Below are 70,785 nucleotides of genomic sequence, written 5' to 3' on the forward strand. Positions count from 1 at the left end.
CATGTCAGGTGAATTCTTCAAGTGAGAACCAGACCAAATAGAGGGGGAAGTGAAGAGGAAAATAAAGACTGGCAAAGAGAGAATATGAGAATAGAGTGGCAGTTAACATAAAAGGGAAAAATCTTCTACCGGCATGTAAATAGTAAACAGGTAGTAAGAGGCGGGGTGGGGCCTATTAGTGACAAAGAAGGTGATATATGCTTGGAGGAGCAGGACAAGGCAGAATACTCAATGAGTACTTTGTATCGGTGTTTACTAAGGAGGTGGATGCTGACAAAGTATCGGTAGAAGTGGAGAAGGTAGAGGTAATGGATGGGATGAAAATTGATAGGCAGGATGTACTGGAAAGGCTGGATATGCTTAGAGTGGATAAGTTGCCTGGTCTGGATGGCTTTCATCCCAGGTTGCTAAGAGAAGTCGGGGAGGAGATAGCGGAAGGGCTTGCCATAATTTTCCAATCTTCTCTAGATGCGGGGGAGGTGTCTGAGGATTGGAAAGTGGCAAATGTGACACCATTGTTCAAGAAAGGGTGTAAGGACAATCCTAGTAACTACAGGCCGGTCAGTTTAACATCAGTGGTGAGTAAAGTTTTAGAAACAATAATCAAGGAAAAAATTAACAGGCATTTGGAGAGGTTTAAGCTAATTAAGGAGAGCCAGCACGGATTTGTAAAAGGCAGATCGTGTTTGACTAATCTAATTGAATTTTTTGATGAAGTAACAGAGAGAATTGATGAAGGGAATGCAATGGATGTTGTCTACATGGATTTTAAGAAAGCGTTTGACAAAGTACCACATAGAAGGCTGGTTAACAAAATTGAAGCTCAAGGAATAGGTGGGTCAGTGACAGCTTGGATAAGAAATTGGCTTAAGGACAGAAAACAGCGAGTTGTGGTAAATGGCTATTTTTCAGACTGGAGGATGATAGACAGTGATGTTCCCCAAGGGTCAGTGCTGGGGCCACTGCTTTTTTTGATATATATAAATGACTTGGATATTGGAATACAGAGTAAAATTTCAAAATTTGCCGATGACACCTGCCGTAATAAAACTCACTACGCACTTGGTTTGAGTATAAAGCAAGGCTTTAATCAACTTGTTTCAGAACATGGAGGTCTAGTTCTACTTCACTAGATCCTGTCTTACAAAATGTTCCTGGGCAAGCTGGGTCCACGCCCGCGTATTTATACTCCTTGGACAGCGCCACCAGCTCGCCGTCCAGCGTTATTTTACGAGTAGTTTCTTGATGAATGATGAGATTTATAACAATACCAAACTTGGAGGTGTGGCAAACAGTGAGGAGGATACCAAATCGACAGCAACAGGACATAGAAAGTCTAGCAGAATGGGCAGACAAGTGGCAGATTGAATTTAATACAGAAAAGTGTGAGGTGATGCATTTTAGCTGAAGCGGCAATATAGACTTAATGGCACCGTTCCTAAGAGTGTGCAGGGACTGAGGGACCTGGGAATTAATGTGCATAGGTCCCTGAAGGTGGCAGGACTTACTGAGAGAGTAGTTCCAAAGCATATGGAATCTTGGGCTTCATAAATAGAGGTATTGAGTACAAAAGCAGGGAAGTTATGCTGAACCTTTATAAAGCTCTGGTTAGGCCACAACTAGAGCATTGCGTCCAGTTCTGGTTACCACACTTTAGGAAGGATGTGAAGGCCCTTGAGAGAGTGCAGAGATTTACCAGAATGGTTCCGGGGATGGGGGATCTTAGCTACAAGGACAGGTTGGAGAAGCTGGATTTGTTATCATTAGAGCAAAGGGGGTTGAGGGGTGATTTGTTGGAGGTGTACAAGATTATGACGGGTTTGGATAGGCTAGACGGGGAAAGGCTGTTCCCACTAGTTGATGGTACAAGGACTAGGGGACACAGATTTAAGGTTCTGGGCAATACAGTGGGGACGTGAGGAAGAACTTTTTTACGCAGCGAGTGGTGAGGACATGGAATTCGCTGCCGACGGAAGTGGTGGAAGCGGAGTCACTCAATATTTTCATGGGGAGACTGGATAGGCACTTGAGGGAAATAAACTTGCAGGGCTACGGGGATAGAGCGGGGAATGGGACTGACTGGATTGCTCTACAGAGAGCCGGCACGGACTCGGTGGGCTGAATGGCCTCCTTCTGTGCCGTAATGACTCTATGAGTAACTGTTGGGATCGCACCCCGTGGATGTTCCGGGTCGTGTATTTTTAGTTATCCTGGTGTCTAACGTGCACACATCAATAAAACAGGGAATTCCTGGAAACACGCTGCAGGTCCTTCTTTATCTGGAGATCAAATGTCTGTTGTATAATTGTACCAGCAGTTAACAGGCTCCTGTGAACTCCTCCATCTGCTATTTTAATGTGGACTTCAACCAATTTATTTTAAACGAGTTAACGCCTGCCTTAAAATGGTAGACTCAGGACTGTCACACAAACATGTTAAATCTTCATAGAATAATTACCAGTCATTTTTAGACTGGAAACTTAAACCTGCCGTTTCACTTTGTTAGGAACAGATCGCAGTTTTACACCAATCACTGATTTGACAGCACGTTTCCAGCATTCACCGTTGTTCTTCCTGACTCTAAACACAGTTGTAAAGGAGCCTTCTGTTCCGTGCCTAGGAGCTCTGAACCATGGAAGAGAGCGGCTGGGACACGTTTCTCACATGCCTCAAGATTACCCGCACGGGGACTTTGCTGTCAGTGAAGAGAGACGAGAAAGACCAAAGTGCCGTTTGCCCCTCTCAGTGTGGCCCTGAAGGACTGAGTCCAGGCTGAAGTTCTGTTCCCGCCGTACGATCCTCTGCCAGATTGTCCTTTCTGATCTCCAGCCAGGTGATGCTAAACACTCGGGTGGGAAAGACAAAAATCTACAACAATGTGTTTAAAACAAAACTGATTTATTTGACATATATCCAGAATATCCTGGCCATCTACTAGTGGGAAGGATATAGAGAAGCAAATTTGCAGGGAAATTACAGAGAGGTGCAAGAACTATAGAGTCGTGATAATGGGGGATTGCAACTATCCTAATATAGACTGGAATAGTAATAGTGTAAAGGGCAGAGAGGTGGAAGTATTTCGGAAGTGTGTTCAGGAGAGCTTTCTTGATCAGTATGTTTCCAGCCCGACGAGGTAGGAGGCATTGCTGGATCTGGTTCTGGGGAATGAGGTAGGTCAAGTGGAGCAAGTGTCAGTAGGTGAACATTTAGGGAACAGTGATCATAATATCATAAGGTTTAGCTCAGCTATGGAAAAGGACAGGGAGCAATCTAGAGTAAAAATGTTTAACTGGAGGAAGGCCAATTTCAGTGGGATGAGAACGAATCTGGCCCGGGTAAACTGGAATCAAAGGTTGGCAAGCAAAACTGTAATGGAACAATGGGCTGCCTTTAAAGAGGAGATGGTTCAGGTAAAGTCGAGGTACATTTCCACGAGGGGGCAAGGTAGGGCAACTAAAGTCAGGGCTCCCTGGATGATGAAAGAGATAGAGAGTAAGATAAAGCAGAAAAAATGGGCGTATGACAGATGTCAGGACAAGAATACATCTGAGAATCAGGCTAAATGTAGAAAGTTCAGAGGGGAAATGAAAAAGAAAATAAGAGGGACAAAGAGAGGGTATGAGAATAGAATGGCAGCCAACATAAAAGGTAATCCAAAAGTCTTCTATAGGCATATAAATAGTAAACGGATAATAAGAGGAGGGGAGGGGCTGATTAGGGATCAAAAAGACCTACGCATGGAGGCAGAGGGCATGGCTGAGGTGCTAAATGAGTACTTTGCATCTGTCTTTATCAAGGAAGAAGATACTGCCATAGACATGGTGAAGGAGGAGGTAGAGGAGATACTGGATGGGATAAAAATTGCTAAAGAGGAGGTACTAGAAGGCTGGCTGTACTTAAAGTAGATAAGTCACCAGGACCGGATGGGATGCATCCTAAGACGTTGAGGGAAGTGAAGGAAGAAATCGCGGAGGTACTGGCCATAATCTTCCAATTCTCCTTGGTTACAGGGGTGGTGCCAGAGGACTGGAGAATTGCAAATGTTACACCCTTGTTCAAAAAAGAGTGCAAGGATAAACCCAGCAGCTACAGGCCAGTCAGTTTAACCTCGGTGGTGGGGAAGCTTTTAGAAATGATAATCTGGGACAAAATTAACAGTCACTTGGAAAAGTGTGGATTAATTAAGGGAAGCCAGCACAGATTTGTTAAAGGCAAATCGTGTTTAACTAACTTGATTTAATTTTTTGACAAGGTACAGACAGGGCTGATGAGGGCAATGCGGTTGACGTGGTGTACATGGATTTCCAAAAGGCTTTGCTAAAGTGCCACATAATAGGCTCGCCAGCAAAGTTGAAGCCCATGGAATAAAAGGGACAGTGTCAGCATGGATACGAAATTGGCTAAGTGACAGAAAACAGAGAGTAGTGGTGAACGGTTGTTTTTCAGACTGGAGGAAGGTACACAGTGGTGTTCCCCAAGGGTTGATACTAGGACCACTGATTTTCTTGATATATATTAATAATTTGGACTTGGGTGTACAGGGCACAATTAAAACATTTACAGATGACACAAAACTTGGAAGTATAATGAACAGTGAGGAGGACAGGGATAGACTTCAAGAGGACATAGACAGGCTGGTGGAATGGGTGGATATGTGGCAGATAAACTAAAGGGTACAATTCTAAAGTGGGTGCATAAATAGAGAGATTTGAGGGTATATGTGCACAAATCATTGAAGGTGGCAGGGCAGGTTGAGAAAGCGGTTAAAAAAGCATACAGGATCCTGGGCTTCATAAATAAAGGCATAGAGTCCAAAAGCAAGGAAGTTATGATGAACCTTTATAAAACACTGGTTCGCCTTAACTGGAGTATTGTGTCCAATTCTGGGCACCGCACTTTAGGAAGGATGTGAAAGCTTTAGAGAGGGTGCAGAAAAGATTTACAAGAATGGTTCCAGGAATGAGGGACTTCAGTTACGTGGATAGACTGGAGAAGCTGGGGTTGTACTCCTTAGAGCAGAGAAGGTTGAGAGGAGATTTGATAGGTGTTCAAAATCGTGAGGGATCTAGATAGAGAAACTGTTCCCATTGGCAGAAGGGTCGAGAGCCAGAGGACACAGGTTTAAGGTGATTGGCAGAAGAACCAAAGGCGACATGAAGAAAAACTTTTTTACATAGCGTGTGGTTAGGATCTGGAATGCACTGCCTGAGAGGATGGTGGAGGCAGATTCAATCGTGGCTTTCAAAAGGGAATTGGATAAGTACCTGAAGGAAAAAAATTGCAGGGCTACGGGGAAAGGGCGAGGAGTGGGACTAGCTGAAGTGGTCTTGCAGAGAGCTCGAGGGGCCAAATGGCTTCCTTCTGTGCTGTAATCATTCTATGATTCTATTCTATGACTAAACTCTAGCCCAGTTCTAGAGGTTATTAACATCAGTAGAAACAAGTCCCAACTGTCAGAATGATCTTGGTTCAGTCCTGGATGTGATTAACAGCAGCAATAACAGCAGAATCCAACCCCTGTAGTCACTTGTGAACTCGCTGGTGTTTTAGCAGGTTGGATGACTGAGCGAATCCCTTCCCACACAAGGAGCAGGTGAACGGTCTCTCCCCAGTGTGAACTCGCTGGTGTCTCAGCAGGTTGGATGACCGAGTGAAACCCTTCCCACACTCAGAGCAGGAGAACGGCCTCTCCCCAGTATGAACTCGCTGGTGTGTCAGCAGCTGCTTTCTGCTTTTAAAGCTCTTCTCACAGTCAGAACATAGAAAAGGTCTCTTACCAGTGTGAACAAGTTGGTGTATCTGGAGACTGGATGACTGTGTGAATCTCTTCTCACACACGGAGCAGGTGAACGGCCTCTCCCCAGTGTGAACTCGCTGGTGTGTCAGAAGGTTGGATGAATTAGTGAATCCCTTCCCACACATTGAGCAGGTGAATGGCCTCTCCCCAGTGTGAACTCGCTGGTGTCTCAGTAGGTGGGATGAATCAGTGAATCCCTTCCCACACACTGAGCAGGGGAATGGCCTCTTTCCAGTGTGAGTGCGCTGGTGTACAGTGAGTTCAGATGATCCCCTGAACCCAGTCCCGCAGTGAGAGCACATGAATGGGCCCTTGTCAGTGAGAACACGTTGATGGCATGTCAGTTCCCCAGAACTTTTATAGCACTTCCCGCAATCCGGGCATTTAAAAGGTCTCTCGTCAGTGTGAATGCGCTGGTGTGTCAGCAGGGCAGATGACTGAGTGAATTCCTTCCCACACACAGAGCAGGTGAACGGCTTCTCCCCAGTGTGAACTCGCTGGTGTGTCAGCAGGTTGGATGACTGAGTGAATCCCTTCCCACACACAGAGCAGGTGAACGGCCTTTCCCCGGTGTGAATTCGCTGGTGAGTCAGCAGGTTGGATGACTGAGTGAATTCCATCCCACATTCAGAGCAGATGAATGGCCTCTCCCCGGTGTGAACTCGCTGGTGTGTCAGTAGCTGCTTTTTACTTTTAAAGCTCTTCTCACAGTCAGAACATTGAAAAGGTCTTTTGCCAGTGTGAACAAGTTGGTGTATCTGGAGACTGGATGACTGTGTGAATCCCTTCCCACACTTGGGGCAGGTGAACGGCCTCTCCCCAGTGTGAACTCGCTGGTGTCTCAGTAGGTTGGATGACTGAGTGAATCCCTTCCCACACTCAGAGCAGGTGAACGGCCTCTCCCCGGTGTGAATTCCCTGGTGTGTCAGCAGCTGCTTTCTACTTTTAAAGCTCTTCTCACAGTCAGAACATTTAAAAGGTCTCTTACCAGTGTGAACAAGTTGGTGTATCTGGAGACTGGATGACTGAGTGAATCCCTTCCCACACATGGAGCAGGCGAACGGCTTCTCCCCAGTGTGAACTCGCTGGTGTGTCAGAAGGTTGGATGACTGAGTGAATCCCTTCCCACACACGGAACAGGTGAACGGCCTCTTCCCAGTGTGAGTGCACTGGTGTACAGTGAATTCAAATGACTGCCTGACCCCAGTCCCACAGTGAGAGCACCTGAATGGACTCTCATCAGTGTGAACACGTTGATGGCACGTCAGTTCCCCGGAACTTTTATAGCACTTCCCGCAGTCCGGATATTTAAAAGGTCTCTCATTTGTGTGAATGTGCTGGTGTGTCAGCAGGTTGGATGACTGAGTGAATCCCTTCTCACACACGGAGCAGGTGAACAGTCTCTCCCTGGTGTGAATGCGCTGATGAGTTTGCAGCTCAAATGGGTAATTGAATCGTTTGCCACAGTCCCCACATTTACACCGTTTCTCCATGCTGTGACTGCGTTTGTGTGTCGATAGGCCAGAGGATTGGCTGAAGCCTCGTCCACCCACAGAACACGTGTACGGTTTCTCATTGCTGTGAACGGTGCTTTTTGCTTCCATGTTCAGAGGCCGATGATATTCAGGTCCGATGAATCGAGTGACTCTGTCAGATCTTGATGTGATGTTTGGTTTGAGATTCCCGTCTGCAAACCTCCCTTTCTAATGCCCTGTAAAATGAATTTAAAACAGGAACAGAGGGAGTGTGAGAGAGAACCCACAAAAAACAAAGGTAGGTTGTGAAATTGAACTTTATTAATCTGGTAATTTGTGGGGTCGACACCAGAAAAAAGTCAGCATGAAAGCTGCCGGGTTGTCATAAAAAGCCAACTGGTTCACTAATGTCCTTCAGGGAAGGGAACTTGCCACCCGGTCGGGGCCTACACAAGGCCTCTATAGGAGGAGAGAGAGGTGGGGGTGGGGGAGAAGGACGGGGGCTTTATATACCTGCTACTCGACTACAACTTTGACAGAACCCGTGACTTCCACCACCTAGAAAGCCAAGTGAAGCAGGTGCATGGGAACATCATCACCTCCAAGTTCCCCTCCAAGTCACACACCATCCTGACTTGGACATATATCACCGTTCCTTCATCATCGCTGGGTGAAAATCCTGGAACTCCTTACCTTCACCACACGGACTGCAGCGGTTCAAGATCAAGGCCCACCAGCAGCTTCTCAATGGGAAACTGGGGATTGGCAATATATGCTGGCTTTGCTAGTGATGCCCACATCAAATGAATTTTTAAAATCTGTATATGTAAAATGGACTACAAGGCTCTACACAAATACTTGTTCCTAAAACAATACTCTTTTACATTGTAGGGACAGTGTCTGTTTAACAACCTAATCTCCCCCAGAATCCACCTCCCTTGACAGTCTCACATTGGAAATTGTTGGTCTCCTCCATCTCAAACTAATACAACAAGACCTTCAGAGGCAGCCTACCTTCCGTCACCTGCAATAAAACTCTTACCGACAGCTGCTGAGTAATGGCGGCTGCAGCACCCACAATTCCCCATGCCCCAGAAACCGCTCTATCCAACGCGCTGATTTCCCCGCAGAGAGTGCGCATGCTCCCCGGGGCTGCGGGCCATTCTGGGAACCTGGCTCCTGTCCTTTGTCCCGAGTCGACTGAAGAATCCGGGAAGCCGCGGCTCGGATGGGGGAGGCGCTGCACCCTGGGTTTCCTGGTGCCGGGGCTGTGGCCGCACGTCCGCTGGGCCGGCCGCTCTGATTCGGGGCCTGAGACGCGCACTCGGTGTTGCTGAGGCCGCGCTCGCCCCCGCTCAGTGTCCTGGAGCCGCACCGCGCATGCCCCGCGCAGGAAGGAGGTCTCCGGGGACCAGCCCTTCCCGCGCCTACGCCCCTGCTGATGGACATAGGCCGTATTCACACTCGCGGGGCATTCAGGGGAAGGGCATCCGCCATGTTCATCAAAGCAGAATGAAACAACGCAGAAGGCGGCCATTTGGCCTATCCTGCCTGTACCGGCACTTCGGCAGAGCTATAGAATTAATTCCACTCCCCTTTTTGAAGAAGAGCAGGGGAGTTATTCCTATGTCTTGGCCAATATTTATCCCTCAACATAACAAAAACAGATTAGCTGGTGCATATAGGTACCAACGATATAGGTAAAAACGGGATGAGGTCCTAAAAGCTGAATATAGGGAGTTAGGAGGTAAATTAAAAAATAGGACCTAAAAAGGTATTAATCTCAGGATTGCTACCAGTGCCACGTGCTAGTCAGAGTAGAAATAGAAGGATATTTCAGATGAATACATGGCTAGAGGAATGGTGCAAGGGGGAGGGATTCAAATTCCTGGGACATTGGAACCGGTTCTGGGGGAGGTGGGACCAGTACAAACTGGACGGTTTGCACCTGGGCAGGACCGGGACCGATGTCCTAGGGGGAGTGTTTGCTAGTGCTCTGGGGGAGGGTTTAAACTAAAATGGCAGGGGGTTGGGAACCTGAGCAGGGAGACAGAGGAAAGGGAAACAAGGATAGAAGCATAAGACAGGAAGGAGAAAAGCAAAAGTGGCAGTCAGAGAAAGCAAGGTTTTAAATCAAACATGGCCACAGTAAATAATAATTCTAAAAGGTGTAAGAGTGTTAAAAAAACAAGCCTGAAGGCCTTGTGTCTTAATGGGAGGAGCATTCATAATAAGGTGGATGAATTAGCTGTGCAAATAGAGGTAAACGATGTGATATGATTGGGATTACGGAAACATGGCTCCAGGGTGACCAAGGCTGGGAACTCAACATCCAGGGGTATTCAATATTCAGGAAAGATAGGGAAAAAGGAAAAGGAGGTGGGGTAGCATTGCTGGTTAAAGAGGGGAGTAACATAATTGAAAGGAAGGATATTCGCTCTGATGATGTGGAATTTGTATGGGTAGAACTGAGAAATACCAAGGGGCAGAAAACGTTAGTGGGAGTGGTATACAGACCTCTAAACAGTAATGCGGAGGTTGGGGATGGCATTAAACGGGAAATTAGAGATGCGTGCAATAAGGGCACAGCAGTTATCATGGGTGACTTTAATCTACATATAGATTGGGCTAACCAAATTAGTAACAATACTGTGGAGGAGGAATTCCTGGAGTGTATACGGGATGGTTTCCTGGACCAATATGTTGAGGAACCAACTAGAGATCAGGCCATCTTAGACTGGGTGTTATGTAATGAGAAAGGATTAATTAGCAATCTTGTTGTGCGAGGCCCCTTGGGTCGGAGCGATCATAATATGATAGAATTCTTCATTAAGATGGAGAGTGAAGTAGTTGACTCAAAGACTAGGGTCCTGAATTTAAATAAAGGAAACTACGATGGTATGAGGCGCGAGTTGGGTAGGATTGATTGGGGAATGTTACTCAAAGGGTTGACGGTGGATAGGCAATGGCAAACATTCAAAGATCGCATGGATGAACTACAGAATTTGTTCATCCCTGTATGACATAAAAATAAAACAAAAAAGGTGACTCAACCGTGGCTAACAAGGGAAATTAGGGATAGCATAAGATCCAAGGAGAGGACATATAAATTGGCCAGAAAAAGCAGTAAACCTGAGGATTGGGAGCAGTTTAGGATTCAGCAAAGGAGGACAAAGGGATTAATTAAGAGAGGGAAAATAGAGTATGAGAGTAAGCTTGCAAGGAACATAAAAACTGACTGTAAAAGCTTTTATAGATATGTGAAGAGAAAAAGATTGGTAAAGTCAAGCGTAGGTCCCTTGCAGTCAGAATCAGGGGAATTTATAATGGGGAACAAAGAAATAGCAGACCAATTAAATACATACTTTGGTTCTGTCTTCACAAAGGAGGACACAAATAACATCCCAGAGATGTCGGGGAACATAGGGTCTAATGAGAGGGAGGAACTGAAAGAAATCAGTATTTGTAGGAAATGGTGTTAGGGAAATTGACAGGATTGAAGGCCGATAAATCCCCAGGGCCTGATAGTCTATGTCCTAGGGTACTTAAGGAAGTGGCCCTAGAAATAGTAGATGCATTGCTGGTCATCTTCCAAAATTCAATAGACTCTGGAACAGTTCCCATGGATTGGAGGGTAGCTAATGTTACCCCACTATTCAAAAAAGGTGGTAGTGAGAAAATGGGGAATGATAGACCGGTAAGTCTGACATCGGTAGTGGGGAAAATGCTAGAGCCCATTATAAAAGATGTAATAGCAGAGCACTTGGAAAACAGTGACAGGATCGGACAAAGTCAACATGGATTTACAAAAGGTAAATCGTGCTTGACTAATCTACTAGAAATTTTTGAGGATGTAACTGGTAGAATAGATAAGGGAGAACCAGTGGATGTGGTGTATTTGGACTTTCAGAAGGCTTTCGATAAGGTCCCGCATAAGAGATTAGTGTGCAAAGTTAAGGCACATGGGATTGGGGGCGAGAGAACTGGATGGCAGACAGGAAGCAAAGAGTTGGAATAAACGGGTCTTTTTCCAAGTGGGAGGCAGTGACTAGTGGGGTACCGCAGGGATCGATCCCAGCTATTCAAAATATGTATCTATATCTATCTATCTATCTATATATAAAAGGATATGTCTCTCTGTCTGGCTATACAATCAAAAGTTATAGAGCGTACCAACACATGTTATATCAAAAGAAAGCTCATCATTAGGGGACTCTTGTAGGCGTATTTACTTTTTGGTCGGACAAAAATTGTGCCGACGGTATCCAAAAAAACGTTCAAAATTCCGCTCATTTGCATCGAGTGGGGGCGGGTTCATTGTGTGTGCGGGCGGGCCATCCTACAGTCGAGTGACAGGACCATTGACCAATCCTACACTTCAGTGACCTGACGGTTGACCAATCGGTGCGTGTGTGAGCGGGCCTTATCATTCTGAACCGAGGTGAGTGTCAGCCATCTTGATTCCTAACTACTAACTATTGATTTATTTTTCCCACTTTCTGTGTGTGGAGGGGATTTTATCCAGCACAAATTTGGTACTTAGGAGCCCAACTAGCTCATTATATAATTTGCGTGTAATAAATGAGTCCAGTATGTGATTTATTTCTCGGGGCCATGTCAGTGCGGGGGCCCGGGGCCGAGGCTTCTCCAACCGCCAGCAGCGCAACTCCAGTCCCAGGCTCCCGGCCTAGACAGGGACCAACACTGGCAGAGGGGAGAGGGTCTGCTGCCTCCGCTCCATTCCTGGGGTCGGTAGGTGGGGAGGCCTGGGGTAGGTCGCAAGCCCCGAATAATTATCTGAAGGTCCCGTGTTTGCAGCTGAGGGGATTTCTTCTGCTGACAGCCCCAGGTTAACGGCAGCCATCTTTGTCAAGGAGGGCGAAAAGTTTCAGTGCGACGCCATTTTGATTCAGTGTGTAACAGAGTGCATGCGCGGCCACCTCAGTACAGGGACATAGAGTGGGTGAGGCTTCAGTGCTCCCAATCGGGTCCTGGAGAAACAATCGAGTGTGTGGGCAGGGCCTAATCTTTCCAACTGAACAGCAAGCGGCGGCCATTGTTGTTTGTGATACAACACACTGACAGGTGAGGACCCCCTTTTTTAATAAAAAGATTGGTGAGGTTGTAAAGTGTATATTATAGAAAGATTTACCAAAAATGTTTTATAAGTACTTTAAGTTTCATGTTTCAAGGTATTAAAAGGTAGGCTGGGCCCCGTCAGTGCAGGAGCCCAAGGCCTAGGCTTCTCCAATGGCCGGCAGCGCAACTCCAGTCCAAGGCTACCGGCCCAGACAGGGACTAACACTGGCAGAGGGGAGAGGGTCTGCTGGCTCTCCCTTTCCCCCCGCTCCCACCCACCCCCTTCACCCCCCCCCTCACACACACCCCCCACACACCCCCTCCCACCCACCCCCTTCACCCCCCCACTCCCACCCACCCCCTTCACCCCCCCCACCCACCCCCTTCTTCCCCCCACCCCCTCCCTTCCCCCACCCCCTCCCTTCTTCCCCCCTCCACACCCCCCCCTTCCCCCCCACCCACTTCCCCCCCCCCCTTCCCCCCCACCCACTTCCCCACACCCCCCCTTCCCCCCACCCCCCTTCCCCACACCCCCCTTCCCCCCACCCCCCCTTCCCCCCCACCCCCACCTTCTCCCCCACCCCCACCCACACTCACTCTCTCCCCCACACACTCACTCTCTCTCCCCCCCACACACACACACTCACTCTCTCTCCCCCCCCCCCACACACACACAATACAATACAATACAAATCACTTTATTGGCATGATAAGGTACATCTTATGTTGCCAAAGCATCAAAATACATTTATGGTTGAACACATAAACGCGGTTCCATTCATACAGTGTATAAACAGGTATATCCCTGAGTTTATAAATATACATTCGCCTTGTTTATATATACTCTTGTCTTAGTTTACTGGTTGTCCCTCTGTTCATGGCAAGCTGTAACATAGTGTGCCGCCAGTGTTACACAGCTTCTCTCCTCCCCCAGTAGGAATGGGAGTTTTTGGTTGTCAGTCAGATTTCTGAATTCAGGGCATATTTGTGAGAATTTTTGGTAGAAATTCTCTCTGATGCCCTGACATTTTCCACAGGCTGTGAGGAAGTGCATCTCTGTCTCAACTACTCCCTGACTGCAGTGAGAGCATATCCTGTCTTCTCTTGGCAGCCTGGTCTGCCTTTTTCGATCGCTAGGCTATGTTCGCTAAGTCTGTACCTTGTCAAGGTTCTTCTCAGTTTGTTATCCTTTACCATGGTCAGGTAATCAGCTATGTTGTATTGTCTGTTTAGGGCCAAGTAGCAATTGAGTTTGCTTTGGGTTTTTGTTGTTTCTGCCCAATATGACAGATATTTTTCCTTTTGCTTAGCGACGATTGTGTTGGGTCGAATTCTTTGTGTTACCCTGTCACTGTCCTGGGACTGGTTATTGTTAGTATTGTTATTAGTTACTTTATTGAGTCCCAGGACTAGTTGACTGAGGGTATTCTTCTTTATGGTCAGCTCTTGGCATTTCAGGGCGTCGTAGTGATAGCATTGGGGGTTGCTCATTTGTAGGTGATTCCAAAATTTGGTGGCTCTTTTTTGGATAGTGATTATTAATGGGTATTGGCCTAGTTCCGCCCTGCATGCGTTGTTTACTGTTTTCCTTTGAGTCCGGAGGATACTTTTACAGAATTCCGCATGTAGGATCTCAATTGGGTGTTTGTCCCATTTTGCAAAATCTTGTTGTGTTAGTGGTCCCCAGACCTCACTGCCATAGAGTGCAATTGGTTCAATTACTGATTTGAAAATTTTGAGCCAAATGCTAATTGGGATTTCTATTTGGATTGATTTTTTGATGGCATAGAAAGCCCTTCTTGCTTTCTCTTTCAGTTCATTCACAGCCAGTTTGAAGTTTCCCGTAGAACTGATTTTTAAGCCCAAGTATGTGTAGTGAGTGGTTTGTTCAATTTTGGTTGTTCCTACTGTGAAATTTATTGTGGGTCCATGTTGTTTGGATCTTTGCTGGAACACAAGGACTTTGGTTTTTTGGGGATTTATTGTCAGGGCCCAAGTCTGGCAGTACGACTCCAGCAGGTCCAGGTTCTGCTGTAGACCCTCCTTAGTTGGTGACAGCAGAACCAGGTCGTCGGCATAGAGGAGGAATTTAACCTTGGATTCATATAGGGTGAGGCCGGGTGCTGTAGATTGTTCAAGTAGTTTTGCCAATCCATTAATGTAAATATTAAAGAGTGTCGGTGAGATTGGCGAGCCCTGCGTCACCCCCCGCCCCTGTGGGAAGTATTTTGTTTGTTTGTCTCCAATTTTAACTGCACATTTATTGTTTGTATACATTGATTTAATTACATCATATGTTTTCCCTCCTACCCCGCTTTCGATAAGTTTCAGGAATAAACCGTCATGCCAGATGGAGTCGAAAGCCTTCTGGAAATCTACAAAGCATGCGTAGATTTTGCTTTTGTTATGGTGAACGTGTTTGTCAATTAGGGTCTGTAGGGTGAAGATATGATCGGATGTTCTATAGTTTGGCAGGAATCCAATTTGGCTTTTACTCAAGACATTGTGCTCTTCAAGGAAGTTTATAAGTCTTTTGTTTATGATGCTACAGAATACCTTCCCCAGGTTACTGTTTACACAGATGCCTCGATAGTTGTTTGGGTCGATTTTGTCCCCACTTTTGTATATGGGTGTTATGAGTCCTTTGTTCCAGATGTCAGGGAAATAACCGACACTCAGAACCAAGTTGAAGAGTTTTAGGATAGCCAGTTTCAGTTTGTCGTCTGCGTGTTTAATCATCTCGTTTAGTATGCCGTCTGTCCCGCAAGCTTTTCCTGGTCGCAGGTCCTTGAGTTTTTCAAGAAGTTCTTTTTCTGTTATTATGGCGTCTAGCGGGTTTTGGTTATCTTTTATGGCCAATTCAAGCTTTTCCAGTTTTTTGCGTATTTGGTGTTGCTCTGGTCTTAGTGTGTTTTTCTGGTATAATTTTTCAAAGTGGTTTACCCATGTGTCCCCATTTTGAATGGACAAATCGTCGTGTTGTTTTTTGTGTAGTGTTTTCAAGTTGTCCCAGAAACAATTCGACTCAATGGATTCCTCCATGGAGCTGAGTGTATTCTTAATAAATTGCTCTTTTTTGGTCCTGAGTGTGTTTCTGTATTGTGTTAGCGTCTGACAATAAGTAAGGCGTAATTCCTCATTTTCTGGATGTCTGTGTTTTTGGTTTGATAGTTTTCTAAGTTTTTTCCTCATGTTATGGCAATCATGGTCAAACCATTTTTCATAGTTTTTTGTTTTGGGTTTGTTCTTGCGAGCTTTCAAGTTTGCATTTGTTGCCAAATTATCAAAAATATTGTTTAGTTTACTAACTGCCCGGTTTACGCCTTCTTTATTGTGAGTGTATATGTTATCCAGAAAGGTGTCTAAGAGAGCTTGAGTTGATGCATTGCTAATTGTTTTCTGGTATTTTTCCGTGTCATTTTTGGCCCATCTGTACGATTTTTTGGTGTTGTACAGTTTACTGGGTTGTGTTTCTATGTTGTTTGTTTCTGTCTTTTTGAGAAACATAGTAATTTGGCTGTGATCTGACAGTGTTGTTTGTGGTTTGACTGTGAATGCTCTGAAAGAGGATGGGTCCAAGTCTGTAATCATATAGTCTACTGTGCTGCAGCCAAGAGGTGAGCAGTAGGTCGATCTTCCTAGGAGGTCTCCTATGAACCTACCATTGACAATGTACAGACCCAGGTTTCGACAGAGCTGTAGTAGCTGTTTACCGTTGGTATTTGACTGCTTGTCGCAGTTATGCCTGTATGGAAGGGAAGGGATGTCAAAGTGGTTATTCCCGAATACGTAATTGTTTCCCTGATTATTGGTGAAGTCTGGTTCTTCGCCCGTTCTTGAATTGAGGTCCCCACAGATCAACACGTTCCCCTGGGCCTGGTATTGGATCATTTCCCCCTCCATGTTGGAGAAGGTGTCCTCTTTAAAGTACGGGGAATCGATTGGAGGGATATAAAGTGCGCAAATGTAAACATCTTGGGTGTTTGAGATAATCTCCCTCTCAAGTTTGAGCCACATATGGTTTTCGCCCTTTTTTATAAATTTGATGTAATTCTTAAGTTCTGTTTTAAACCAGATCAGTATGCCTCCGGAGTCTCTGCCTTGGGTTACACTTGGTAATTTATTGGAGGGGACCACTAGCTCAGTGTACCCTTGGGGACAGCTGGTGTGTCCTTTTCCTTTATACCAAGTTTCCTGTAAAATGGTAATATCTAGATCTTTAGTTTCCTCTATGAACTCTGGGGTCCTACTCTTCACTTCTCGCACTGAAGAGCGTAGACCTTGGATATTCCAGGTCGAAATATATAAGGATTTCATGGTAAGTTTTATCTTTTTCTATGATAGGTTAAAGAGTGGTACGTGTTTGTCGTGTCTAAGTGTGGGGAAAAAAAGATCACCCCAGTTGTCTACAAAAGTTAATACAATTTGGTTACAGTTCTTTCTATTAATTAGTCCTTGATCCATAAGGCGGAAGTAGATGCTGCTGCACATCTGCTTATTGTCTCTTAATGGATTGTTTCTGTCTGAGGTATTGCGTACGTCCTGTGCATCTCTCCCTCTGTCTGGCTGGTAGCGGTCCTATTCCCCTGTGGGACAGGAGTGGTGCAGGTCTGATAATGTTGTTTTGCATGGGGATCCTCTCCGGTCTCGGTTGGTGTGGTGGTGGTCTTTGTAGTGTTCCTGATATGTACCCCGCTGATCTCTGGTGGTCGGGGGGGGGGGGTGGGGTCCTCTTGGAGTCTGGGTATGGACCCGGTTAAAAGCGACGTCCTTCAGGGCTTTAGCAAAGATCGATATTTTTTGCCTTTGGATGTGGACGTGGTCGTAAAGACATTCTTCATCGAGGGTGGGGTGTTGGGCCAGGGGTACGTTGTGGTTTGATTCGCATTCTGTTGCTATGCTGGCATTTATCTCATGAATTGTGTTGTTGTTGAAGTCTGTTCTCGGCAATATTGTGGAAACAGTGATTCTAGTGTTTGGAAATGTACTGCTTGCCTTCCTAATCATTGCTCTGAGCGATGTTGCTACCTCTTTCTGTTTGGCCTTTAGGTCATTTGTGCCCGTGTGTATTATTATGTGTCGGGGGGGAGCCTAATCTGGCTTTGGTCAGCCATCCCATGGCTCTGTCTGTTGTTGGGCACCAAATCTTTTCTACTTTACTTCTAGGGAAGAGCTTTTTCTCCCATAGAAATTTCCCATTTGAGTCTATGAGTATTACGACGTCAGCCTTGTTTGTGTTTACTGTCTGGTGGCTTTCGCCTGGACTCATAGTGTGTGTGCTGGGCTGGGGTGTCTGGTTTGTGCGTACCTCTTGTGAGCGGCTCGCTTGTGGTTCCATGGTGGTGGGGGAAGATTGCGAGTCAGTATGCTGGTCGGTCTGTGTGGCACCCCTTGTATTGTGTGTCTGTTGCTTTTGTTCCGTGTGGGAGTGCAGCCGTTCCGTCCGGCTCTGTCTTGTCTTATCTCTAGTCTCTGGTTGCTGGTCTAATGGTGTTTTCTCTCCTCTATGGCTCTCTTCTTTTTCCTGCAGCTCTTTCACCTGATTCTTAAGTAGATTCACCTGGTTATCAAGTCTATTCAGCTCTCTCTTGTGTCTCTCCCTCTCCTGCTTTTGTTTGTCATTCAATTTGAGGACCTCCTCTCTAAGTTTAACCATCTCTATCTCTAATTGATTAAATTTATCTTTCGGTTGTATCTGGCTGTGTGATCCCGGGGTATGTGTCTGGTCGGCCCTGGAAGGCTCACTCACTTCCTGGCTAAGCTGGTCGGCCCTGGAAGGCTCACTCACTTCCTGGCTATGCTGCTCTTCTCTTGGTGGGCTGGGAATGGTAGGGGAACTATGTGTGGCTTCCTCCGTGGTAGTTATGCTGGGGTTTGTCAGTTGTATCGTGTGGCTGTGGTTCCCCGGGGTTAGTGTCTGGTTTGAACTGTGTGGCTCGTTCATCCCTTGACCATGCAGATTTTCTCCTGGTAAGTTGTCAATGTTGGGGGGAGTGCGGGCCACTCTGGGGCTGTTCATTCCCCTCGTAGTTGATCTTTTCTGTGTCCTGAAGGCCGTTGCAAATTTGTCGAGGTTGCCTTGCACTAATATTGTTCCGGTATTGTACGCATTGACAGTCGTGATTGAACTGTCTCCTGGTGTGTTAATTTTCATTATGGACCCATTTGCGGTATTTTTTAGCTTAACACTGGTATAGTGTGATTTTATTGCTCTGACCCAAGCCGCTGGCTGATCTGAGTAGAATATGAGGTTACTTTTTGTCCCATTGTTGTAACAGTCAGTAAAGAGAGTTTCTGGTTTTTCTCTCATCTGAGCATGCTTGATCGTTTTTATAGCTTTTTTTGTGGTGTTGGGGGGAATCTGGAAGCGGGGCTGTTGTGGATCTTCTGATTCGCTCATTTTTGGTAAAGTATTGTTGATCTTAGAATAAGCTTTTCTGGGGCCCCGGGTTTGGTGTTACCCTCTCCCTGTTCGCGAACTTTCCCGGTCCCCCTCTCCGACCCCGTGGTCCCTGGGCCTCGGCTCCTGGGTTCACCCTTCTCAAGTCCGAGTCTGTGAGCCGCTGTTTCCTGGTGCCTTCGGGCTGTTCCCCTCCCCCTCAGAGGTCTCTGGGCCTCTGTTTCGGCCTGGCTCCTCGGGCCTTTCCTTGGGCCTCCCTCCCTGGGCCCTGTACTCACGGTCTTGGTTGCGAGCCTTCTGGTTGCTCTCCTTCTCCTCAGAGGTCTCTGTACCTGCTGGCCTGGCTCCTCGGGCCTTTCCCGTGCTGGATTGTTGGGCTGCGTTCCGAATCTCCTCGGCTGTGCCGATTTCTGGGATGCGGCCCGAGTCCTCTCCGCTGTGCCGATTGCCGGGCTGCGTTCCGGATCTCCTCGGCTGTGCCGATTTCTGGGATGCGGCCCGACTCCTCTCCGCTGTGCCCGTTGCCGGGCTGCGTTCCGATTTCTGGGATGCGGCCCGAGTCCCCTCGGCTGTGCCGGTTGCTGGACCGCTGGGCTGCGGCCCGAGTCACCTCGCCTCCTCGAACTCGGTCCCGATGCCGCCGACTCAACCACCGCTGCTGAAGCCCCGTGTGGCTGCCGTTCACTGGTTTGTGTAGTTCTTCTCGTTTCTTTTTTTTTTGCTTTGGCTTTTTTTTCCCTCTATTTTCCTCTGGGTTTTTTTTTCTTTGGTAGTCTTTCTGGCGGTCTTTTCCTTCTCTACTTTGTCTAGACTAATCTAAACTTAAACTAAACTAAACTAACTTAACTAGAACTAAATTTAATTTTAAAACACTCACTCTCTCTCCCCCCCACACACACACTTACTCTCTCTCTCCCCCCCACACACACACTCACTCTCTCCCCCCCCACACACACACACTCACTCTCTCCCCCCCACACACACACTCACTCTCTCTCCCCCCACACACACACACACTCACTCTCTCTCCCCCACACACACACACACTCACTCTCTCCCCCCACACACACACACACACTCACTCTCCCCCCACACACACTCACTCTCTCCCCCCACACACACTCACTCTCTCCCCCCACACACACTCACTCTCTCTCCCCCCACACACACTCACTCTCTCTCCCCCCCACACACACACTCTCTCTCTCTCCCACACACTCACTCTCTCTCCCCCACACTCACTCTCTCCCCCACACACTCTCTCCCCCCCACACACTCTCTCTCTCTCTCTCTCTCTCTCTCCCCCACACTCTCTCTCTCTCCCTCCCCCCACACTCTCTCTCCCCCCCAGTCTCTCTCTCTCCCCCCAGTCTCTCTCTCTCCCCCCCCAGTCTCTCTCTCTCTCTTTCCCCCAGTCTCTCTCTCTCTCTTCCAACAACATGCCCTCAAAAAACCCTCGGTACCGCCGAGCACTTCAGCTAGTATATATAAAAATAAAATGATCTAGATGAGGGAACTAGATGTAATATCTCCAAGTTTGCAGACGACACAAAGGTGGGTGGGCGTGTGTGCTGTGAGGAGGATGCCGAGAAACTCCAGTATGATTTGGACAGGTTGGGTGATTGGGCAGATGCAGTATAATGTGGATAAATGCGAGGTTATCCACTTTGGTGGCAAAAACAGGAAGGCAGATTATTATCTGAACGGCAATAGATTGGGAGAAGGGGAAGTGCAATGAGACCTGGGTGTCCTTGTGCACCAGTCACTGAAGGTAAGCATGCAGGTGCAGCAGGCGGTTAAGAAGGCAAATGGTATGTTGGCCTTCATAGAGCGAGGGTTCGAGTACAGGAACAAGGATGTCTTGCTGCAGTTGTACAAGGCCTTGGTGAGACCACACCTTGAGTATTGTGTGCAGTTTTGGTCACCTTATCTGAGGAAGGATGTTCTTGCCATGGAGGGAGTGCAGCGAAGATTCACCAGACTGATACCTGGGATGGCAGGAATGACGTATGAGGAAAGATTGGGTCGATTGGGCTTATACTCGCTGGAGTTTAGAAGAATGAGAGGGGATCTCATTGAAACTTATAAAATTCTAACAGGACTGGACAGACTAGATGCAGGAAGGGTGTTCCCGATGGCCGGGGAGTCCATTCTGTTTGTGGGAGCTTGCTGTGCGCATATTTGGCTGCTGCATTTCCCAGGATCCCAAAGCGCTTTACAATTAAGTACTTTTTGAAGTGTAGGCGGTGGGTCCTCCAACCAATCTGGGAGCCTGAGGGGCGGGACTTGCATCAGCTGATTGTCTGATCCACAGGGCAGCGAGTTTCTCCAGTCTCTTGTTAGGGGCCAGGGGAGGCTGTGGGCCTTTTCCCCCCCTTATTTAATACAGGCTCTTTGTTTCACAACGGACTGTCTCAGTTTTAAATATAGTTTTTTTTTTAAAGAAGTGTTTCATTCATCAGAAAAAGACAACGTACTGGTCATACTGGTCAGCTTAGCAGAATCTCCTCATATTTATAAAAAAAAAACTTGCATTTCTACAGCGCCTTGCACGATCACCGAATGTCTGAAAGCACTTTACAGCCAATGAAGTACTTTTGAAGCGTAGTCACTGCTGTAATGTAGGAAACGCAGCAGCCAATTTTGCGCACAGCAACCTCCCACAAAGGGATATGGGGATCTGGTGGGAAACTGGAGAGGTCAAAGATCAGCCATGATCTTATTGAATGGTGGAGCAGGCTCGAGGGGCCGTATGGCCTGCTCCTGCTCCTAATTCTTATGTTCTCAGATAATTGAGAGTTGATCTCATTGAAACATACAAGATTCTGAAGGGGATTGAGAGGGTAGATGCTGAGAATTTGTTTCCCCTGGCTGGAGTGTCCAGAACTAGGGGGCATAGTCTCAGGATAAGGGGTCGGCCATTTAAGACTGAGATGAGGAAGAATTTCTTTACTCAGAGGGTTGTGAATCTTTGGAATTCTCTGTCCCAGAGGGCTGTGAATGCTGAATCATTGAGTTTATTCAAGGCTGAGATCGATAGAATTTTGGACCCTAGGGGATTCAAGGGATATGGGGATCGGGCAGGAAAATGGAGTTGAGGTAGAAGATCAGCTATGATCTATTGAATGGCGGAGCAGGCTCGAGGGGCCGAATGGCTGACTCCTGCTCCAAATTCTTATGTTCTTAAAACAGCAACGTGATAATGACCAGATAATTTGTTTTAGTGATGTTGATTGAGGAATAAATATTGGCCAGGACACCGGGGAGAACTCCCCTGCTCTTCTTTGAAATAGTGCCATGGGATCTTTTACGTCCACCCGAGGGGGCAGATGGGGCCTCGGTTTAACGTCTCATCCGACATCCTTCAATACTGCACTGGAGTGTCAGCCTAATTTCTGTGCTCAAGTCTCTGGAGTGTGTGGTGTATGTGCCTTTAAGAGCCCCAGGTGTGCTGTGATGCCAGTAATTGCCACTCGGGCTACATAAGCCTGTATATTGTGTATATCCGTTAGAACCCCCCCCCCCCCCCCAGACTTTGCTTAGTAAATACCTATGAACCAACTCCTGTCTTCAGTGTCTTTATCAACACACGGACACTACAGTGGCGACGAAGTGGAAACGGACTTACCTGCAATTCGGCAGCACCTCAAGGACATCGATTCCTCGGGTGTCCAGAAGACTCAAGGAAGTGAGAGAAGCTGTGGTTTCACCAGCTGGCCAAGCTGGTGGCAGGTACTGCGCTAATCCTTCCTGGGCGTCAGGCTGGGGCTCCAGCGGCTGGCTCTACAGCTGAGACAGGCAGCGAAATCGGAGGCAAGCAATAACGGACTGGGAGGGAGCACTCGGGAGACGGCCGGCGCGGGAAGCAGGTCAGCGTTCAGACCTCCGGCGGGAACAAGTCTCCAACAGTAAATAAAAAAAGAGAACGGAAACCGCAGTAAACAGCGTTGTTATCGGCAGCAGCGGCGGGAAAGCGCGGGAAGCGCCATATCTTTTCTGAAATGCCTAAATCTGGTAATATTGATGCTTTTAATAGCAAAATAGAGGATTGGACCACATACGTGGAAAGAGTAGAGGTATATTGCACTGCAAATGGAATAGAAGATGAAAAAAAAGCTTCAGTACTTCTGAACTTAATGGGCGCAAAGACATACGGGCTGTTACGAAATTAAATCACTCCAGCCAAACCAAAGGACAAGAATTTTAAAGAAATTGTTGATACCCTGCAGGAGCACCTAAACCCAACACCGCTGCTGATAGCGGAACGATTCAAGTTCTTCAAGAGAAATCAACACAAGAATGAAAGTAACGCTGATTACCTAACCGAATTAAGAAAGCTATCAAAGTACTGCCAATTCGGGGCAGGACTATCAGATTATCTTCGAGACAAATTCGTTTGCGGTCTCTTAAGTGAAGGAACACAAAAAAGACTGCTTTCTGAAAAAGATTTAACATTGGACAAAGCTTTCAGTATGGCTGTATCATACGAAGCAGCAGCAAGAGGAGCTGCAGAGATACAACAAAAGACACAGGACTTCGGCACCCATGAAATGACACAGGGTTTCAAAAGATGTTATCGCTGCGGCAGATCCACCCATAACCAGAGGGACTGCTGGTTCAAGGACAAAGCATGCAGGCAATGCGGAAAGATTGGACACATTGCATGGGTATGCCGATCTGGACAAAATAAATCCACTGACAGAAAAAAAAAAAATCAATAAAGAAAAGTACAGGAAGGTACAAATGATGACGGACAGTAGCTCCGAAGACCAGAAGAGCGATAGCGACTTCGAAAACAAGAGACTAAGCTGTCTCAAATTACATAATGTACTTGCCAAAGATGATTACCAAACCATTTGGGTTACCCTCACAATAGCAGGGTCCCCAGTTAAAATGGAGCTAGATACAGGATCAGCTCTAACCGTAATAAATCGACGGGATTACGAGAGGCTATTTTTGCATATACCTCTAAAAGACACATCCATTATCTTAAAAACATATATGGGGCAGAAAAGTATACCCCAAAGGAAAAATAAGGGTGCCTGTTGTATACAATGGCAAAGAAATACAAAAGTTATATTTATACATTCTACAAGATGGTGGTCCACCGTTGTTGGGACGTGAATGGATCAGGAAGATACGTTTAGACTGGCACTCCATTCAGGCACTGACAGTGACCAGTAAGGAAAAAAACAATGATGACATCATACCTGAACGATTAAGACATCTTGGCCAACGCCAAAGAAGTGTTTCAAGAGAAACTAGGAACCTTGAAAGGCATCACCGCCTCAATAAAAGTGGAAGATGCAGCAATTCCCAAATTTTTTAAGGCAGGACCGGTGCCATACGCAATACGTCCAGCAGTCGAGGCAGAGCTGGAGAATTTGGAAAAAGCAGGCGTATTATCCAAAATAGATTGGAGCGAATGGGCAACACCCATCGTTCCAGTCATGAAAAAAGCATTGAATAAAGATAAATCTGAAGAACAGAGAAAAATTCGCATCTGTGGTGACTTCAAGGTGACTGTAAACCCAGTCCTTCACACGGTACAGTATCCTCTTCCGAGGATAGAAGATATTTTCGCCTCACTATCCGGAGGGAAACGTTTCACCAAAGTTGACTTGGCACAGGCATATCTACAGATGGAGGTTGAGGAGGCCTCTACAAAGTATCTCATGATAAACACACACAAAGGCCTGTACCAGTACAATCGACTGGTTTTTGGAGTAGCATCAGCTCCAGCTATCTGGCAAAGAGCTATGGAGCAAGTCCTGCAAGGGATTCCGGGGACTCAATGCTACCTAGACGACATCCTTATAACAGGAGAAAACGACAACGAGCACCTTGCCAATTTGGAGCAGGTGCTCACTAGGCTGAAAGAACGGGGCCTACGAGCGAATCGCCCCAAGTGCGAACTTTTCCAAAATCAGATATCATATTGTGGCCACATAATTAATAATGAAGGGTTGCATAAGTCACCTGAAAAAATTGAAGTGGTTATAAAAGCCCCAGCACCTGAAAATGTTTCACAATTAAGGTCATTCCTGGGATTAATAAATTACTATCATAAATTTTTACCGAACTTATCAACTCTTCTACACCCTCTTAATGAACTTCTACAAACAAGAGTGATTTGGAAATGGAACGAAGACTGTAAACGTGCCTTCCATAAATGCAAAGACTTAATCACATCTGAAGAAGTTTTGGCTCATTACAACCCATCACTGCCAATCAGACTGGCGTGCAATGCATCCCCTTACGGCATAGGAGCAGTATTATCCCATAAATTCCCTGATGGCTCAGAACGGCCGATAGCTTTTGCGTCACGCTCATTAAACTCAGCTGAGCGTAACTATGCCCAAATCGACAGGGAAGCACTCAGCCTGGTATGGGGAGTGAAGAAATTCAACCATTACCTACACGGACAAAAATTTACCTCGTTGACTGAACATCAACCCCTCATCTCCATATTCAACCCTAAAAAAGGTGTTCCCATTATGACGGCGCAAAGGCTACAGAGGTGGTCCCTTTTTCTAGGGGCACACCAATACAACATAGAATACAAAGGGTCAAAACAGCATGGGAATGCTGACAGTTTATCGCGCCTACCGTTGCCAACGGTAGAAGAGGCACCTACAGTAGACCCAGTAGAGATGTTCCACTCTACCATAGTGGAATGTCTACCAGTGACAAATTCTGCCATTGAAAGAGAGACGAGAAATGACCCGACTCTCTCACGGGTCTACGATTTAACAGTGAAGGGATGGCCAGCACATGGCGAACCACTGTTGCCAGCATTCTCGCAAAGAAGAGAACAGCTGTCAGTGTGCCGAGGAACCTTGATGTGTGGATCCAGAGCGGTGATTCCACCCAAACTCCAGGATAAAGTGCTAAAGGAGCTTCACGAGGGGCATCTGGGTGGAGTAAAAATGAAGAACCTAGCTAGGGCGTTTGTATGGTGGCCAGGTATCGATGGAGACATCGAAGAAATGACCAAGAGCTGCCTAGGATGCCAGAAGGTCCAAAACGCTCCACCACAAGCCCCTCTACATCCATGGGAGTGGCCCTCATCTCCCTGGCAAAGGGTGCACATCGACTTTGCTGGTCCATTTATGGACTCAATGTTCTTAATCGCGGTTGATGCACACTCCAAGTGGCCGGAGGTAATAAAGATGTCCTCCACCACCACGGAAAAAACCATCACAGTATTAAGGACCATATTTGCCAGGAATGGGCTGCCGGAACAGATATGTTCTGATAATGGACTGCAATTTGTGTCCGATGAATTCAGAAAGTTCTTAAAAAACAATGGGGTTAAGCACTACACGTCCGCCCCATACCATCCCGCCACCAATGGATTGGCTGAAAGGTTTGTCCAGACCTTCAAGAAGGCCATGGGTAATGAAGACATAAAACTTCAGCACAAGGTGGATAACTTCTTATTCGCATACAGGAATGCAACACATATGGTTACCAACCAAACTCCCGCCATGATGTTCTTCAATAGAAACCTAAGATGCCGGCTGGATTTGGTCAAGCCCAACATCAGAAGGGACGTGGAGAACCGGCAGTTTCAAGGCATGAATGAAAGGCCAACTAGAACCTTCCAGATAGGTCAACAAGTTTTGGCCCGGGACTACCGTACCGAGAAATGGCAGCCTGGAACTATCTGCACACGACTAGGACCGCTGATGTATACCGTGGACATCGGAGAAAGCATAATAAGGCGCCATGCTGACCAAATCATAAAGTCATCCGAAAAGGGACAACCTACACCACAACTCTATACATCTAACGATGAAGTAGAGATATCCATATCTACCTCCGATCCGGTGATACTGGAACACGATGAACCCGACACTGGCATTCAAGCCGAATCAGCCTTGCCAGAAGAACCTACTACACCACCAGAAACTACTACACCCCCGAGGCGTTATCTGGACCGAGTCAGGAAGCCTGAGAGACTAGCTTATAATTAATTAACTACAGCAATGTATATTATTTTGCTTATAACATGTAATTAATAATTACTTAAAATATGATGTACTGGTTAGCTAAAAAAGGGGTGGAATTGTGGTGTATGTGCCTTTAAGAGCCCCAGGTGTGCTGTAATGCCGGTAATTGCCACTCGGGCTATATAAGCCTGTATATTGTGTATATCCGTTAGATCCCCCCCCCCCCAGACTTTGCTTAGTAAATACCTATGAACCAACTCCTGTCTTCAGTGTCTTTATCAACACACGGACACTACAGAGTGGGACTGAGAACCCACAACCTTCTGACACAGAAGCGAGTGCTACCCACTGAGCCACGGCTGACACAGGGCCATAAATATAAGATAGTCACTAATAAATGCAACAGGGAATCCAGGAGCAACTTCTTTACCCAGAGAGTGGTGAGAATGTGAAACACGCTACTACAAGGAATAGTTGAGGCAAATAGCAAAGATGCATTTCGGGGAAGCCAGATAAACACACGAGGGAGAAAGGGGCAGCAGGATTATGTTGATCGGGTTTGATGAAGTAGGGTGGGAGGAGGCTCATGTGGAGCATAAACACCGGCGGAGAACAGCTGGGCCCAATGGCCTGTTTCTGTGCTGCACATTCTGTGTAATTCTATGTACCACCAGGAAAGGTTCATGTTGCCCCAGCTGTCTGCAGGGCCCTACGTTACAGACAGTGTGAACTCGCTGGTGTTTCAGGGGGAGGATGACTGAGTGAATCCCTTCCCATACTCAGAGCAGACGCACGGCCTCTCCCCAGAGTGAACTCGCTGGTGTTTCAGGGAGGAGTATGACTGAGTGAATCCCTTCCCACACTCGGAGCAGGTGAATGGCCTCTCTCCAGTGTGAACCCGCTGGTGGGTTTCAGGGGGGAGGATGACTGAGTGAATCCCTTCCCACACTCAGAGCAGACGCACGGCCTCTCCCCAGAGTGAACTCGCTGGTGTTTCAGGGAGGAGTATGACTGAGTGAATCCCTTCCCACACTCGGAGCAGGTGAATTGCCTCTCTCCAGTGTGAACTCACTGGTGGGTTTCAGGGGGGAGGATGACTGAGTGAATCCCTTCCCACACTCGGAGCAGACGCACGGCCTAACTGCAGCAGGAGAGCGCTGATGTAACATCAAGTTGTTGGATCTTTGAAAGCTCTTCCCACAGTCAGAACATTTAAACGGATTCTCGTCAGTGTGAACTCGCTGGTGTGTGCGCAGGGTGGATGACAGAGTGAATCACTTGTTTAGGGCCCAGGGCTAGGGGGAGGCTGTGGGGGTTTATTCCACTTATTTTATACAAGGTTTTAGTTTCACAACGACTGGCTCAGTTTTTAAGAATAGATTTACATTCTAGGAAATGAGTGGAATTGAACCACCAGTTATGAATTTGTTTCCAATTTCCACTCCTCCCTCTCCTTCACATGGTCCATGTCTGACTCTTCCCTTCCCCGACTTATCTATTTCCATTTCAGGGGTTAGGCTGTCGACTAATATCTACTATAAGCCCACTGACTCCCACAGCTACCTTGATTACACTTCCTCCCACCCCTCTTCCTCTCCATCACCGTCGCATCTGTTCCGACGATGCTACCTGCCATACCAGTGCTTCCGATATGTCTTCCTTTTTCCTCAACCGAGGATTCCCCTCCGCCATGGTTAACAGGGCTCTCGACCGTCTCCATCCGATTTTGCGCACTTCTGCTCTCACCCCTTCCCCTCCCTACCACACTAGGGTTTGCCTTGTCCTCACCTTCCACCCCACCAGCCTCCACATTCAATGGATCATATTCCGCACATCATCCCCTCCCAGCATTCCAAAGGGACCGTTCCCTCCGCCAAGGTATGATCAGTAAGTTCGCAGATGACACGAAAATTGGTGGGGTGGTAAATAGCGAGGAGGGTAGCCTCAGTCTGCAGGATGATATAGATGGGTTGGTCAGATGGGCGGAACAGTGGCTAATGGAATTTAACCCTGAAAAGTGTGAGGTGATACATTTTGGAGGGACTAACAAGGCAAGGGAATACAGAATGAATGGTAAGACCCTAGGAAAGACAGAGGATCAGAGGGACCTTGGTGTGCATGTACATAGATCCCTGAAGGCAGCAGAACAGGTGGATAAGGTGGTTTCCCTTAGGAGGGGTCAATAACAAGGGGGCATAGATTCAAGGTAAGGGGCAGGAGGTTTAGAGGGGATTTGAGGAAAATCTTTTTCACCCAGAGGGTGGTTGGAATCTGGAACTCACTGCCTGAAAGGGTGGTAGAGGCAGGAACCCTCACAACATTCAAGAAGCATTTAGATGAGCACTTGAAACGCCATAGCATGCAAGGCTACAGACCAAATGCTGGAAAATGGGATTAGAATAGGCAGGGCCTGATGGCCGGCGCGGATGCGATGGGCCGAAGGGCCTCTTTCTGTGCTGTATAACTCTATGACTATGACTCTATGCCACACCCTGATACGCTCTTAAATCACCCTCTCCACAGCCCACGGCATCCTCCCGTGCAAGTGCAGGAGATGCACCACCTGCCCTTTCACCTGTTTCTTTGTTCTAGTGGACTCGAAGCACCACAGTCACAATGTGGACTCCGGTGTGTCAGCGGGTGGGATACACCAAGGAATCCCTTTCCACACACTGAGGCTGACTCCAATGATCGGGACTCCCAGGGTTTCGGATACCAGATAATCAAGCTCACAAGAACACAAATTCTCTCTCCAGGCTTTATTAAGAGCGCTGCATAACACAGATCGGGTGATAATTCCCTCAATCTGGAGAACAGAAGTACAGTGGATTCGCGCACGATCTTCTCGAGTCTGTTCCAACTGACAAAAGGGTTAAGTGGCCTGTTCTTATACACAAGCTGAGTGGTGATATTGGGGGTCTTTAATTACCCAAATATCGATTGGGATAATGCTAGGGTAAAGGGAAAGGAGGGGGAGGAATTTCTGAAATGTGTTCAGGAGAATTTCCTTGACCAGTATGTTCTTGGCCCAACTAGGAAGGAGGCATTGCTGGATCTGATGCTGGGGAATGAGGTGGGCCAGGTCGACCAGGTGTCTGTGGGAGAACACTTGGGTACGAGTGTTCTTCATATCATAAGATTTAGATTAGCAATGGAGAGGAGCAAGGAACAATCTACAGTGGAACTTCTAAACTGGAATAGAGCTAACTTCAGTGGGATGCAAAAGGATCTAGCCAGGGTAAAATGGAACCAAAGACTGACAGGAAAAACTGTAATGGAACAATGGGTGAGCTTTAAGGAGGAGATATTCCAAGTACAGGCTAGGTACATTCCAACAAGAGGGAAGGGTAAGGGAACCAAAGCAAGGGCTCCTTGGATGACGAGGGAGATAGAGAAGATGATGAAACAAAAAAAGAGGCTGTATGATGCATGTCAGGTGAATTCTTCAAGGGAGAACCAGACCAAATACAATAAGTTCAGAGGGGAAGTGAAGATGAAAATATGATTGGCAGAGAGAGAATATGAGTGTACAGTGGCGGTTAACATAAAAGGGAACCCAAAAATCTTCTACCAGCATGTAAATAGTAAGCGGGTAGTGAAGTGGCAACCTGGAGGGCCAGGGATTGGCTTGAGGGGTTAATAGGATAGTAGCTTTGCTCAACGTGCTGACGTGGTGAGAACCTGTGATTATTCCATCATGTGTAAGTCAGTACCTTTTAATGTATGTTGTAACAAGCCATTGTAATCGCAAGGCATGATGGGAAGCTTGGCCATATGTAAGCTAAGATGTTAAAAACTGTAGGTGTCAGCAGTTTGGATGAAAATATGATTTTGTCTTTGAAACCAAGTATAATGAGCAAAAGATAAGGGGGAACTGAAGGCCAGATACTGTGGTTAAAAAAAAATCACAGGAAAGCAGATGTAAGGGCCTTGAGACTGGGACAGTTGAGATAATAAGAAACATTTGCCAAGGCCTACGTAACCTGTAATTAACTGTGAACAATTATCGGTCATAGATTGATTATGTATAAACTGCCACGACCATTGTAAATTTGAGAGACTTCAGTGCGCTGAAGGCTCTCCCCTGCATGCTTGTAATAAAGTTTCTCTCGTATCGCAGCCTATCCGTGACTCCGAGTGGTTTCTTTCCACAACAACTTGGCGTAGTCAGCAGGATCCGCTGCTTGTACCGAAACCAGGGCACTGTTCCGGGACCAATAGACAAAGTGGGGTGAGTATGTTAATTTATACCACCCAGTAGTTAGGTCTGTGGGCACGGAGCGGTCCCTCGGACCATCAGGGATCTCAGACAATACGGAGTTGGAATGGCTGTCATGTGAGAGAGAAGGCAACATTGCAAAGTGATTGTGGTCGCCGACGGCCAGATAAGGGCCGGGGGGGTGGTTTGACTTAGAGGGTCGCCACTGGGGAAATTGAGACCTCGCGAGCAACCAAGTTAAGTTTCGCCGACGGCTGGGAGGGGGCCGGGGGAAAGAGCTCAAAGGTTGTCTCCCTGGGGGTAGAAGACCCCCGCGATTTATAAAGAGGCCAGTAGGTAAGATGGCCGAGGGAAAGCAGGGTCCTCAGAGGTCTATAACGGAGTACTTGTTAAATAAACATGACAAGGTAATAAAAATGGGAAAGGAAGGCTGGGATCCTGAATGACTGGTGGAGTAAGGAGAGTAAAAATGAGGAGGAAGCAATAGTCGTTCTTTGCCATGTCCACCTGAAAAATGTGTAAGATCAGAACCACACGGGAGAAGGAAAAAGAGGAGTTCGTGGAAGAGTTAAAAAAAGGTAGGCGCCAAGTGTGCCGCTGTAATGAAGGCAAGGTCAGTGCATAGTGGGAGGAATGATAGTGAGGAGGTTGATTGGGATGATTTAGACAGAGCGGCAGCAGAATGGGAGCGAGATGATGGCATGTGTGGCATTATATGGAGATACCGATATAAGTGTGCAAATGTGATTTGTTACATATGAAGCAATTACCATCCGCAAATGCGTGGTGAATTTGCACTGAAGAACAGGTCTCAGACATGCTCAGTTACTTAACAACAGCAAGACATGAAATGGTTAATGTGGCTCAGGAGAGTGAGACAACTTTTAAAGCATTGAGAAACGATCTAATTAATGAAACAATCAGAATAGAGTTAAACACACTGGTACCTGTTAGAGGAACTGAAACTGAAATTTAAGTGGAGAGTTACATGGAACTTGGAGTGGGACAATTGAGAGCTAAGGAGAAATCATGTTTAGCAAGAATTATCCACAAGATGGATACGAGTAAGAGAGATCTGGAGAATCTTTTAAGTCCATGACTTGTTGATTAGATGTTAAACTGTAATGTCACATGCAATGGTTGTAAGACTGAATTATAACTTGTAACTAGTAATTGTGTTTTGTAGGTAACAGAGCGTGGGGAAAACCAGTGCGAATCCAGTAGGGGGTGGTTTTGGTAGTGCCTCCTGTGTCACGACTACCGCAACTACCATGCTTTACGGGTCTAACAGGACCTGTCCCATCAACCAACATCTGCCGGCTCCATTTCTCTGCTCCCCTCACTCATTCCAACCTACCTCCCTCTCAACTTGCAGCACTCCATTCTCTTTAGATCCAACACTGACATTATCATTAAACCTGCTGATAAGGGTGGTGCTGTTGTTGTTTGGCGAACTGACCTCTACCTAGCGGAAGCTGAACGCCAACTCTCCGACACCTCCTCCTACCTCCACCTGGACCATGACCCCACTACCGAACATCAAACCACCGTTTCCAAGACTGTCACTAACCTCATCTCCTCTGGAGATCTTCCCCCCGCGGCCACCAACCTCATAGTTCCCCAACCCCGCTTCTACCTCCTTCCCAAGATCCACAAACAGGACTGCCCTGGTAGACCCATCGTTTCAGCCTGTTCTTGCCCCACGGAACTTATCTCTTCCTATCTCGACTCTATCTTTTCTCCCCTTGTCCAGTCTCTTCCCACCTACATCCGCGACTCTTCGGACGCCCTCCGCCACTTTAACAGTTTCCAGTTTCCTGGCCCCAACCGCTTCCTTTTCACCATGGACGTACAATCCCTCTACACCTCCATCCTCCACCAGGATGGCCTGAGGGCGCTCTGCTTCTTCCTTGAACAGAGGCCCGTCCAGTCCCCATCCACCACCACCCTCCTCCGCCTGGCTGAACTTGTTCTCACATTGAACAACCTCTCCTTTGACTCCACTCATTTCCTCCAAATCAAAGGTGTTGCTATGGGTACCCGCATGGGTCCTAGCTATGCCTGCCTTTTCGTGGGATATGTGGAACACTCTTTGTTCCAGTCCTACTCGTGTCCCCTCCCTCACCTCTTTTTCTGATACATTGATGACTGTATCAGTGCTGTTTCCTGCTCTTGCCCTGAACTAGACAATTTCATTCACTTTGCCTCCAATATCCACCCTTCCCCCACCTTCACATGGTCCATCTCTGACTCTTCCCTTACCTTCCTCGACTTCTCCGTCTCCATCTCTGGGGATAGGTTATTGACCAACATTCACTGCAAGCCCACTGACTCCCACAGCTAACTGGACTACACTTCTTCCCACCCTGCCTCCTGTAAGGACTCTATTCCATTCTCCCAGTTTCTCCCGCTCCGCCGCATCTGCTCCGACGATGCCACCTTCCACACCAGTGCTTCTGACGTCTTCCTTTTTCCTCAACCGAGGATTCCCCTCTACCGTGGTTGACACGGTCCTCGACCGTGTCCGTTCTATCTCCCGCACTTCTGCCCTCACCCCTACCCCTGCCCCTCCCTCCCGGAACCACGATAGGGTTCCCCTTGTTCTCACCTTTCACCCCACCAGCCTCCACATTCAACGGATCATCCTCCGCCATCTCCAAAGTGATCCCACCACCAAACGCATCTTCCCCTCTGCTTTCAGCATTCCGTAGGGACCGCTCCCTCCGAGACACCCTAGTCCACTCGTCTATCACCCCCAGCACCCCTTCCTCTTCGCCTGGCACCTTCCCGTGCAAGCGCAGGAGATGTAACACCTGCCCTTATACCTCCCCCCTTCCCACAGTCCAGGGCCCCAAACACCTCTTCCAGGTGAAACAGTGATTTACTTGTACTTCTTGCAATCTAGTATACTGTATTCGCTGCTCACGATGTGGTCTCCTGTACATCGGGGAGACCAAACGCAGATTGGGTGACCGCTTTGCGGAACACCTCCGTTCCGTCCGTAAGTGTGACCCCGAGCTTCCGGTCGCCTGTCATTTTAATTCACCGCTCCATTCCCACTCGGACCTCACCGTCCTTGGCCTCTTGTATTGTTCCACGGAAGCTCACCGTAAGCTCGAGGAACAGCAACTCATCTTCCGATTAGGCACTTTACAGCCTTCCGGACTCAATATCGAGTTCAACAATTTCAGATCATAACCTCGGCCCCTATTACATTTTTATACTTATATTTTTTATCCACACCTTTGTTTTGGCCTTCTCCCCCCCCCTTTCTTTCCTTTTTTCCCCCCCTCTCTCCCACATGGCAGCTGTCTCCCATTCTGCCAGCACATTTCACACCTAATCTAGAGCCGTCTTTTGTCTCCACTAGTCCTATCACCATCTCGTCTTGTTTTGAATACCTCTTAATGTCTCCTCTTCTCTTTTGTTCTCTCCCAGCCTGGCCTCTTAATCTATTTCATTTCCTGTGCTTCTTTAGTCTTGACAAAGGGTTTTCACCCGAAACGTTGACTCTATTTTCTCTCCACGGATGTTGCCTGGCCTGCTGAGTTTTTCCAGCATTTTCTGTTGTTATTTTGGATTTCCAGCATCTGCAGTATTTTGCTATCGAACCAACATGTTTTACTCAATATCAAAACCTATGCTCAAATGAAACTGACAGTAAATAAGATACTTAAGTATGAGCGGCACAATTATGTTGCACAATTCAGTTACGACATTCCCCTGTTGTCTAAGGGTTTCAGTGAGCATAATGTGACTGAACTCCTCCCTAAAGCATTTTTATGTTTTGGAGAAAGACAACTCGAGAATGGATATTGAAATTGACAGCATAGAGGACTCACACTGGTGGGATATTGGGCTTGATACATCAGCACACCCTTAGGTTCGTATTATTTCACACTGGTAGTTCTCCAACTTGTAATGATAGTATATTTGATATATGTAACCCGTGTAGTAAGACTTTGAACTATGTAAGATCAGAAGTTTGATTAAGATCTAGCCAGTTAAACACGAAGGCAGATTATTATTTGAATGGCAATAGATTGGGAGAAGGGGAAGTGCAAAGAGACCTGGGTGTCCTTGTGCACCAGTCGCTGAAGGTAAGCATGCAGGTGCAGCAGGCGGTTAAGAAGGCAAATGGTATGTTGGCCTTCGTAGCAAGAGGGTTTGAGTACAGGAACAAGGATGTCTTGCTACAGCTGTACAGGGCCTTGGTGAGACCGCACCTTGAGTATTGTGTGCAGTTTTGGTCACCTTACCTGAGGAAGGACGTTCTTGCCATGGAAGGAGTGCAGCGAATATTCACCAGGCTGATACCTGGGATGGCAGGAATGACGTATAAGGAGAGATTGTGTCGATTGGGCTTATACTCACTGGAGTTTAGAAGATTGAGAGGGGATCTCATCGAAACTTATAAAATTCTGTCAGGCCTGGACAGACTAGATGCAGGAAGGGTGTTTATGATGGCCGGGGAGTCCAGAACCAGGGGTCATAGTCTAAGGATAAGGTGTAAGCCATTTAGGACTGAAATGAGGAGGAATTTCTTCACCCAGAGAGTGGTGAACCTGTGGAATTCTCTGCCACAGAGGGCGGTGGAGGCCAGTTCATTAAATATATTCAAAAAGGAGTTGGATATATTTCTTAAGGCTAAAGGGATCAAGGGATATGGGGAGAAGGCAGGGACAGGGTAGTGAATGTGGATGATCAGCCATGATCTCATTGAATGGCCTACTCCTGCTCCTATCTTCTATGTTTCTATGAATACCACAAGGTAGGGAGTCAAAAATTGTTAGGACTAATAATACAAATTCCAAATCGAATGAATCGAACCAGACCCAACCCTCTGTTTAGAGTAGAAAATATAGGGTGTAGGGTTTGGCTGGTGCCAACATCAGTGGGTGCATGTGCCTGAAGGATTTTTGGACTTTTAAAATGGATACGTACCCTTTCAAAATGGAGTTTGGACTTTAAAAAAGGACTGACTGTTGGTTTCTGTGAAGATAGCAGGAACTGTTTGTCTTTTGGGTTGCCATGGGACCAGTCTCAACGCTGACGTCATGAAAGGCAGGGGCCTTTCCATATTCACAGAGGCTGGTGTCGGGAGCAGTGAGACCGGAGACTCGGTGAGTATTTAAATTCACTTTCGTGGGCTTTCTTTACAGAGGCTGGTGTCGGGAGCAGTGAGACCGGAGACCCAGTGAGTATTTAAACTCACTTTCGCGGGCTTTCTTTGCAGAGGCTGGTGTCGGGAGCAGTGAGACCGGAGACCCAGTGAGTATTTAAACTCACTTTCGCAGGCTTTCTTACCAATCTCGCAGACTGGCAGCGGCGTTCCGGAGCCACGTCACGATTCAAAACGTGACGCGGGCAGGAGGGAGCAGCTGATTGGGTGAGTACGGCCAGGGAGTATTTATACTGCTCTATAGTTTGACAGTTAAGGTTCATAGTTTATAAAGTTCAGAAGGTCTTAATTTTTTTGTGGTGATAGTTTCTAGTGCTAGTAACCAAGGGCCCTGGAGTATATCATTTAATTGTAGTGTAATTGGTGGTATGGATTTGATTTAAGTTAATTTAAATTAATTGAAGGGTAAGTCATGGCAGGACAGCTCGGTGCCGTTGTATGCTCCTCCTGCGCTATGTGGGAAATCAGGGACACTTCCTGTGTCCGTGACAACCACGTGTGCGGGAAGTGTATCCAGCTGCAGCTACTGGCAGACTGCATTGCGGCGCTGGAGCTGCGAATGGATACATACTGGAGCATTCGCGATGCTGAGGACGTCGTGGAAAGCACGTTTAGGGAGTTGGTCACACTGCAGGTAAAGGTTGCACAGGCAGGAAGGGAATGGGTGACCACCAGGCAGAGTAGTAGGCGCAGGCAGGTAGTGCAGGGGTCCTCTGTGGCCATCCCCCTCTAAAACAGATATACCGCTTTGGATATTGTTGGGGGGGGATGGCATATCGGGGGAAGACAGCAGCAGCCAACTTCCTGGCACCATGGGTGGTTCTGCTGCACAGGACAGGAGGAAAAAGAGCGGGAGAGCTATAGTGATAGGGGATTCTATTGTAAAGGGAACAGATAGGCGTTTCTGCGGCCGCAAACGAGACTCCAGGATGGTATGTTGCCTCCCTGGTGCAAGGGTCAAGGATGTCTCGGAGCGGCTGCAGAGCATCTTGGAAGGGGAGGGTGAACAGCCAGTTGTCGTGGTGCATATAGGTACCAACGATATAGGTAAAAACCAGGACGAGGTCCTAAAAGCTGAATATAGGGAGTTAGGAAGTAAATTAAAAAATAGGACCTCAAAAGGTAGTAATCTCAGGATTGCTACCAGTGCCACGTGCTAGTCAGAGTAGGAATAGAAGGATATTTCAGATGAATACGTGGCCAGAGGAATGGTGCAAGGGGGAGGGATTCAAATTCCTGGGACATTGGAACCTGGGCAGGACTGGGACCGGTGTCCTAGGGGGAGTGCTTGCTAGTGCTGTTGGGGAGGATTTAAACTAAAATGGCAGGGGGTTAGGAACCTGTGCAGGGAGACAGAGGAATGGGAAACAAGGATAGAAGCAAAAGACAAGGAGAAAAGCAAAAGTGGCAGGCAGAGAAGTCAAGGGTTTAAATCAAACAGGGCCACAGTAAATAATAGTTCTAAAATTCTAAGAGTGTTAAAAAAACAAGCCTGAAGGCTTTGTGTCTTAATGTGAGGAGCATTCGTAAGAAGGTGGATGAATTAGCTGCGCAAATAGATGTAAATGGAAATTATATGATTGGGATTACGGAAACATGGCTCCAGGGTGACCAAGGCTGGGAACTCAACATCCAGGGGTATTCAATATTCAGGAAAGACAGGCAAAAAGGAAAAGGAGGTGGGGTAGCATTGCTGGTTAAAGAAGATATTAACACAATAGTAAGGAAGGATATTAGCTCTGATGATGTGGAATCTGTATGGGTAGAGCTGAGAAATACCAAGGGGCAGAAAACGTTAGTGGGAGTGGTATATAGACCCCCAAACAGAAATGCGGAGGTCGGGGATGGCATTAAATGGGAAATTAGAGGCGCGTGCAAGAAGGGCACAGCAGTTATCATGGGTGACTTTAATCTACATATAGATTGGGCTAACCAAATTAGTAACAATACTGTGGAGGAGGAATTCCTGGAGTGTATACGGGATGGTATCCTGGACCAATATGTCGAGGAACCAACTAGAGATCAGGCCATCTTAGACTGGGTATTATGTAATGAGAAAAGATTAATTAGCAATCTTGTTGTGCGAGGCCTCTTGGGGCGGAGCAATCATAATATGATAGAATTCTTCATTAAGATGGAGAGTGAAGTATTTGACTGAGAGACTAGGGTCCTGAATTTAAATAAAGGAAACTACGATGATATGAGGTGTGAGTTGGGTAGGATGGATTGGGGAATGTTACTCAAAGGGTTGACGGTGGATAGGCAATGGCAAACATTTAAAGATTGCATAGATGAACTACGGAATTTGTTCATCCCTGTTTGGCATAAAAATAAAACAAAAAAGGTGACTCAACCGTGGCTAACAAGGGAAATTAGGGATAGCATAAGATCCAAGGAGAGGACATATAAATTGGCCAGAAAAAGCAGCAAACCTGAGGATTGGGAGCAGTTTAGGATTCAGTAAAGGAGGACAAAGGGATTAATTAAGAGGGGGAAAATAGAATGAGAGTAAGCTCGCAGGGAACATAAAAACTGACTGTAAAAGCTTCTATAGATATGTGAAGAGAAAAAGATTGGTGAAGTCAAGTGTAGGTCCCTTGCAGTCAGCATCAGGGGAATTTATAACAGGGAACAAAGAAATGGAAGAGACCAATTAAATACATACTTTGGTTCTGTCTTCACAAAGGAGGACACAAATAACCTCCCAGAGATGTCGGGGAACATAGGGTCTAATGAGAGGGAGGAACTGAATGAAATCAGTATTTGTAGGGAAATGGTGTTAAGGAAATTGACGGGATTGAAGGCCGATAAATCCTCAGGGCCTGATAATCGACATCCTAGAGTACTTAAGGAAGTGGCCCTAGAAATAATAGATGCATTGCTGGTCATCTTCCAAAATTCTATAGATTCTGGACAGTTCCCATGGATTGGAGGGTAGCTAATGGTACCCCACTATTCAAAAAAGGTGGAAGAGAGAAAACGGGGAATTATAAGCCTGACATCGGTAGTGGGGAAAATACTAGAGTCCATTATAAAAGATGTAATAGCAGAGCACTTGGAAAACAGTGACAGGATCGGACAAAGTCAACATGGATTTACAAAAGGTAAATCGTGCTTGACTAATCTACTGGAATTTTTTGAGGATGTAACTGGTAGAATAGATAAGGGAGAACCAGTGGATGTGGTGTATTTGGACTTTCAGAAGGCTTTCGATAAGGTCCTGCATTGAGAGATTAGCGTGTAAAGGTAAGGCACATGGGATTGGGGGCAAGGTACTGACTTGGATAGAGAACTGGTTGGCAGACAGGAAGCAAAGAGTTGGAATAAACGGGTCTTTTTCCGAGTGGCATGCAGTGACGAGTGGAGTACCGCAGGGATCGGTCCTAGGACCCCAGCTACTCACAATATATATTAATGATCTAGACGAGGGAACTAGATGTAATATCGCCAAGTTTGCAGACGACACAAAGCTGGGTGGGCATGTGTGCTGTGAGGAGGATGCCGAGAAACTCCAGTATGATTTGGACAGGTTGGGTGATTGGGCAGATGCATGGCAGATGCAGTATAATGTGGGTAAATGCGAGGTTATCCACTTTGGTGGCAAAAACAGGAAGGCAGATTATTATCTGAACGGCAATAGATTGGGAGAAGGGGAAGTGCAACGAGACCTGGGTGTCCTTGTGCACCATTCGCTGAAGGTAAGCATGCAGGTGTAGCAGGCGGTTAAGAAGGCAAATGGTATGTTGGCCTTTGTAGCGAGAGGATTCGAGTACAGGAACAAGAATGTCTTGCTGCAGTTGTACAAGGCCTTGGTGAGACCACACCTTGAGTATTGTGAGCAGTTTTGGTCGCCTTATCTGAGGAAGGATGTTCTTGCCATGGAGGGAGTGCAGCGAAGATTCACCAGACTGATACCTGGGATGGCAGGAATGACGTATGAGGAGAGATTGGGTCGATTGGGCTTATACTCGCTGGAGTTTAGAAGAATGAGAGGGGATCTCATTGAAACTTATAAAATTCTAACAGGACCAGACAGACCAGATGCAGGAAGGATGTTCCTGATGGCGGGGGAGTCCAGAACCAGGGGTCGTCCAGAACCAGGGGTCACAGTCTAAAGATAAGGGGTAGGCCATTTAGGACAGAGATGAGGAGGAATTTCTTCACCCAGAGAGTGGTGAACCTGTGGAATTCTCTACCAAAGAAGGCAGTTGAGGCCAATTCATTAAATATATTCAAGAAGGAGTTAGATATATTTCTTAAGGCTAAAGGGATCAAGGGATATGGGGAAAAGGCAGGGACAGGGTACTGAGTTTGGATGATCAGCCATGATCTCATTGAATGGCGGAGTAGGCTTGAGGGGCCAAATGGCCTACTCCTGCTCCTATCTTCTACGTTTCTGTGAACGGCAAGAGACAGAGTAGGGATAATGGGCAGGTACTCTAATTGGCAGGATGTGACTAGTGGTGTCTCACAAGGATCTGTGTTGGGGCCTCAACTATTCACAGTATTTATTAACAACTTAGATGATGACACAGAAAGCCACATATCCAAATATGCCAATGACACAAAGATAGGCGGCATTGTAGGCAGTGTTGATGAAAGGATAATACTGTATTATAAAGGAATATTGATAGATTAAGTGAATGGGCAAAACTGTGGCAAATGTGAGGTCATCCACTTTGGACCTAAAAAGGAGAGAACTGGGTACTTACTAAATGGTGAAAAGCTAAAAAGACTCGGGGGTCCAGGTACTCAGATCATTAAAATGTCATGAACAGGTAGAGAGAATAATCAAAAGGGCTAATGGAATGCTGGCCTTTATATCTCGAGGACTAGAGTACAAGGGGGTAGAAGTTACCCTGCAGCTGTACAAAACCCTGGTTAGACCACACCTGGAGTACTGTGAGCAGTTCTGGGCACCACACCTTAGGAAGGATATATTGGCCTTGGAGGGAGTGCAGCGTAGGTTTACCAGAATGATACCAGGACTTCAAGGGTTAAGTTACGGGGAGAAATTACACAAATTAGGGTTGTATTCCCTGGAATTTAGAAGGTTAAGGTGTGATCTGATCGAAGTTTTCAGGATATTAAGGGGAACAGATAGGGTAGATAGAGAGAAACTATTTCCGCTGGTTGGGGATTCTAGGGCTGGGGGACATAGTCTAAAAATTAGAGCCAGACCTTTCAGGAGTGAAATTAGGAAACACTTCTACACACAAAGGGTGGTAGAAGTTTGGAACTCTCTTCCGCAAACGGTCATTGATGCGCGATCAATTGTTCATTTTAAATCGGAGATTGATAGATTTTTGTTAACCAAAGGTATTAAGGGATATGGGGCAAAGGCAGGTATTTGGAGTTAGGTCACAGATCAGCCATGATCTTATTGAATGGCGGAACAGGCTCAAGGGACTAAATGGCCTCCTCCTGTGCCTATGTGGGTGGTAGCGGTTTGGAACTCATTGCCTGAAAGGGTGGCAGAGACAGCATTTAAAAAGTACTTGGATATGCACTTGAAGTGCCGTAACCTACAGGGTTACGGACCAAGAGTTGGATTAAGCTGGATCGCTCTTTTTCGACCTGCACAGACATGATGGGCAGAATGGCCTCCTTCTGTGCCATAAGTTTCTATGATTCTGGAGTGCTAGTCCTGGCCCTGAATTTGAGGCCAGCTCAAGACAAGCAGCCTCTCCTCAGTGTGATAGCGCTGGGACGTGTTCACCTTGGGAGCTTAGAAAGCCTATCCCACAGTCAGGATGTCAGAACGGGACTCTGTGGGATCTCGCGGGTGTCTAAACGGGTTGGACGAGGAAGCGAACGGCTACTCTCCGGTGTGAACTTGCTGGTGTCTGAGCAGGCTGCATGACCGAGTGTATCCCTTCCCACACTGGGAGCAACTGAACGATCGCTCTCCAGTGTGAACTCGCTGGTGTCTGAGCAGGCTGGAGGACTGAGCGAATCCTTTCCCACACTGAGAGCAGGTGAACAGTCTCTCCCCGGTGTGAATGCTCTGGTGTCTGAGCAGCCTAGATGACAGAGTGAATCCCTTCCCGCACTGCGAGCAGGTGAACGGTCTCTCTCCAGTGTGAACTCGCTGTTTCAGCTGGCTGGATGACTGGGTCAATCCCCCCCCACCTGTGGAGTCGGGGAGCTGCCTCTCCATGGGGTGAACACGCTGGTGTTGCAGCAGGTTAGAGGACTGAGCGAATCCCTTCCCACACACTGAGCAGGTGAACGGCCTCTCTCCGGTGTGAACTCGCCGGTGCACCAGCAGGTGGGAAGACTGAGTGAATCCCTTCCCACACGTGCTGCAGGTGAACGGGCTCTCCCCAGTGTGGACCCTCTGGTGTGTCAGCAGGGTGGACGAGTGACGGAAGGCTTTCCCACACACGGAGCAGGTGAATGGCCTCTCCCCAGTGTGAACTCGCTGGTGTTGCAGCAGGTTGGATGACTGAGTGAATCGCTTCCCACACACGGAGCAGGTGAACGGCCTCTCTCCAGTGTGCACCCGCTGGTGCGTTCGCACGTGCGACGTCTGGGCAAATCCCTTCCCGCACACGGAGCAGGTGAACGGCCGCGCCCCGGTGTGCGTGCTCTGGTGCGTTAGCAGCTCGGACAAGCGCAGGAACCTCTTCCCGCAGCAGGAGCAGCCGTGCGGCCTCTCGTCGGTGTGAGCGCGCTGGTGCCTCATCAGGTACTGGGAGCGCTTGAAGCTCTTCCCGCAGTCGGCACACTGGAACGGCCTCTCGTCGCTGTGAATCTGCCGGTGGGTCAGCAGGGCGGAGGAGCGAGCAAATCCTTTCCCGCACACGGGGCAGATGAACGGCTTCTCCCCGCTGTGACCGCGCCGGTGGGCTTCCAGCTTGCAGGGGTGAATGAAGGCCTTCCCGCAGTCCCCGCACTTGTACCGCCTCTCCCCGCTCTCCCTGCGCTTGTGGGCCGCCAACTGTGACGGATAAACAAAGCCCTTCCCGCAATCCTCGCATCTGTGCTGCAGGTCGCCGGTGTGACTGCGCTCGTGGCCGGCGAGCTGGTGGGGGTAAACAAATTTCTTCCCGCAGACCTTACACCGATGGGGCCTCTCCCCCGCGTGATCCACCCGGTGCCTGGACAGGGAGGACATGTAAATGAATGCCTTCCCGCAGTTCTCACATTTATACCGCCTCTCCCCAGTGTGGCTGCCCATGTGGCTCTCCAGACTGGAGGACCGTCTGAACCTGCGGCCACACACTGAACACGGGTGTGGTTTGTCCTCCCTGTGATCGCCGCTCTCTCCTTCCATGTGCCAAGGACGATGATCTTCAGGTTCCTGATGAATCGAAGCGACTCGGGTCAGATCTTGACGTGATGTTTGGTTTGAGCTTCCTGTCTGTAAAATTATTTCAGAAAGGGTAAGAGGGAGGTTGCTTTGTTTTAATTTCATTTGCGGGATGTGGCCGTCGCTGACAAGGCCAGCACTTCTTGCCCATCCCTAATACTGGGCCTATACTCCCTGGAGTTTAGAAGAATGAGAGGTGATCTCATTGAAACATATAATTCTGAGGGGTAAATGCAGGGTAGATGCTGAGAGGTTGTTTCCCCTGGCTGGAGTGTCTAGAACTAGGGGGCATAATCTCAGGATAAGGGGTCGGCCATTTAAAACTGAAATGAGGAGGAATTTGTTCACTCAGAGGGTTGTGAATTTTTGGAATTCTCTGCCTCAGGGGGCTGTGAATGCTGAGTCGGAGTATATTCAAGGCTGAGAGAGATAGATTTTTGGACTCGAGGGGATCCAAGGAATATGGGGATCGGGCAGGAAAGTGGAGTTGAGGTCGATGATCAGCCATAATCTTATTGAATGGTGGAGCAGGCTCGAGGGGCTGCATGGCCCACTCCTGCTCCTAATGTCCTTAATTGCCGCTACTTTTCTTCAAAGAGCTTTCATAAAGCTTTCTACAGGCACATTAGGAGGAAGAGGAGAGTCAGGATAGGGGTAGTGTCGCTAAAGGATGAAGGAGGCGAGCGTGGCGTGGAGAGTCAGGATAGGGGTAGCGTCGCTAAAGGATGAAGGAGGTGAGTGTGGCGTGGAGAGTCAGGATGGGGTAGGGTCGCTAAAGGATGAAGGAGGCGAGTGTGGCGTGGAGAGTCAGGATAGGGGTAGGGTCGCTAAAGGATGAAGGTGGCGAGTGTGGCGTGGAGAGTCAGGATAGGGGTAGGGTCGCTAAAGGATGAAGGAGGCGAGTGTGTCGTGGAGAGTCAGGATAGGGGTAGGGTCGCTAAAGGATGAAGCAGGCGAGTGTGGCGTGGAGAGTCAGGATAGGGGTAGGGTCGCTAAAGGATGAAGGAGGCGAGTGTGGCGTGGAGAGTCGGGATAGGGGTAGGGTCGCTAAAGGATGAAGGAGGCGAGTGTGTCGTGGAGAGTCAGGATAGGGGTAGGGTCGCTAAAGGATGAAGCAGGCGAGTGTGGCGTGGAGAGTCAGGATAGGGGTAGGGTCGCTAAAGGATGAAGGAGGCGAGTGTGTCGTGGAGAGTCAGGATCGGGGTAGGGTCGCTAAAGGATGAAGGAGACGAGTGTGTCGTGGAGTCAGGATAGGGGTAGGGTCGCTAAAGGATGAAGGAGGCGGGTGTGGCGTGGAGAGTCAGGATAGGGGTACGGTCGCTAAAGGATGAAGGAGGCGAGTGTGTCGTGGAGAGTCAGGATAGGGGTGGGGTCGCTAAGGGATGAAGGAGGCGAGTGTGTCGTGGAGAGTCAGGATAGGGGTAGGGTCGCTAAAGGATGAAGGAGGCGAGTGTGGCGTGGAGAGTCAGGATAGGGGTTGGGTCGCTAAAGGATGAAGGGGGCGAGTGTGTCGTGGAGAGTCAGGATAGGGGTAGGGTCGCTAAGGGATGAAGGAGGCGAGTGTGTCGTGGAGAGTCAGGATAAGGGGTAGGGTCGCTAAAGGATGAAGGAGGCGAGTGTGTCGTGGAGCGTCAGGATAGGGGTAGGGTCGCTAAAGGATGAAGGAGGCGAGTGTGTCGTGGAGAGTCAGGATAGGGGTAGGGTCGCTAAAGGATGAAGGAGGCGAGTGTGTCGTGGAGCGTCAGGATAGGGGTAGGGTCGCTAAAGGATGAAGGAGGCGAGTGTGGCGTGGAGAGTCGGGATAGGGTCGCTAAAGGATGAAGGAGGTGAGTGTGGCGTGGAGAGTCGGGATAGGGGTAGGGTCGCTAAAGGATGAAGGAGGCGAGTGTGTCGTGGAGAGTCGGGATAGGGGTAGGGTCGCTTAAGGATGAAGGAGGCGAGTGTGGCGTGGAGAGTCAGGATAGGGGTAGGGTCGCTAAGGGATGAAGGAGGCGAGTGTGGCGTGGAGAGTCAGGATAGGGTTAGGGTCGCTAAAGGATGAAGGAGGCGAGTGGCGTGGAGAGTCAGGATAGGGGTAGGGTCGCTGAAGGATGAAGGAGGCGAGTGTGGCGTGGAGAGTCAGGATAGGGGTAGGGTCGCTAAAGGATGAAGGAGGCGAGTGTGTCGTGGAGAGTCAAGATAGGGGTAGGGTCGCTAAGGGATGAAGGAGGCGAGTGTGTCGTGGAGAGTCAGGATAGGGGTAGGGTCGCTAAAGGATGAAGTAGACGAGTGTGTCGTGGAGAGTCAGGATAAGGGGTAGGGTCGCTAAAGGATGAAGGAGGCGAGTGTGTCGTGGAGCGTCAGGATAGGGGTAGGGTCGCGAAAGGATGAAGGAGGCGAGTGTGTCGTGGAGAGTCAGGATAGGGGTAGGGTCGCTAAAGGATGAAGGAGGCGAGTGTGTCGTGGAGAGTCAGGATAGGGGTAGGGTCGCTAAAGGATGAAGGAGGCGAGTGTGTCGTGGAGAGTCAGGATAGGGGTAGGGTCGCTAAAGGATGAAGGAGGCGAGTGTGTCGTGGAGAGTCAGCATAGGGGTAGGGTCGCTAAAGGATGAAGGAGGCGAGTGTGGCGTGGAGAATCAGTATAGGGGTAGGGTCGCTAAAGGATGAAGGAGGCGAGTGTGGCGTGGAGAGTCAGGATAGGGGTAGGGTCGCTAAAGGATGAAGGAGGCGAGTGTGTCGTGGAGAGTCAGGATAGGGGTAGGGTCGCTAAAGGATGAAGGAGGCGAGTGTGTCGTGGAGAGTCAGGATAGGGGTAGGGTCGCTAAAGGATGAAGGAGGCGAGTGTGGCGTGGAGAGTCAGGATAGGGGTAGGGTTGCTAAAGGATGAAGGAGGCGAGTGTGTCGTGGAGAGTCAGGATAGGGGTAGGGTCGCTAAAGGATGAAGGAGGCGAGTGTGGCGTGGAGCGTCAGGATAGGGGGAGGGTCGCTAAAGGATGAAGGAGGCGAGTGTGTCGTGGAGAGTCAGGATGGGGGTAGGGTCGCTAAAGGATGAAGGAGGCGAGTGTGTCGTGGAGAGTCAGGATGGGGGTAGGGTCGCTAAAGGATGAAGGAGGCGAGTGTGTCGTGGAGAGTCAGAATAGGGGTAGGGTCGCTGAAGGATGAAGGAGGCGAGTGTGTCGTGGAGAGTCAGGATAGGGGAGGGTCGCTAAAGGAGGAAGGAGGCGAGTGTGGCGTGGAGAATCAGGATAGGGGTAGGGTCGCTAAAGGATGAAGGAGGCGAGTGTGGCGTGGAGCGTCAGGATAGGGGGAGGGTCGCTAAAGGATGAAGGAGGCGAGTGTGTCGTGGAGAGTCAGGATAGGGGTAGGGTCGCTAAAGGATGAAGGAGGCGAGTGTGTCGTGGAGAGTCAGGATAGGGGTAGGGTCGCTAAAGGATGAAGGAGGCGAGTGTGTCGTGGAGTCAGGATAGGGGTAGGGTCGCTAAAGGATGAAGGAGGCGGGTGTGGCGTGGAGAGTCAGGATAGGGGTACGGTCGCTAAAGGATGAAGGAGGCGAGTGTGTCGTGGAGAGTCAGGATAGGGGTGGGGTCGCTAAGGGATGAAGGAGGCGAGTGTGTCGTGGAGAGTCAGGATAGTGGTAGGGTCGCTAAAGGATGAAGGAGGCGAGTGTGTCGTGGAGAGTCAGGATAGGGGTAGGGTCGCTAAAGGATGAAGCAGGCGAGTGTGGCGTGGAGAGTCAGGATAGGGGTAGGGTCGCTAAAGGATGAAGGAGGCGAGTGTGTCGTGGAGAGTCAGGATAGGGGTAGGGTCGCTAAAGGATGAAGGAGGCGAGTGTGTCGTGGAGTCAGGATAGGGGTAGGGTCGCTAAAGGCTGAAGGAGGCGAGTGTGTCGTGGAGAGTCAGGATAGGGGTAGGGTCGCTAAAGGATGAAGGAGGCGAGTGTGGCGTGGAGAGTCAGGATAGGGGTGGGGTCGCTAAAGGATGAAGGAGGCAAGTGTGTCGTGAAGAGTCAGGATAGGGGTAGAGTCGCTAAAGGATGAAGGAGACGAGTGTGTCGTGGAGTCAGGATAGGGGTAGGGTCGCTAAAGGATGAAGGAGGCGAGTGTGTCGTGGAGAGTCAGGATAGGGGTAGGGTCGCTAAAGGATGAAGGAGGCGAGTGTGTCGTGGAGTCAGGATAGGGGTAGGGTCGCTAAAGGATGAAGGAGGCGAGTGTGGCGTGGAGCGTCAGGATAGGGGGAGGGTCGCTAAAGGATGAAGGAGGCGAGTGTGTCGTGGAGAGTCAGGATGGGGGTAGGGTCGCTAAAGGATGAAGGAGGCGAGTGTGTCGTGGAGAGTCAGGATGGGGGTAGGGTCGCTAAAGGATGAAGGAGGCGAGTGTGTCGTGGAGAGTCAGGATAGGGGTAGGGTCGCTGAAGGATGAAGGAGGCGAGTGTGTCGTGGAGAGTCAGGATAGGGGAGGGTCGCTAAAGGATGAAGGAGGCGAGTGTGTCGTGGAGAGTCAGGATAGGGGTAGGGTCGCTAAAGGATGAAGCAGGCGAGTGTGGCGTGGAGAGTCAGGATAGGGGTAGGGTCGCTAAAGGATGAAGGAGGCGAGTGTGGCGTGGAGAGTCGGGATAGGGGTAGGGTCGCTAAAGGATGAAGGAGGCGAGTGTGTCGTGGAGTCAGGATAGAGGTAGGGTCGCTAAAGGATGAAGGAGGCGGGTGTGGCGTGGAGAGTCAGGATAGGGGTACGGTCGCTAAAGGATGAAGGAGGCGAGTGTGTCGTGGAGAGTCAGGATAGGGGTGGGGTCGCTAAGGGATGAAGGAGGCGAGTGTGTCGTGGAGAGTCAGGATAGGGGTAGGGTCGCTAAAGGATGAAGGAGGCGAGTGTGGCGTGGAGAGTCAGGATAGGGGTTGGGTCGCTAAAGGATGAAGGGGGCGAGTGTGTCGTGGAGAGTCAGGATAGGGGTAGGGTCGCTAAGGGATGAAGGAGGCGAGTGTGTCGTGGAGAGTCAGGATAAGGGGTAGGGTCGCTAAAGGATGAAGGAGGCGAGTGTGTCGTGGAGCGTCAGGATAGGGGTAGGGTCGCTAAAGGATGAAGGAGGCGAGTGTGTCGTGGAGAGTCAGGATAGGGGTAGGGTCGCTAAAGGATGAAGGAGGCGAGTGTGTCGTGGAGCGTCAGGATAGGGGTAGGGTCGCTAAAGGATGAAGGAGGCGAGTGTGGCGTGGAGAGTCGGGATAGGGTCGCTAAAGGATGAAGGAGGTGAGTGTGGCGTGGAGAGTCGGGATAGGGGTAGGGTCGCTAAAGGATGAAGGAGGCGAGTGTGTCGTGGAGAGTCGGGATAGGGGTAGGGTCGCTTAAGGATGAAGGAGGCGAGTGTGGCGTGGAGAGTCAGGATAGGGGTAGGGTCGCTAAGGGATGAAGGAGGCGAGTGTGGCGTGGAGAGTCAGGATAGGGTTAGGGTCGCTAAAGGATGAAGGAGGCGAGTGGCGTGGAGAGTCAGGATAGGGGTAGGGTCGCTGAAGGATGAAGGAGGCGAGTGTGGCGTGGAGAGTCAGGATAGGGGTAGGGTCGCTAAAGGATGAAGGAGGCGAGTGTGTCGTGGAGAGTCAAGATAGGGGTAGGGTCGCTAAGGGATGAAGGAGGCGAGTGTGTCGTGGAGAGTCAGGATAGGGGTAGGGTCGCTAAAGGATGAAGGAGACGAGTGTGTCGTGGAGAGTCAGGATAAGGGGTAGGGTCGCTAAAGGATGAAGGAGGCGAGTGTGTCGTGGAGCGTCAGGATAGGGGTAGGGTCGCGAAAGGATGAAGGAGGCGAGTGTGTCGTGGAGAGTCAGGATAGGGGTAGGGTCGCTAAAGGATGAAGGAGGCGAGTGTGTCGTGGAGAGTCAGGATAGGGGTAGGGTCGCTAAAGGATGAAGGAGGCGAGTGTGTCGTGGAGAGTCAGGATAGGGGTAGGGTCGCTAAAGGATGAAGGAGGCGAGTGTGTCGTGGAGAGTCAGCATAGGGGTAGGGTCGCTAAAGGATGAAGGAGGCGAGTGTGGCGTGGAGAGTCAGTATAGGGGTAGGGTCGCTAAAGGATGAAGGAGGCGAGTGTGGCGTGGAGAGTCAGGATAGGGGTAGGGTCGCTAAAGGATGAAGGAGGCGAGTGTGTCGTGGAGAGTCAGGATAGGGGTAGGGTCGCTAAAGGATGAAGGAGGCGAGTGTGTCGTGGAGAGTCAGGATAGGGGTAGGGTCGCTAAAGGATGAAGGAGGCGAGTGTGGCGTGGAGAGTCAGGATAGGGGTAGGGTTGCTAAAGGATGAAGGAGGCGAGTGTGTCGTGGAGAGTCAGGATAGGGGTAGGGTCGCTAAAGGATGAAGGAGGCGAGTGTGGCGTGGAGCGTCAGGATAGGGGGAGGGTCGCTAAAGGATGAAGGAGGCGAGTGTGTCGTGGAGAGTCAGGATGGGGGTAGGGTCGCTAAAGGATGAAGGAGGCGAGTGTGTCGTGGAGAGTCAGGATGGGGGTAGGGTCGCTAAAGGATGAAGGAGGCGAGTGTGTCGTGGAGAGTCAGGATAGGGGTAGGGTCGCTGAAGGATGAAGGAGGCGAGTGTGTCGTGGAGAGTCAGGATAGGGGAGGGTCGCTAAAGGAGGAAGGAGGCGAGTGTGGCGTGGAGAATCAGGATAGGGGTAGGGTCGCTAAAGGATGAAGGAGGCGAGTGTGGCGTGGAGCGTCAGGATAGGGGGAGGGTCGCTAAAGGATGAAGGAGGCGAGTGTGTCGTGGAGAGTCAGGATAGGGGTAGGGTCGCTAAAGGATGAAGGAGGCGAGTGTGTCGTGGAGAGTCAGGATAGGGGTAGGGTCGCTAAAGGATGAAGGAGGCGAGTGTGTCGTGGAGTCAGGATAGGGGTAGGGTCGCTAAAGGCTGAAGGAGGCGAGTGTGTCGTGGAGAGTCAGGATAGGGGTAGGGTCGCTAAAGGATGAAGGAGGCGAGTGTGGCGTGGAGAGTCAGGATAGGGGTGGGGTCGCTAAAGGATGAAGGAGGCAAGTGTGTCGTGAAGAGTCAGGATAGGGGTAGAGTCGCTAAAGGATGAAGGAGACGAGTGTGTCGTGGAGTCAGGATAGGGGTAGGGTCGCTAAAGGATGAAGGAGGCGATCTGGTGTGGAGAGTCAGGATAGGGGCAGGGTCGCTAAAGGATGAAGGAGGCGAGTGTGGCGTGGAGAGTCAGTATAGGGGTAGGGTCGCTAAAGGATGAAGGAGGCGATCTGGTGTGGAGAGTCAGGATAGGGGCAGGGTCGCTAAAGGATGAAGGAGGCGAGTGTGTCGTGGAGAGTCAGGATAGGGGTAGGGTCGCTAAACGATGAAGGAGGCGAGTGTGGCGTGGAGAGTCAGGATAGGGGTAGGGTCGCTAAAGGATGAAGGAGGCGAGTGTGTCGTGGAGAGTCAGGATATGGGTAGGGTCGCTGAAGGATGAAGGAGGCGACTGTGGCATGGAGAGTCAGGATATGGGTAGGGTCGCTAAAGGATGAAGGAGGCGAGTGTGGCGTGGAGAGTCAGGGAATGACAGAGACATTAAATAAGAACTCGGCCTCAGTTTTCACCCAGGAGCTGGATATTGGGATTGTAGAAGCACCAGAGGTGGCTGGAGAACGGTTAGTGGAGGTTATCATTGAAAGAGATTGTAGGGTAGAGTGTACCTGTAGGATTTAGTAAACATTATTAAGATTCTATAACCATTATTATATAACTATAATATGTGAAATTGTATGTTAAAAACCTAAAAAAGCCTGTATAAAATGGCTAATGGCAGGATGGGAAAATTATGCTAGCCTGACTAAAAACCTCTGTTTTAAATTACTGAAGTAATGGAATGTGGTGCTTAGTAAAGACGGAGCCTGTCGGGGACATGGAGGTCGGTAATGTTATGGCAAAGCGATAAGAGCTAGGGAAGAGAGATAGGAGTTGGAGTCTTCATTTTAGAAACTGCAGAATAGATAAACTGTTTAGAAATCACCTCATGGATGTTCTGGAAAGTGAAGTTCTTACATCAGGGTATTGTGTTCTGCACAGAAAGAGGCCGAGTGGAACTAACGAGGTCATAAGATGATTGGCGAGGAGAGGAGGGACATTTACTAGGTGTCAGAGAACTAATTACTGCCACGTAGGCAAAATGGGAGAAAAAGGGAATAAAAGTGCAGATATTGAACAGCGAAAGCAGCGCGAAGCCAGAGGAGGAAGAAGCTTCAGTCAACAGAACACAGCAAGAGAATAAAGAGACCACGCCGCAGTCACTCGGAAGGAACGCCGGGGTTCGATAAACAGACTGCGACTATCTTCTTGTTAAGTATTACTTCTTTCTCCCGGATATTTAATGCTTAATAAACCTGTTTTACTGATACACCGTATACCTGTACCCAGGGTGGTTTGTGTAGTCACGGACAAATTATTCTAAAGAGCTTTTAAAAGCTACAAGATACGGGACTGAAGACATTCCTCAAACGGAGGGGGGACAAATCCCAGGGGAGTGATGGTTTCCATCCGAGGATTCTGAGGGAAGCCAGGGGAAGGAATAACGGAGGGTCCCCGAGTATAAATTGGCTGCCGCTTTTCCTACATTACAACAGTGACTCCACTTCATTGACTGTAAAGTGCTTTGGGACATCCGGTGGTCGTGAAAGGAGCTATATAAATGCAAGTCTTTCTTTTCTTACTTTAAGTTCTTTGTTTCTCTTTTTCACTCCATTTTGACCCAGACTGTCTAGTAATGGAGGGGTTATCATAGAATCACAGAAATTTAGGGCACAGAAGGAGACCATTCGGCCCATCATGCCTGAGCCGGCCAAAAAACAGCTTTCTAGCCGAATCCCACTTTCCAGCTCTTGGTCTGTAGCACTTCAAGTGCACATCCAAGTACTTTTTTAACTCAGATGAGGGTTTCTGCCTCTACCACCCTTTAAGGCAGAAAGTTCCAGACCCCCCATCACCCTCTGTGTGAAAAAAGTTCTCCTCAACTGCCCTGTAATCCTTCTACCAATTACTTTAAACCTAGTTTATTAGAAAACCTGGTTATTAGAAAACATAGAAAAATAGGAGTAGGCCATTCGGCCCTTCAAGCCTGCTCCGCCATTCAATATGGTCATTGCTGGTCATCTTCCAAAATTCTATAGACTCTGGAACAGTTCCCATGGATTGGAGGGTAGCTAACGTTACCCCACTATTCAAAAAAGGTGGTAAAGAGAAAACGGGGAATTATAAGCCTGACATCGGTAGCGGGGAAAATACTAGAGTCCATTATAAAAGATTTAATAGCAGAGCACTTGGAAAACAGTGACAGGATCGGACAAAGTCAACATGGATTTACAAAAGGTAAATCGTGCTTGACTAATCTACTGGAATTTTTTGAGGATGTAACTGGTAGAATAGATAAGGGAGAACCAGTGGATGTGGTGTATTTGGACTTTCAGAAGGCTTTCGATACGGTCCCACATAAGAGATTAGCGTGTAAAGTTAAGGCACATGGGATGGGGGCAAGGTATTGACTTGGATAGAGAACTGGTTGGCAGGCAGGAAGCAAAGAATTGGAATAAACGGGTCTTTTTCCGAGTGGCAAGCAGTGACTAGTGGGGTATCGCAGGGATCGGTCCTAGGACCCCAGCTATTCACAATATATATTAATGATCTAGACGAGGGAATTAGATGTAATATCTCCAAGTTTGCAGACGACACAAAGCTGGGTGGGCATGTGTGCTGTGAGGAGGATGCCGAAAAACTCCAGTATGATTTGGACAGGTTGGGTGATTGGGCAGATGCATGGCAGATGCAGTATAATGTGGATAAATGCGAGGTTATCCATTTTGGTGGCAAAAACAGGAAGGCAGATTATTATCTGAACGGCAATAGATTGGGAGAAGGGGAAGTGCAACGAGACCTGGGTGTCCTTGTGCACCAGTCACTGAAGGTAAGCATGCAGGTGCAGCAGGCGGTTAAGAAGGCAAATGGCAGGTTGGCCTTCGTAGCGAGAGGGTTCGAGTACAGGAACAAGGATGTCTTGCTGCAGTTGTACAGGGCCTTGGTGAGACCACATCTTGAGTATTGTGTGCAGTTTTGGTCGCCTTATCTGAGGAAGGATGTTCTTGCCATGGAGGGAGTGCAGCGAAGATTCGCCAGACTGATACCTGGGATGGCAGGAATGACGTATGAGGAGAGATTGGGCTTATACTCGCTGGAGTTTAGACGAATGAGAGGGGATCTCATTGAAACTTATAAAATTCTAACAGGAAGGATGTTCCCGATGGTCGGGGAGTCCAGAACCAGGGGTCACAGTCTAAGGATAAGGGGTAAGCCATTTAGGACTGAGATGAGGAGGAATTTCTTCACCCAGAGAGTGGTGAACCTGTGGAATTCTCTACCACAGAAGGCAGTTGAGGCTAAAGGGATCAAGGGATAGGGGGAGAAAGCAGGGACAGGGTACTGAATTTGGATGATCAGCCATGATCTCATTGAATGGCGGAGCAGGCTCGAGGGGCCGAATGGCCTACTCCTGCTCCTATCTTTTATGTTTCTATCTCAATACCATATTCCCACTCTCTCCCCATACCCCTTGATGCCTTTTGTGTCTAGAAATCTATCTATCTACTCAAATATATTCAGTGACTTGACCTCCACAGCCTTCTGCGGTAGAGAATTCCACAGGTTCACCACCCTCCGAGTGAAGAAATTTCTCCTCATCTCAGTCCTAAATGTCCTACCCCGTATCCTGAGACTGACCCCCCCAACCCAACCACCACCACCCCCCAGCCAGGGGAAACATCCTCCCTGCATCTAGTCTGTCCAGCCCGAGTGGGCATGCTCAGGGGTAGCGGAGTCCCAGGAGCCAGCTGCTAGTGCGCATGCTCAGGGGTAGCGGAGTCCCAGGAGCCAGCTGCTAGTGCGCATGCTCAGGGGCAGCGGAGAACCAGGACCAGCTGCTAGTGCGCATGCTCAGGGACGACACTCTGGGTAACGATCGTTAACGGTTGAACAGTCGGAATTACCGGCGAAAAACGAGTTTTCTCAGCTAGACGAACGAGCGGAGAGAGACGGGGAAATAAATGACGGTAAGCACAAACCTGGCAGTCCGAAGTTCCCGAGTAGCGAACGGAGCGGATTTAGCCTCTCGGAGCGGGGTGGTCTTCTTCAGCGACACGTGACGCTGGCCCGCGGCCTCAGTGACGTAATCGTCTCAGGGACACGTGATCCGCGCCTCGTCGTAGTGATTGACGTGAGCTGCCGACCAATAGGGGGCGAGCGGGGCGGGGCTGGAGGAGCGAGCCGGTAGCGGGTCCTCCAACCAATCTGGGAGCCCGAGGGGCGGGACTAGCGCCGGCTGATCCGCAGGGCAGCGAGTTTCTCAAGTCCCTTGTTCAGGGCCAGGGGAGGCTGTGGGCCATACTGGTGTTTGTGGGATCTCTTTGTATCCACTCTATCAAAGCCTTTCATAATTTTAAAGACCTTTATTAGTTCACCCCTGTCTTCTCTTTTCAAATGTAAGAAGCCACACAACACCAGGTTATAGTCCAACAGTTTTATTTGAAATCACAAGCTTTCAGAGCGCTGCTCCTTCATCAGGTGAAGTCTTTTCAAGAGAAGAGACCCAGCCTGTTCATCCTTTCCTGATCTGTATACCCTCGCATTTCTGGTATCATCCTTGTAAATCTCTGCACCCTCTCCAGTGCCTCTATATCCTTTTTATAATATGGCGACCAGAACTGTAGGCAGTACTCCAAGTGTGGTCTGATGAAGGTTTGATACAAGTTTAGCATAACTTCTCTACTTTTCAATTCTATCCCTCTAGAAATAAACCCTACTTTTAGTGAGATAGCAAAATACTGCAGATGTTGGAAATCCGAAATAACAACAGAAAATGCTGGAAAAACTCAGCAGGTCAGGCAACATCCGTGGAGAGAAATTTGAGTTGACGTTTCGGGTTTGACCCTTCTTCAAAACTGGAGAGAAAAGGAACTAGATCGAAGGCAGGGCTGCGATCGGACAAAAGAATAAAAGAACCAAAAGAAGTAAAAGAGACTAGAAGCTAGACGAGATGGTAATAGGCTGGGATTAGGTGTAAAGTGTACTGGCAGGGCAAAAGATAGCTGCCAGGTGTGAGAGAGAAACAAAAGGAATGCGGTCTCCTCTACATTGGGGAGACCAAACGCAGATTGGGTGACCGCTTTGCGGAACACCTCCGTTCAGTCCGTAAGGGTGACCCCGAGCTTCCGGTCGCCTGTCATTTCAATTCACCGCTCCATTCCCACTCGGACCTCACCGTCCTTGGCCTCTTGTACTGTTCCACGGAAGCTCAACGTAAACTCGAGGAACAGCACCTCATCTTCCGATTAGGCACTCTGCAGCCTTCCGGTCTCAATATCGAGTTCAACAATTTCAGATCATAACCTCGGCCCCTATTTCATTTTTACTTATATTTTTCCACTCCTTTCCTCCCCCCCCCCCCCTTTCCTTTTGTTTCTCTCTCACACCTGGCAGCTATCTTTTGCCCTGCCAGTACACTTTACACCTAATCCCAGCCTATTACCATCTCGTCTAGCTTCTAATCTCTTTTACTTCTTTTGGTTCTTTTATTCTTTTGTCCGATCGCAGCCCTGCCTTCGATCTAGTTCCTTTTCTCTCCAGTTTTGAAGAAGGGTCAAACCCGAAACGTCAACTCAAATTTCTCTCCACGGATGTTGCCTGACCTGCTGAGTTTTTCCAGCATTTTCTGTTGTTATTTCCTACTTTTAGTGATTTGTGTCGTTGTACTCCGAGATCCTTTGCTCCTCTACCCCACCCAGACTCGCGCCCACCAAGTAATAAGTGACCTCCCTATTCTTCTGACTAAAATGTAATACCTCACATTTATGTGTTGAAATTCATTTGCCAATTATATGCCCACTCTGCAAGTTTATTAATGTCTTCCTGTAATTTGTTGCAGTCCTCCTCAGTATTGACTGTACCCTCCAATTTGGTGTCATCCACAAATTTAGAAATTGTGTTTTTGGTTCCAAAGTCTAAATCGTTAATGTAAGTTGTGAACAACAGTGGTTCCAGCACTGATCCTAGTGGAACACACTTATTAATGCAGCGGCAGTGGCGAGAGGATAAAGAGCGGCCCGAGAGCGGACCTGAATTAAAGCAGCAGCAGCGGTGAGAGGATAAAGAGCGGCCCGAGAGTGGACCTGAATTAAAGCAGCGGAGAGAGGATAAAGAGCGGCCCGAGAGCGGACCTGAATTAAAGCAGCGGCAGCGGCGAGAGGATAAAGAGCGGCCCGAGAGCGGACCTGAATTAAAGCAGCGACAGCGGAGGGAGGATAAAGAGCGGCCCGAGAGCGGACCTGAATTAAAGCAGCGGCAGCAGCGAGAGGATAAAGAGCGGCCCGAGAGCGGACCTGAATTAAAGCAGCGGCAGCGGAGAGAGGATAAAGAGCGGCCCGAGAGCGGACCTGAATTAAAGCAGCGGCAGCAGCGAGAGGATAAAGAGCGGCCCGAGAGCGGACCTGAATTAAAGCAGCGGCAGCGGAGAGAGGAAAAATAGCGGCCCGAGAGCGGACCTGAATTAAAGCAGCGGCAGTGGCGAGACGATAAAGAGCGGCCCGAGAGCGGACCTGAATTAAAGCAGTGGTGAGAGGATAAAGAGCGGCCCGAGAGTGGACCTGAATTAAAGCAGCGGCAGCGGCGAGAGGATAAAGAGCGGCCCGAGAGCGGACCTGAATTAAAGCAGCGGCGAGAGGATAAAGAGCGGCCCGAGAGCGGACCTGAATTAAAGCAGCGGCAGCGCAAGGCTCCGATTCAAAAACAACAACAAAGAGTGACACCACAGGAGAGCAGGTAGGTGATTGGTTGGTGGGTATTGCCGCTCTTTTTTGCTCTCTAAGTTAGGGAAGGGGGTTAAATTAAAAGCTGAGAAACTGTAACTTGCTCGTACTTAGTAAATTAAAACTTTAAATAAAATAATCAAACAATCAACCTAAAATATCGATTGAATAAAATCTTTAACTAATTAATTAATGAATAAAACAAGGTTAGAGATGGCAGGGCAGGTGGTGTGTCGTAACTGTAGCATGTGGGAGTCTGTGGAGAGCATCACGATCCCGAGCAACCACATCTGCAGGAAGTGTCTGCAACTCGAGGAACTTCGGCTCAGAATTGTTGAGCTGGAGTACGAGCTGCAGACATTGCGGGGCATCAGGGAGGGGGAGAGTTACCTGGACACTTTGTTCCTGGAGGCCGTCACACCCTTTAGGTTAAGTACTACTTTAGAGTTCGTCAGTGGTCAGGGACAGGAGGGTGTGACTGTGAGTCAGGAAGGTATGGAGACCCAGGATGTAGTGATGGAGGAGCCTCAGCCCTGGACCTTGTCCAACAAGTACGAGGTACTTTCTACCTGGATGGATGAGGAAAAGGACGACAGGGAGAATGGGCAAACTGACCACGGCACTGTGGTACAGGGGGCCATCCAAGTGGGGGGAGAAAGAAGGAATGTGGTAGTAGTAGTGGAACAGTATAGTCAGATAATGTTCTCTGCAACCGTGAAAGAGAGTCTCGAAGGCTCTGTTGCCTGCCCGGTGCCGGGGTTAAGGATATCCCCTCGCGGCTGGAGAAGAACTAGGAGTGGGTGGGGGAGGATCCAGTTGTCGTGGGCCATGTAGGAACCAACGACATAGGTAGAACTAAGAATGAAGTTCTGTTGAGGGAGTTTGAGGAGCTAGGGTCTAAACTAATAAGCAGAACCACAAGGGTAATAATCTCTGGATTACTACCTGAGCCACGTGTAAATTGGCGTAGGGTCAAGCAGATCAGAGAGTTAAATGCGTGGCTCAAAGAGTGGTGTGGGAAAATGGGGTTTCAATTCGCTGGCACCAGTACTGGGGAAAGAGGTAGCTGTTCCGTCGGGACGGGCTCCACTTAAACCGGGCTGGGATCAGCGTCCTGGCGAATCGAATAACTAGGGCTGTAGATAAAAATGGGGGGGAGGGGTCAGGTATGGGGAAATTTAGAAATCTAAAGAGAAAGGTCAAGGCAATAGAACAGTGTAGCGATTTGGGTAAAAATAAGCAGAGTGTGACAGGAAGGGACAGAGAGTTTAATGGTAGCAGTGCAGCAGAAAATAAGGTCAAAGCATGGAATAATGGTAAAGATTAAATTAAAGGCTCTTTATCTGAATGCACGAAGCATTCGTAACAAGGTAGACGAACTAGTGGCACAAATAGAGAGAAATGGGTTTGATCTAATAGCCATTGCAGAGACATGGTTGCAAGTTGGCCAAGGTTGGGAACTAAATGTCCCAGGGTACTTGACGTTTCGAAAAGATAGGCAGAATGAAAAAGGAGGAGGGAGTACCCCTGATAATAAAGGATGACATAACGACAGTAGCGAGAAAGGATCTTGGCTCGGAAGATCTGGAAGTAGAATCAGTATGGGTGGAGATAAGGAATAACAAGGGGCAGAACACACTGGTAGGAGTAGTATATAGGCCCACTAACTATACCATTGGACAGAATATTAATCAAGAAATAGTAGGAGCTTGCAACAAAAGTAATGCAATAATCTTGGGGGACTTTAATCTTCATATAGACTGGACAAATCAAATTGGCAAAGGTAGTCTGGAGGACGAGTTCATGGAATGCATTTGGGCAGTTTCCTAGAACAATATGTCATGGAACCAACCAGGGAACAGGCTATTTTAGATCTTGTATTGTGTAATGAGACAGGGTTAATTAGCAATCTCATAGTAAAGGATCCTCTGGGGCAGAGTGATCATAATATGATAGAATTTCACATTAAGTTTGAGAGTGGCTTGCCTAAGTCCGAAACTAGAGTCTTAAACTTAAATAAAGCCAATTACATAGGTATGAGGAGCGAATTTGGCTAAGGTAGATTGGAAAAATAGATTAAAAGGTATGGCGGTAGATAAGCAGTGGCTAGCATTTAAAGAAATATTTAATAATTCCCAACAAAAATACATTCCATTGAGAAACAAAAACTCCACAGGAAAAGTGATCCAACCGTGGCTAACTAAAGAAATTAAGGATAGCATTAGATTGAAAGAAGAAGCTTATAATGTAGCAAAGAATAATAATAAGGCTGAGGATTGGGAGAGTTTCAGAAACCAGCAAAGGATGACCAAAAAATTGATAAAAAGGGAAAAAATAGAATGAGAAAACTAGCAAGAAATATAAAAGCAGATTGTAAAAGTTTCTACAAGTATGTAAAAAGGAAAAGAGTAGCAAAAGTAAACGTTGGTCCCTTAGAGGCTGAGACAGGAGAAATTATTATGGGGAATAAGGAAATGGCAGAAATGTTAAACAAATATTTTATATCTGTCTTCACAGTAGAAGACACATAATGTATACCAAAAATGGTGGGGAACCGAGGGTCTAATGAGGGTGAGGAACCTAACGTAATTAATATGAGTAGAGAAAAAGTACGAGAGAAACTAATGGGACGAAAAGCCGACAAATCCCCTGGACCTGACGGCCTACATCCTAGGGTTCTAAAAGAGGTGGCTGAAGAGATAGTGGATGCATTGGTTGTGATCTTCCAAAATTCCCTAGATTCTGGAATGGTCCCAGCAGATTGAAAGATCGCAAATGTAACACCGCTTTTCAAGAAAGGAGGGAGAGAAAAAAGAGGGAACGACAGGCCAGTTAGCCTGACATCAGTCGTCGGGAAAATGCTGGAATCCATTGTTAAGGAAGTGGTATCAGGGCACTTAGAAAATCAAAACATGATTAGGCTACCCAGGTATGTCCTGTCCACAAAAAGCAGGACAAATCCAACCTGGCCAATTACCGCCCCATCAGTCTATTCTCAATCATCAGCAAAGTGATGGAAGGTGTCATCGACAGTGCTATCAAGCGGCACTTACTCACCAATAACCTGCTCACTGATGCCCACTTTGGGTTCCGCCAAGACCACTCGGCTCCCGACCTCATTGCAGCCTTGGTCCAAACATGGACAAAGGAGCTGAATTCCAGAGGTGAGGTGAGAGTGACTGCTCTTGACATCAAGGCAGCATTTAACCAAGTGTGGCATCAAGGGGCCCTAGTAAAACTGAAGTCAATAGGAATCAGGGGGAAAACTCTCCACTGGCTGGAGTCATACCTAGCACAAAGGAAGATGGTTGTGGTGATTGAAGGTCAATCATCACAGCCCCAGGACATCGCTGCAGGAGTGCCTCAGTGCAGTGTCCTAGGCCCAACCATCTTCAGCTGCTTCATCAATGACCTTCCCTCCAACATAAGGTCAGAAATGAGGATGTTCGTTGATGACCGCACAGTGTTCAGTGCCATTCACAACTCCTCAGATAATGAAGCAGTCCATGCCCGCATGCAGCAAGACCTGGATGATGTTCAGGCTTGGGCTGATAGGTGGCAGGTAACATTCGCGCCACAGAAGTGCCAGGCAATGACTATCTCCAACAAGTGAGAGTCTAACCACCTCCCCTTGACATTCAATGGCATTACCATCGCTGAATCCCCCACCATCAACATCCTGGGGGGGTTACCATTGACCAGAAACTTAACTGGACCAGCCACATAAATACTGTGCCATAAGAGCAGGTCAGAGGCTAGGTATTCTGCGGCAAGTGTCTCACCTCCTGACTCCCCAAAGCCTTTCCACCATCTACAAGGCACAAGTCAGGAGTGTGATGGAATATTCTCCACTTGCCTGGATGAGTGCAGCTACAACAACAGTCAAGAAGTTCGACACCATCCAGGACAAAGCAGCCCGCTTGATTGGCACCCCATCCACCACCTTAAACATTCACTCCATCCACCATCGGCGTACCGTGGCTGCAGTGTGTACCATCTACAAGATGCACTGCAGCAACTCGCCAAGGCTTCTTCGGCAGCACCTCCCAAACCCGCGACCTCTTCCACCTAGAAGGACAAGGGCAGCAGGCGCATGGGAACACCACCACCTGCAACTTCCCCTCCAAGTCACACACCATCCTGACTTAGAAGTATATCGCCGATCCTTCATCGTGGCTGGGTCAAAATCTTGGAACTCCCTACCTAACAGCACTGTGGGAGTACATTCGCCACATGGACTGAAGCGGTTTAAGAAGGTGGCTCACCACCACCTTCTCAAGGGCAACTAGGGATGGGCAATAAATGCTGGCCTTACCAGCGACGCCCACATCCCATAAGGGAATAAAAAAAGTCAACATAGTTTTATGAAAGGGAAATCATGTTTGACAAATTTATTAGAGTTTTTTGAGTTCGTAACTAGCAGGGTAAAGGGGAATCAGTGGGTGTAGTATATTTGGATTTCCAAAAGGCATTTGATAAGGTGCGACATAAAAGGTTATTACACAAGATTAGGGCTCATGGGTTGAGGGTGATATAGTAGCATGGATAGAGGATTGGTTAACGGACAGAAAACAGAGAGTAGGGATAAACAGATCTTTTTCAGGTTGGCAGGCTGTAGCTAGTGGGGTGCTGCAAGGATCAGTGTTGGGGCCTCAGCTATTTACAATCTATATTAATGACCTAGGTTAAGGGACCGAGTGTAATGTATCCAAGTCTGTTGATGATACAAAGCTAGGTGGGACAGTAAGCTGTGAGGAGAACACAAAGAGTCTGCAAAGGGATATAGATAGACTGAGTGAGTGGGCAGTAAGGTGGCAGATGGAGTATAATGTAGGGAAATGTGAGGTTATTCACTTTGGTAGGAAGAATAGAAAAACAGAATATTTTTTAAATGGTGAGAAACTTTCAAATGTTGGTGTTCAGAGAGATTTGGGTGTCCTCGTGCAAGAAACACAGAAAGCTAGCATGCAGGTACAGCAAGCAATAAGGAAGGCAAATGGCATGTTGGCCTTTATTGCAAGGGGGTTGGAGTGTAAGAGTAAGGAAGTCTTGCTACAATTGTACAGGGCCTTGGTGAGACCACACCTGGAGTACTGTGCACAGCTTTGGTCTCCTTATCTAAGGAAGGATATACTTGCCTTGGAGGCGGTGTAACAAATTAATTCTACCACATTACCCTTGTCAACTCTCTCTATTACCTCTTCAAAGAATTCAATGAGGTTAGTCAAGCAAGACTTTCCCTTTTGAAATCCATGCTGACTATTCATTATTAAATTTTTGATATCGAGATGTTTTTCTATTGTTTGTTCAACTTTCTGTCTCGCACCAGCGAGTTCACGCTGGGGAACGAGGCCGTTCCACCTGCCTCGTGTGCGGGAAAGTTAACAAAATCTCTGTCTTGAATATACTCAATGACTGAGCCTCCACAGCCCTCCGGGGTAGAGAATTCCAAAGAAGCACAACCCTCTGAGTGAAGAAATTTCTCATCTCAGTCCTAAATGGCCGACCCCTTATCCTGAGACTATGCCCCCTAGTTCTAGACTCTCCAGCCAGGGGGAAACATCCTCTCAGCATCTACCCTCTCAAGCCTACTAAAAAATGTATATGTTTCAATGAGATCCTTCCATAGGTAAGGAGACCAAAACTGTGCACAGTACCTGTACTCCGGTTATCTATAAAGGCACTTACCTTCTTTATGATGCAAAATCTTTGCCCCAGACAGGAACTGGTCCAGCTTCCTCCTGAAGGTATACAGTGAGCCAGCCCCCAATGTATTCCAAACACTCACTACTCTCTGGGAAAAGAAGAACCACCTAACATCCAGTCCATGCCTACTCTTACATAGTTTACATGGTGTGGAGATGCTGGTGTTGGACTGGGGTGGACAAATGTAAGAAATCACACAACACCAGGTTATAGTCCAACAGCTTTATTTGAAATCACAAGCTTTCGGAGCGCTGCTCCTTCGTCAGGTGAAGACTTCACCTGACGAAGGAGCAGCACTCCTAAAGCTTGTGATTTCAAATAAAGCTGTTGGACTATAACCTGGTGTTGTGTGATTTCTTACATTACATAGTTTAAACTCAGGTCCCCTGGTTCTACCCAATCTGTGAAACAGGAATAATCTATCATTGGGGACACGATCCAACCATTCAGTTATTTAATCGACCTTTCAGGTTGCCTCTACGTCTATGTTGCTCTAAAGGCAATAGACCAAGGTCCAGGGATGAGAGACTTCAGTCATGTGGAGAGATGTAACTGGTAGACTAGATAAGGGAAAACCAGTAGATGTGGTGTATTTGGACTTTCAGAAAGCTTTCGATAAGGTCCCGTGTAAGAGATTAGCGTGTAAAGTTAAGGCACATGGGATTGGGGGCAAGGTATTGACTTGGATAGAGAACTGGTTGGCAGACAGGAAGCAAAGAGTTGGAATAAACGGGTCTTTTTCCGAGTGGCAAGCAGTGACTAGTGGGGTATCGCAGGGATTGGTCCTAGGACCCCAGCTAGTCACAATATATATTAATGATCTAGACGAGGGAACTAGATGTAATAGCTCCAAGTTTGCAGACGACACAAAGCTGGGTGGGCATGTGTGCTGTGAGGAGGATGCTGAGAAACTCCAGTATGATTTGGACAGGTTGGGTGATTGGGCAGATGCAGTATAATGTGGATAAATGTGAGGTTATCCACTTTGGTGGCAAAAACAGGAAGACAGATTATTATCTGATGGGCAATAGATTGGGAAAAGGGGAAGTGCAACGAGACCTGGGTGTCCTTGTGCACCAGTCGCTGAAGGTAAGCATGCAGGTGGTTAAGAAGGCAAATGGTATGTTGGCCTTCATAGCGAGAGAGTTCGAGTACAGGAACAAGGATGTCTTGCTGCAGTTGTACAGGGCCTTGGTGAGACCACACCTTTAGTATTGTGTGCAGTTTTGGTCACCTTATCTGAGGATGTTCTTGCCATGGAGTGCAGCGAAGATTCACCAGACTGGTACCTGGGATGGCAGGAATGACGTATGAGAGATTGGGTTGATTGGGCTTATATTTGCTAGAGTTTATAAGAATGAGAGGGGATTTCATTGAATCTTATAAAATTCTAACAGGACTAGACAGACTAGATGCAGAAAGGATGTTCCCAATGGCAGGGGAGTCCAGAACCAGGGGTCACAGTCTAAGGATAAGGGGTAAGCCATTTAGGACAGAGATGAGGAGGAATTTCTTCACCCAGAGAGTGGTGAACCTGTGGAATTCTCTACCACAGAAGGCAGTTGAGGCCAATTCATTAAATATATTCAAGAAGGAGTTGGATATATTTCTTGAGGCTAAAGGGATCAAGGGATATGGGGAGAAGGCAAGGACAGGGTACTGAGTTTGGATGATCAGCCATGATCTCATTAAATGGCGGAGCAGGCTCAAGGGGCCGAATGGCCTACTCCTGCTCCTATCTTCTATGTTTCTATTGGAGCTGAGATTGTTCTCCTTAGAGCAGAGGTTGTGGAACAGACTCAATTGGCCTACTCCTGCTCCTATTTCTTATGTTGAGGGGAGACCTAATAGAGGTATTCAAAATTATGAGGGGTTTTGATAGAGCAAGTAAGAAGAAACCGTTTCCTATGGCAAGTGGGTCGGTAACCAAAGGTCATCAGATTTTAAATAATTGGCAAAAGAACTAGAGGAGACATTTCTTCACATAGAGGGTTGTTGAGCTCTGGAACGCACTACCTGAAAGGGAGGTGGAATCAGATTCCATAGGAACCTTCAAAAGGCAATTAGACATGAGATTGAAGAGGACTAATCAGGGTTATGGAGAAAAGGCTAGGGTGTGGGACTAAATTGGACAGCTCTTTCAAAGAGCCAGCACAGGAGTGACAGGCCAAATGGCCTCCTTCTGTGCTGTAAGATTCTAAGATCCTTGAGCCCATTGGAGCTCACCCCATGTAAATCAATTGGACAAGGCACCCAAAATGATGGCAGTCAGTAATTTTAATGATCAAGTACAATTAGTTGCAAGCGGTAAGTTTAAAAGATGGCTAAGACCCCCGATCCTTTGGGGAGCAGGTGATCACGAGTGTTCCACTGCCTGGCTCTCCCCTTTGTCCAATTCCCGGCTGCTCCTCAGGGGATTCCCGTCATACCCCTGGTCTCACTCGACTATCACGTGATTATGGCAGCACCTCTTTTCTCTCGAGCCAATCCACGACACAGCAAGCCCGTCCATCCACTTTTGAGCTTGCCGGACCTTGTGTAGCTCCGTCCTGGTTTTCTTCTCCGACCCCTCCCCAGCAGTCAAGTCACGGCCAAAAGCAACACAAGATTACAGTCCCCACCTTGAGGGCAAGAGAAACCTGAGGGTTTCCTGGTCCACCCACCCTAACTTATTTCTTCTGGTTAACCAATTATAACTGCTCTCGACCATTGCACACCTCCCTCAGAACACGACGGGCGGGCAAGAGTGTTAATAGCCAGTATAGTCACCAAGATGATCGGTATCAGAACAAAGGCATACGAGGTTAAGGGAGCCCATGGGGTGCTGCCCAAGGTGTCAGCCTTGGCTCACTGGTAGCACGCTCGCCTCCGAGTCAGACGGTCGTGGGTTCAGGTCCCACACTCCGGAGACTCGAGCGCACAATCTAGGGCCAACACTCCAGTCCAGTACTGAGGGAACGCCGCATTGTCTTTCAGGCTGAGGCGTTAAACCGGGGCCCCGGCTGCCCTCTTAGTTGGATGTAAAATATCCCACTGCAAGAAGAGCAAGGGGAGTTTGTCCCGGTGTCCTGGGCCCAATATTATCTCTCAGCCGACATCATTTTATCTGGTCATTATCACATTGCTGTTCGTGGGACCTTGCTATGTGCGAACTGGCTGCCGCGACACTTCAGAAGCACTTCATTGGGCTGTGTAGTGTCTGTAACATTGTGTGCCCGAGCGGGCCTTACCCCAATTTTAATCATGTTGGTTGGTGTCTGGCAAAATGTTGACCACCGGACCTACCTCTTTGACCAAACCCTGCCCTAATATCTCCTGATATAATCCGGTGTCACATTTTGTTTGATAACGCTCCTGATAAGCGCCTTAGGATGTTTTCCCACATTAAAGGCGCTGTATAAATGCAAGTTGTGGTATTAACTCTATCCCTAACCTGCCCTAACCCTTCTTCCAGTTCTTTCATTGAAACCAGGGGCTGTCCTTGTTCTGTTACAACATCCCGAATTCCGCTTGGTAAAACCGCGCACCATTTCTCTCCGCGTTGCACGATTTAAAAATCTACACACGCATGCCATTACATCAATCAGACAGGCAAAAATCACAATTTTTTTTTAAAAAAACGAGTAGGAATATTCTCAAATTGCAAATCACGACAAAAGAGCTTCACGTGCTGGCGTCACCACAAGACCGTTAACAGGTCCTTCATAAACGTGGGCGCGCGGAATTGGCAGCGTTCCCTGCGCCTTCCATTTCGAAGCATTATTTACATCAGTCTCCATTTTGAGATCAGGTCCACACCGTCTGCACGCGGGGGGGGGGGAACGGAAAGTTCCAAGTTCCTCAAGGCCTCCCCCATCGCACACCAGCGTACCCGCGCCAGGAATGCCAACCTTGCCAAGGTGTCGTACTGTGTTCTTTTCACAGCCTTCCTTAAAGAACGCGCCCCCCCTTCCAGATTTGAAACGGACCTCCTCGTTCTTAATAGAGCAGGTCCTGATCAGAGTAACTAGCGAGAAACTGCTGCCGGTGGCAGGAGGGTCGGTGACCAGAGGACCAGAGCTTGAAGGTAACTGGTAAAAGAAGGGAGGTGAGGAGAATTCTTTTTACAACGCAGCAAGTTGTGATGATCTGGAATGCATTGCCGCGAAAAGGCGTTGCATGCGGATTTGACGGGAACTTTCAAAAGGGAATTGGATAAATGGCGCAGGCTCGACGGGCCGAATGGCCTCCTTCTGTGCTGACAGATTCTATGATTCTCGGCCTGCAAACTTCTGGCCCCAGTCTGTACCCACTGCAAGGCTCAGAAGTATCACACCTGTGAAAACAGAACAATCAGACCATAGGAAGCCCCGGGGAATTCAGTCAAGGTGATGTGTGAGTTTTATCCTCTCGGAGTTTGACTAGTTTTATCAATTATTACATTACATTGAACTTACAGCACAGAAACAGGCCATTTGGCCCAACACGAGCCTCCTCCCATCCCTGCTTCATCTCACCCTGTCAGCGTATCCTTTTATTCCTTTCTCCCTCTATTCCTTTCTCCCTCATGTACTTTTCTAGCTTCCCCTTAAATGCATCTATGCTATTCACCTCACCCAGAGGATGGTGGGGGGGGGTCTGGCATGCACTGCCTGAAAGGGCAATAGAAGCAGAAACCCTCGTCACATTTAAAAATGACTTGGATATTCACTTGACGTGCTGTAAGCTACAGGGCTACGGACCAAGAGCTGGAAAGTGGGATTTCGGCCGGCACAGACACGATGGGCCAAATGGCCTCATTCTGTGCTGTAAATTTCAAAAGGAAAAAAAAACCTCTTTGATGTGGCGAGTTCACATTCTCAGCACTCACTGGGTAAAGAAGTTTCTCCTGAATTCCCTATTGGGTTTATTAGTGACCCCCTAGATCTAGTCTCCCCGCCACCCCCCCCCCCGCCCCGCCAGTGGAACCAGCTTCTCTCAAAAAGTCTACCCTATCCAACCCCTTTCATCATTTTAAAGACCTCTATCAGGTCGCCTCTCGGCCATCTCTTTCGTACAGTTATCTTCCCACCCCGCCAATCCCCCACCCTGTCTATCTTAAATGTCTTGATAAGAGCTTATTAACATCAGCACCCAGCAACCCCAATTAACATGGTTCGGTCCCAGATGTGGTCGGGAAATAGTGGAATTGAAGCACCGCAGTCAGGCGCGGACACTCTGGCGTGCGCGCGGGTCAGGAGACGGGTTCCTGGGCCGCCCCCTCCGCGGCGTGGACCCGCTGGTGCTTGAGGCGGGCGGAGGACTGCGAGAAGCCCTTCCCACACACCGGGCAGAGGAACGGCCGCTCCCCGGTGTGGACCCGCCGGTGGATGGCGAGGGTGGAGGAGAGGGCGAAGCCCCGGCCGCAGAGCGAGCAGACGTAGGGCTTCTCGGCCGTGTGCACCCGGTGGTGGGCCAGCAGGGCGGCCCGCTGCACGAAGCCCTTCCCGCAGCGCGAGCAGACGTAGGCCTTCTCGCCGGCGTGTACCCGGCGGTGGGCCTGCAGGTTGCCAGCGTCGACGAAGCGCTTGGGGCAGAGCGGGCAGGCGAAGGGGCGCTCGCCGGTGTGGACCCGGCGGTGGGTGCGCAGGTTGCAGAGCCAGCGGAAGCGCTTGCCGCAGCCCGGGCAGGCAAAGGGGCGCTCGTCGGTGTGGACCCGCTGGTGGGTCAGCAGCGAGGAGGACTGGGCGAAGGCCCGGCCGCACTCCGAGCAGACGTAGGGCCGCTCGTGGGTGTGCAGCCGGCGGTGGGCCACCAGCACCGAGGACTGGGTGAAGCGCTTGCCGCAGATGGGGCAGGGGTAGGGCCGCTCGCCGGTGTGGACCCGCTGGTGGGCCAGCAGCGAGGAGGAGTGGGCAAAGCCCTTCCCGCACTCCGAGCAGACGAAGGGCCGCTCGCCGGTATGGCCCCGCCGGTGGACACTGAGGCTGGACGGGTCGGTGAAGCCCCGGCCGCAGACGGAGCAGACAAAGGGCCGTTCGCCGGTGTGCACCCACTGGTGTGTCACCAGGCCCGAGGCCCGGGCGAAGCCCTTCCCGCAGGTGGGGCAGGCAAAGGGCTTCTCCCCGCTGTGGCCCAGCATGTGGGTCTTCAGCTGCGAGGGGTACAGGAAGCCCTTGCCGCACACCACGCACTGGCACGGCCGCTCCGTGTCATGGCTGCGCTTGTGCCGCGACAGGTTGGACGACTGGGTGAAGCCTCGGCCGCACACGGGGCAGGTGAATGCCTTGCCCTTGCCGCTGCCGCCGCGGCACTCGCTGCTCCCCCCTCCCGCCTGCGCCGGTCCCAGCGAATCGAGCGACTCCGTCGGATTTTGACACGATGTTAGGTCCGAGCTTCCCGTCTGCAAATCCTCCATTTCTAACACCCTGTAAAACAAGTAAGAGAGAGCATGTTTCTGTGGCTAGTTTTGGCTGAAACAGCAATTAACAGGCTATCTCTAGGCACATCAGAAAGAAGAGGCAGTCAGGTTTAGGGGTAGGGTCGCTAAGGGATGAGGGGGTGAGTTCTAGCCTCCGTAAACCTGTGCTCATCCAAAACTCTGCTGCCTGTGTCCGAACACGCACCAAGTCCCGTTCGCCCATCACCCCTGTGTTCACTGACCTACATTGGCTCCCAGTTAAGCAACGCCTTGATTGCAAAATTCTCATCTTTGTTTTCAAATCCCTCGCTGGCCTCGCCCCTCCCTATCTCTGTAATCTCCTTCAACCCCACAACCCCCTGAGATATCTGCGCTCCTCTAATTCTGCCCTCTTGAGCATCCCTGATTGTAATCACTCAACCATTGGTGTCCGTGCCTTCAGCTGCCTGGGCCCGAAGCTCTGGAATTCCCTCCCTAAACCTCTCCGCCTCCTTTAAGATGCTCCTTAAAACCTACCTCTGTGACCAAGCTTTTGGCCACCCGCCCTAATATCTCCTTATGTGGCTCGGTGTCCAATTTTGTTTGATAATCGCTCCTGTGAAGCGCCTTCGGACGTTTTGCTGCATTCAAGGTGCGAGAGAAAGACAAGTTGTTCTTGGCACGACCACACCGCGCATGCTCAGGGCAAGATTCTCACTGCGCATGCTCAGGAGCAAGAGCTCACCGCGCATGCTCACAACACCGACCCTCCCCCCATCTATCTGTACTGCGCCTGCGGCGGGTGCTTATTCTCGGCTGAGGCCGGTGTCGGTTCCCAGTCAGAAGCTCTCCGGGCGGCGGGTAAGCGAAGTTTGCTCAACATCCGAATGTGATTCGAAGCGAGGCGGAAAATCCGCACCTGAGTCCCAGGCGGCCGAGCCGAGTCCGTTACCCAGCAGCCACGTGACATGCTCATCGCCTGATTGACGGGAGGTTTCCACCAATAGGGGCCGCGTGGGCGGGGCTGGAGGACCGAGAGGGCGGCGAGTCCTGCGACCAATCAGGGGGCCCGGGAGGCGGGGCTTCAGGAAGCTTCACTCAGGGTCAGAGCAGCACCTTTTTTTTAAGAACAACAGAAAATGCTGGAAAAACTCAGCAGGCCAGGCAACATCCGTGGAGAGAGAAATAGAGTCAACGTTTCAGGTCAAAACCCTTTGTCAAGACCTTTTATATAGCACCTCTTTTTTATTCGTTTATGGGATGTGGACGTCGCTGGCAAGGCCAGCATTTATTGCCCATCCCTAATTGCCCTTGAGAAGGTGGTGGTGAGCCGCCTTCTTGAACCGCTGCAGTCCGTGTGGTGAATGTACTCCCTCAGTGCTGTTAGGTAGGGAGTTCCAGGATTTTGACCCAGCCACGATGAAGGATTGGCGATATATTTCTAAGTCAGGATGGTGTGTGACTTGGAGGGGAACTTGGAGGTGGTGGTGTTCCCATGCGCCTGCTGCCCTTGTCCTTCTA

At 48.7% G+C, this 70,785-nt stretch overlaps 3 protein-coding genes across 3 annotated transcripts; all 3 read right to left on the reverse strand.

Moving 5' to 3' along the window:
- Window positions 1-5,072: 5,072 nt before the first annotated feature.
- Window positions 5,073-54,544, reverse strand: LOC147119494 (uncharacterized). Its single transcript, XM_085985064.1, has 2 exons — window positions 54,462-54,544; window positions 5,073-7,508 (listed from the first exon to the last, which is right to left on the reverse strand). Exon 2 carries the CDS (start codon window positions 7,399-7,401, stop codon window positions 5,524-5,526), a length of 1,878 nt encoding a protein of 625 aa, XP_085841190.1. The 5' UTR covers window positions 7,402-7,508; window positions 54,462-54,544; the 3' UTR covers window positions 5,073-5,523.
- Window positions 38,982-54,549, reverse strand: LOC147119495 (uncharacterized). The gene is made up of 2 exons (XM_085985068.1): window positions 54,462-54,549; window positions 38,982-43,473 (listed from the first exon to the last, which is right to left on the reverse strand). Exon 2 carries the CDS (start codon window positions 43,384-43,386, stop codon window positions 41,926-41,928), a length of 1,461 nt encoding a protein of 486 aa, XP_085841194.1. The 5' UTR covers window positions 43,387-43,473; window positions 54,462-54,549; the 3' UTR covers window positions 38,982-41,925.
- Window positions 54,550-67,826: 13,277 nt separating this feature from the next.
- On the reverse strand, window positions 67,827-70,233 carry LOC147119496 (uncharacterized). The gene is made up of 2 exons (XM_085985070.1): window positions 69,802-70,233; window positions 67,827-69,292 (listed from the first exon to the last, which is right to left on the reverse strand). The coding sequence occupies exon 2, from the start codon at window positions 69,280-69,282 to the stop codon at window positions 68,119-68,121; it is 1,164 nt and encodes a 387-aa protein (XP_085841196.1). The 5' UTR covers window positions 69,283-69,292; window positions 69,802-70,233; the 3' UTR covers window positions 67,827-68,118.
- Window positions 70,234-70,785: the final 552 nt, after the last annotated feature.

This window comes from Somniosus microcephalus, chromosome 4, assembly GCF_052327205.1.
Source record: "Somniosus microcephalus isolate GS21.2 chromosome 4, FLI_Smic_1.0, whole genome shotgun sequence".
NCBI classification, from domain to species: Eukaryota; Metazoa; Chordata; class Chondrichthyes; order Squaliformes; family Somniosidae; genus Somniosus; species Somniosus microcephalus.

Bases quoted from the DNA above. Each gene is read 5' to 3' on its own strand.
- LOC147119496 (XM_085985070.1), bottom strand. From the start codon at position 69,282: ATGGAGGATTTGCAGACGGGAAGCTCGGACCTAACATCGTGTCAAAAT.
- LOC147119494 (XM_085985064.1), bottom strand. From the start codon at position 7,401: ATGGAAGCAAAAAGCACCGTTCACAGCAATGAGAAACCGTACACGTGT.
- LOC147119495 (XM_085985068.1), bottom strand. From the start codon at position 43,386: ATGGAAGGAGAGAGCGGCGATCACAGGGAGGACAAACCACACCCGTGT.